At 42.6% G+C, this 72,089-nt stretch overlaps 1 protein-coding gene across 1 annotated transcript; it reads right to left on the bottom strand.

Annotated features, from left to right (window-relative positions):
• Positions 1-13,919: 13,919 nt before the first annotated feature.
• LOC126470644 (protein obstructor-E-like) lies at positions 13,920-62,822 on the bottom strand. Its single transcript, XM_050098626.1, has 5 exons — positions 62,716-62,822; positions 46,706-46,906; positions 33,831-34,034; positions 25,148-25,361; positions 13,920-14,544 (listed from the first exon to the last, which is right to left on the bottom strand). Exons 1-5 carry the CDS (start codon positions 62,768-62,770, stop codon positions 14,490-14,492), a joined length of 729 nt encoding a protein of 242 aa, XP_049954583.1. The 5' UTR covers positions 62,771-62,822; the 3' UTR covers positions 13,920-14,489.
• Positions 62,823-72,089: the final 9,267 nt, after the last annotated feature.

Raw genomic sequence — 72,089 nt, 5'->3', positions numbered from 1 at the left:
GTTAAGTTGTGCCACAAACTTCTCTTCTCCCCAATTCTATTCAATACCTCCTCATTAGTTATGTGATCTACCCATCTAATCTTCAGCATTCTTCTGTAGCACCACATTTCGAAAGCTTCTATTCTCTTCCTGTCGAAACTATTTATCGTCCATGTTTCACTTCCATACATGGCTACACTCCATACAAATACTTTTAGAAACGACTTCCTGACACTTAAATCTATACTCGATGTTAACAAATTTCTCTTCTGCAGAAACGCTTTCCTTGCCATTGCCAGTCTACATTTTATATCTTATCTACTTCGAGAATCATCAGTTATTTTGCTCCCCAAATAGCAAAACTCCTTTACTACTTTAAGTGTCTCATTTCCTAATCTAATTCCCTCAGCATGACCCGACTTAATTCGAATACCTGCCATTATCCTCGTTTTGCTTTTGTTGGTGTTCATCTTATATCTTCCTTTCAAGACACTGCCCATTCCGTTAAACTGCTCTTCCAAGTCCTTTGCTGTCTCTGACAGAATTACAATGTCATCGGCGAAACTCAAAGTTTTTATTTCTTCTCCATGGATTTTAATACCAACTCCGAATTTTTCTTTTGCTTCCTTTACTGGTTGCTCAATATACAGATTGAATAACATCGGGGATAGGCTACAACTCTGTCTCACTCCCTTCCCAACCATTGCTTCCGTTTCATGTCCGTCGACTCTTATAATTGCCATCTGGTTTCTGTACAAATTGTAAATAACCTTTCGCTCCCTGTATTTTACCGCTGCCACCTTTAGAATTTGAAAGAGAGTATGCCAGTCAATATTGTCAAAAGCTTTCTCTAAGTCTACAAATGCTAGAAACGTAGGTTTGACTTTCCTCAATCTTACTTCTAAGATAAGTCGTAAGGTCAGTATTGCCTCACGTGTTCCAATATTTCTACGGAATTCAAACTGATCTTCCCCGGTGTCGGCTTCTACCAGTTTTTCCATTCGTCTGTAAAGAATTTGTGTTACTATTTTGCTGCTGTGACTTATTAAACTGATAGTTCGGTAATTTTCACATCTGTCAACACCTGCTTTCTTTGGGATTGGAATTATTATATTCTTCTTGAAGTCTGAGGGTATTTCGCCTGTCTCATACATCTTCCTCACCAGATGGTAGAGTTTTGTCAGGACTGGCTCTCCCAAGGCTGTTAGTAGTTCGAATGGAATGTTGTCTACTCCCGGGGCCTTGGTTCGGCTCAGGTCTTTCAGTGCTCTGTCAAACTCTTCACGTAGTATCGTACCTCCCATTTCATCTTCATCTACATTCTCTTCCATTTCTATAATATTGTCCTCAAGTACATCGCCCTTGTATAGACCCTCTATATACTCCTTCCATCTTTCTGCTTTCCCTTCTTTGGTTAGAACTGGGTTTCCATCTGAGCTCTTGATATTCATACAAGTGGTTCTCTTTTCTCCAAAGGCCTCTTCAATTTTCCTGTAGGCAGTATCTATCTTACCCCTAGTTAGATAAGCCTCTACATCCTTACATTTGTCCTCTAGCCATCCCTGCTTAGCCATTTTGCACTTCCTGTCAATCTCATTCTGAGACGTTTGTATTCCTTTTTGCCTGCTTCGTTTACTGCATTTTTATATTTTCTCCTTTCATCAATTAAATTCAATATTTCTTCTGTTACCCAAGGATTTCTATTAGCCCTCGTCTTTTTACCTACTTGATCCTATGCTGCCTTCACTACTTCATCCCTCAAAGCTACCCATTCTTCTTCTACTGTACTTCTTTCCCCCACTGCTGTCAACTGTTCCCTTATGCTCTCCCTGAAACTCTGTACAATCTCTGGTTTAGTCAGTTTATCTACGTCCCATCTCCTTAAATTCCCACCTTTTGGCAGTTTCTTCAATTTTAATCTGCAGTTCATAACCAATAGATTGTGGTCAGAGTCCACATCTGCCCCTGAAAATGTCTTACAATTTAAAACCTGGTTCCTAAATCTCTGTCTTACCATTATATATCTTTCAGTATCTCCGGGATTCTTCCATGTATACAACCTTCTTTTATGATTCTTGAACCAAGTGTTAGCTATGATTAAGTTACGCTCTGTGCAAAATTCTACCAGGTGGCTTCCTCTTTCATTTCTTAGCCCCAATCCATATTCACCTACTATGTTTCCTTCTCTCCCTTTTCCTACACTCGAATTCCAGTCACCCATGACTATTAAATTTTAGTCTTCCTTTACTATCTGAAAATTTCTTTTATCTCATCATACACTTCCTCAATTTCTTCATCATCTGCAGAGCTAGTTGGCATATAAACTTGTACTATTGTAGTAGGCGTGGGCTTCGTGTCTATCTTGGCCACAATAATGCGTTCACTATGCTGTTTGTAGCAGCTTACCCGCACGCCTATTTTTTTATTCATTATTAAACCTACTCCTGCATTACCTCTATTTGATTTTGTATTTATAACCCTGTATTCACCTGACCAAAAGTCCTGTTCCTCCCACCACCGAACTTCACTAATTGACACTATATCTATCTTTAACCTATCCATTTCCCTTTTTAAATTTTCTAACCTACCTGCTCGATTAATGGATCTGACATTCCACGCTCCGATCCGTAGAACGCCAGTTTTCTTTCTCCTGATAACAACGTCCTCCTGAGTAGTCCCCGCCCGAAGATCCTAATGGGGGACTATTTTACCTCCGGAATATTTTACCCAAGAGGACGCCATCATCATTTAACCATACAGTAAAGCTGCATGCCCTCGGGAAAAATTACGGCTGTAGTTTCCCCTTGCTTTCAGCCGTTCGCAGTACCAGCACAGCAAGACCGTTTTGGTTATTGTTACAAGACCAGATCAGTCAATCACCCAGACTGTTGCCCCTGCAACTACTGGAAAGGCTGCTGCCCCTTTTCAGGAAACACACGTTTGTCTAGCCTCTCAACAGATACCCCTCCGTTGTGGTTGCACCTACGGTACGGGCATCTGTATCGCTGAGGCACGCAAGCCTCCCCACCAACGGCAAGGTCCATGGTTCATGGGGGGGGGACTGAATACTTAGGGGTTACAATTACGAATAACTCAAATTGGAACCATCACATAGATAATGTTGTGGGGAAAGCTAACAAAGCCTGAGATTTATTGGCAGAACATTTCGAAAATGCAACGGGTCCACTAAAGAAACTGCTTACACCACGCTTGTCCGCTCTTTTCTGGAGTACTGTTGTGCGGTGTGGGATCCGCATCCGTTAGGATTGATGGAAGACATCGTAACAGTTCAAAGATGGGCAGCTCGTGTTGTATTATCAAGAAATAGGGGAGAGAGCGCCATCGATATGATGCACGAATTAGTGTGGCAGCCACTAAAACAAAGGCGTTTTTCGTTGCGGCAGGAGCTCATGAAATTTCAATCACCAACTTTCTCCTCGGAGTGGAAAAATACTTTGTTGGCGCCTACCTACATAGGGAGGAATGATCATCATAATAAAGTAAGAGAAATCAGAGCTCGCACGCCAGGATTTAGTTCTCCGCTTTCTACGCGGGCTGTTCGAGAGTAGAGCGATATAGAAATAGCTTGAGGGTGATTTGATGAACCCTCTGCCAAACACTTAAATGTGAGCTGCAAAGTAATCACGTAGATGTAGATGTACACACTCCTGTTAGTATCAGTTGTTTAGCGTGTTAACTACACCAGAAGAACCGTTGTATGTGTTATGTAGTCACTGGTAATCAATGCCAAATTAAAAATAAGTATATGGTTAAAAGTTTCCCACTACGTAAGCCGAATAACCTGCCGAAACCTGCTGCCACCTATCGCGTAACACCGAAAAGGAAAGATGGTGGATTTGGCCTTGGCATTTGTAAAACTAGTTCGGTACGACTGCCAAACGTGGACTGGGCTGGCAGCGTGCCCATAGAAAGTGCCATACACCAACAGCTCTCCAAAAGAAGAGCCCACGTTAATGATACCCTCAGTGAATATATCTCCCTCGAGAGGTACGTTTTCACTTTAGAGATACATAGCTACACTGCTTTAAAAGTGTCACAGAGAGACGGAATATGTTAGTACGTGTCTTCTGAAAATTTCTCGCTTTTGATGTTGCGTGAAGACTACGTTGCTTTAGACTACTTATTTTAAAGCATGTAAGGATGAGCACGCAATGTCTGTTACTTCTAGCTTTCTGTTACGTGTATAATTTAATTATTTTGCACATATATCCATCTTCATCAGCAGCACGAGCCTGTGGCTGGCAAGTATGAGCTTAAGAACCAGATGGGAGCTTGAGATCGCCGAGCTTTCTGCCAAACAGCAGCGACCCTAAATTTTTTCGGCGTTTTGGAATTCACTACTGAGTTCAGCTACATACATAATGGCAGCAACCCCTCACAAGAATATTATCAACAACAAAACCCACGGGATTATACAAAGTAGCAAGAAGAAAAATCATGCTACTAACAATTAAAATGGTATATAGTCATGGGGAATGACTACCATTGATCGTTCAATTTATGTGCAATCTATTCGTTATTCATAACATACTAACTAACGACAAATTACGTAAAATTAACCACAGTATTACATTTAATTGCGAAATGGGTGCTCTTGCAGATACGGTGATTCAGAGATTTTAATCTCGGTGTACATTTAATGAAGACTGGCAATCTTCGATAAGACCGCCTCAACGTGGAAATGATACGCAGTTGAGAAATTGCGATACTGGCATTTAGAAAAGAACTATCTTATTAGAATGGCTGATCACATAGCCACATATACTGCTATTCATACGTTGATATGAGCACCATACTATCAAATGCCAAGAGTACCACCAAATTGTTGAACATATTAGTACAGCTTCCTTAATCAGTTTAATGAAATTGTGTTTAGTGTGAAAGGGTTATTTCTTTTTTGTAACATATATATGTATTGCATGATATTGTATGCAGTATATAATAAATTCAAAATGATTGTGTTATTTACAAATATGTTGTCTTCCTCCAATAAGACACTGGTATGACAAGCGCGATAGCTTTCTAAGCCCACTTGTAATCCATGATAAGTCTGTCAACAGCTGCAGCTGGAAGTTGAATGTTTGCGACTTGATGCAATTTCATTACGAACTACGTTAACGGAAGGAAACAAAGGACGTCTCGTTAGAGTGATATGATAATCTTGTCACTGAGAAACTACACGAACTGCAGCAAATCTGAGCAGTCAACTCGCGTATGTGAAAAATAATAATGCTGGAGCAGAGTCACCCGATACAAGTGAACAGAGGCAGACTTGAGAATGCACTCAGGACTGAAACCCCCTGAAAGGTGAAAGGACTGAAGAAAGTACCTGAGTCCTAGTGTTTGTTGAAGCTAAGTGAAAGACTTGTTTGCTTAGAGAGAGAGCGCCTTAATCAATACGGTCATGGCGACTGCCAACGGAACACATTGGCTGTTACACCCTGAATCTCTGTGCCCGATATTCCATCGTTGCCATTTTCCGTATGTAAGCTGCATGCAGGACTTAAGTAACAGCAAGCTTTTGTGTGGTAAATTGCGGTGGGTTTTCATTCATCGTGGCGCAGTCGGTATTATTGTGTCAACAGTCGCGTGTCTTTTTGATAACATGCATTTCGACCGTGAAAAGGTAGCGATTGGTAGTAAAAGTCGGACGTATGCGACGAATACGTTGAAAAATTAATTAACTCAACACGATTTAACAGTACTTAAACAGAGATCATTTACTGCAGCGAAAATCTTCTAATGTTAGAGCGTTTTATTGCAAACTGCAAACCATTTCTGTATAAGTATCTATAGTTTCTAAACACGATGACTTTTTTTTTGTTTCTGTTAAAAAAAATTCTCAGGATAAACGAAAACTTTTGGGTTTTCGGACCACAAACGAAATATGGGATTCCTGAATTACTTCAGAAGTTGAACGATGTTGGTGTCTGAATCTAAGAAATTCTTACTGTTTTACAAATCTATTTGTTGCACATAGAGATTGCTATCACAAAAATAATATTGTAGAAGTGTCGTGTTCATTCTCGCTCCGTGTTCTCTACCAATTACTGCTCCAGCAAATCACTCCTTTACCATCGGCATAATTGTGGGTATTTGTAGATTAAACGACTGATACAGCTGGCATAGGAAACCGGAACAAAATCGTAGTCAGTACCGTTCTTAGAAAATGAGCATTGTGGACCGATGCGAGAATCCCACATCCCCGTTTTGGGCAAGAGCCTAGTGAACGTGGTTTGTCATGACTTTTCTCCGACCTGTAAATGACGTGGCAGGTTAGTACTTGCGTCCTGTAAATGATTAATGACTTCCTGCGCAGTGTAGTGATGTATTAGTATTGTTATAGAGGGAAGGAGGGAGAAGGTCGAAAACCTGTGCTGGCATACAAACTATTCCCTCTAATAGTACTCAGTAGGCTGCAGGACTTAACGTCACCATCCGTCATTAACAGTGACACGTGCCATCATTTCCTGAGACACTGCAGACAGCACTGGAGCTTGATTCATGATATTTGGAAAAATTCTGGTAATCAGGACCCTGACAACAATCAAAATAATATGCTTTACGGTGCTATGGCTTTTGCTCATATTAATAACGCTGTTTGAGGGACACAGTCATGACAAATTGACAGGCAGACATAGACCAGTTCCTATTCTTGGCCATTCCCGTGACCTCAGTGCTTTAGATTTCTGTCTGCAGGGACACCAGAAGGAGTTACTTTTTACTATAGATATTTGAATTGTATAGATACAGAATATGCGTGTCATGGAATCTTACGAAACTATCCGACACTATTTCAGGATAATTGAAAGCTGTTTCAACCGTAAAGCAAGTGGACGATATTTTGAAAATCATCTATAACCTTATCATAATGCAAAGAGATGATTTGTTTTTGTGCAGTATTCTGTCAATAACGAAGTTTTTGTGGACTTACGTGCACATAATATTATTTTCTTTTATTTCGATGTAAAGAAAATGCTTGTCCAAGTATTTCTGATACAGTATGTACATTAGATGAACAGAAAGGCCAGCACGATAGCACACCAGAATTTCTATTGACTTCACGTGGGATGCTCTCGGGCGTAGCCTGACGTACTTTACCCACTCCACGATGCCAGCAACAGTTGCGAAATATCCTCGAAAACAATGGACGTAGGTATCTGTTACACTGCTCCAAATCTTTACTAAAGGCAGATTGCGTTGTCGTGAGCCACTGTACTGGATGATTAGTTGTCTAACCGCCTTTTGATTACATTGTTGTTCAGTTTACGCTTCGCTTTCTTTGGATATCAGGCTCAAAAAATATTTCTCGTCTAAAAACGTTATTTAATATTAAACATACATAGTATTAATTTAATGATAACACATGACGTGCACTAGAAATTGTTGTGCTTCTTTTCCACTGATTTGTTTTTGTTCAACAGTCACTGATAAAAATAACAGCATATGAACCAGATAAAACGGGTCTTACATCGCCTCGTCCCTATCAGATCCCATCCTCCATATCTTCGTATTACAGACTTGTATAGTAATGGTCCAAGCGGACCTCCATATGGTGAACAACTATAAATGGTCTGCTCTCCTAACCGTATTCCAAATGTCTCAGGAAGTAGATCTATAGAGCCTACAGTCTATCTTCTACAGAAAGAAAGTGAATACTTAATGCTGAATGACCATAACGCAATGATTCTTTTACGGAAGACGTCTAGAAACCGACCTGGTGATAGACACGTCTCGATGTGACGTTTAGAATGAATCAAAGGTGTAATCTGTGAACTCCAAGCAGCCGTAAGTTAGATTTGGTCACGTGTCACAATTCTTCTGAATTGGTATCTTCGTCTGACTCAAGGTATATTGGTGGAATAACACAAATAACTCTGTCTGTTTGAAACATTTAAGAAACGAGGATTAGAGTTTGCCGACGTGTCGACGTAGGAATAGGGAGGGAGCACTAGCTCTGTTGCGCAGGAATAGGAGAAAGCTGTTGTCTTAACTACTTACCGTCTCAGAATTCTTGAACATGATGGTCTGATTTGGCACAAGAAATGATAGAGGTGACGCTATAGATTTCTCTACAAAGAAAGAAATATACGCTGTTGTCCATTAAAACTGCAACATCACGAGGGTTGTAAATAAATTTTAGGTATTGTGCAATACAGTTTGATAGGAAGAACACATGATTAAATTTGTAGGTTGTGTGAGTTCATACGTGCGTAGACTTTAGTACGCAAAGCTGCCACCACTGGCAGCAAAAAGGCTGTAACCCAGATGGACATCTGGTCGAACTGACCATGGATGATAGTCAGGAGATGTCATTCCATGTTGCTTTACTCTGTGCCAGATTTCATCAACCACTGTGGCTGGCGGTGGTGGCTTGGTTCTCTCAGCAACAAATGACCCAGTGGTTGAGAGATCTGGAGGACGCGCTGGCGGAGACAACAACTGGGCACACTCTGTATGGGGGAAGGTCAGGGCTGCAAAGGTAACGTGTGGCCTTGCGTTATCTTGCTCAAAGATAACAGCACAGGGACCTCTAAAGCAGGACACAACCACTGGCCTTAACACGTCAGAAATGCCACGTCTGATGTCGATATTACCGACTATGTCAACCAGAGATGATCTTGTGCGCCCAGTGGCACTCCACACTATCACAACAACGATGACGATGACGAACGCAACCTGGGAACCTTTATTCTTCTTGGAGCTTCTACACACAGTTATGCCGATAGTGATCTTGCACACAGAATCGGGATTCGTATGAAAAGACTAAATGGTGACGCTCCAGTGTCCAGTGTTGTCGCTGAGAGCATAATTGTCGGTGCGCCTCTCTCTGCAGCAGCATAAAGAAAGCCTCAGTAGTGCTCGCCGTGCCGACACTCCATGGTGCTCCAAACGTCGACGCACTGTCCATGTGAATAATTTTCCTGCAGCAAACAGGACTATTTCTTGAGTCAAAGTCGTGACGTGGGGCTGTGATCCTACTCTACGGAGCGAATAATATGTCTATACTCTCGTGCGCTAGTCGTACGGAACCATTGAGATCCTGTATAGCGTTAAATATGACCGTCCTGTACTCATCGATTCGGTATTCGCATGCCAGTCCTGAGATTCTCATCAACGCGAGCGGCAGTATCGCGGAACTCCGAATAGCCCATGATAGTACTGCCAAATTCCGAGACACGCTGATGGACATTGCTACTTCTTATACGAGGGGTAAAACGGTATTCAACCAATATTCGAGTGCAATTTCTGTATGATAAACCCGCTGCATAATCTTTCCTTATATACAGAATGTATATGGCGTTTACGCTGTCTACTTTTTACGGCTGCGCTGAAATGCTAATTATTTGCATATCCAAGCATCTGGTACACCTCACGAAAATTTAACCTTTTTGCACAGAGTGACTCTGTGAGGATATTACAAACTTACAGGGAAAATGGAGAAGGGTAAAGGTATCAATGTTAGGTAAGAGACCCTTGCCAGGAAACGACGGCGTCGAAATTTATAGGTGAAAATAGTTCTGATACCTACGACACTGGACCTCTTCTACTGCAAGCTCTTTGCTTTCGATAATTTTAAAAGACGTAGTATAGACCACAAGAAAAAATTGCCCACTAACGTGGGCTCTAAAATGCAAATCTTAAGAGCTATAAACACTTGTTCATCTTTGCTACTGTGAAACATGTCTCTTCTATTGAGCAAATAATCATAGCTCTTAAGATATGCATTTTACAGCTGATGTTAGCAGAGAGTTCTTTCTTATTTTGGTCCATACTATCCCCTCCCAAAATATGGAAAGCAAACAGCTTGCAATAGAAGAGGTTCACTGTCAGAGATATAAGAACGATTATGGTTTGTGGACTTCGGTTCTGTCGTTTCTGGACCAAGGCCCCTTACCTTAGTTTGACACATTTACCCTTCTCCATCATTCCTGAAAGTTCCTAACATCATCATGGAACCACCCAGTATGCTTTCTTTACGCTGCTGCAGTTCAAAGGCCAACATTATACGTTTACAGCCTGTCTTTTGCTCGGCACCTATTCGTTCGTAACTCTGGATATTGCATTCTGAACAGCACTGGAGGTGAGGTATTGGTCCGCTCCAGCCAAGGTGCTCAAGTGACCAAGGTGAGGAAGGTCGACCTGCGACGGTGCCCCACATCAGTTAGGGCAATACTTATTTTGTCTCTTTGTATCCAGGCAACAAAGTACAAGATGCAAAAGATATATAATGTGGACTGCAGTTGGAATCCAGACGCTTTTACTCTACGTTCTCAGAAGGGGCATGCTATAAAATTGTTATAGGAGCGACTATAATAACAAATTAAATAAAATTCACAAAATTCTGATATTCAATTCTCATATCATTCGAACTGTTTTCAACAACTGCTATGCAGCATGAATAAAGAAAAGTTTTGGACTGTTAGACGCGTTCAAATGATGACGTGACAGTCGTCGAAAAGTGTTACGGACGATTTGCTTATCTCAAAAATAATATCCACGACTCTAAAGATACTGATTGCATTGCAATGTGTGCCTATCAGTCAGTTTTCCACACAAATATTCAGGACACTACCAAATTCTTAGATGCCTAAATTTCGTAATTCTTTGAAATATTTTGCCCAACAATGCTTTTCTTCTGAAACGTGAAAGACACACGACGAAACATCTGGAGTGAATGCTGCATCGTAAATATGGAAGGCGTTTATACTCTGTGGAGTGATATCAAAGTTTTCCATGATAACGATCAATCAGAAACACAAATGCTAATGATGCATATGCTTCACTTACAGCCTGCCCTCAAGCACAGAGTTTTCTCGGAACAACTTTTATATATTGTTTCAGATTTTTTACATTTATAAGAAAGATATTCGTGGACGTTATTCTCCATAGCGTGAGGAGGAGGATCTGGATCCATCAGACCCCTAAAAATTTCTATCATATGGGAACTGAAAAGTAAGTCTCAAGTTGTCATAAACGTGCTATCAGTTAAGCAGTAAATTTTGATATGACAGGACCTTGAACAACATAGTTTGATAGGTAAATCGTTTTAATTTATTGACCCCAATGCAACTACTGTTTTTCCTACGTCGAAATACATTACCCCACACGTCGCCTCGTTAAATATCAAGCCACCTAGTCGAATCAATAAAGCAAAATTAGGAGAAAAAAGTCGCATCGTCGTAATTTTTTTAACAGTGTGGGGAAGGGGCTCGGGCGAGTTCCATGAACAACATATTAAAAACCCTGACTGGTGTGCTGTCAGCGTAGGTGTGAGTGTGTGTGTGGGGGGGGGGGGGGCATGGTCGTTTCACTTTCTTAGATTTTTCTGGAATAACTTTGTTTTGAATAACTTTGTTTCCTAGGACAAAATTGAATTACATGAAATTTCCAAAAAAAAAAAAAAAGATCCTATTGAGTTTTTCTCTAGAGTAATAGTTTCAGGGTAGCAGTGGGTGGAAAAATAGCAGAATAATAAAAAATGTTTTAATGGATAAAAGTACTGTTCATTTTTAAACAAATGGGTTTAAGAGTAAATATTAAATGTGTGTACCACGTCTAAGTGCAGTAGAGACATATTAAGGGATAAATTGTATTCTGGGAGTGTACCAGGTTGGGAAGGGGACGAGGGTGGAGGGTAGGAGCACAAGGAAACGTAGGTCGCTGGATTGTGGTCATAAACTTCCCTTCTTCATAGATCTGCAAACAAAAACGACCAGGTAATTCCCCACTCTATCTATCCCACTACGTCACAAGAAGAAACTACAGAGCGTATCACAAACTTAAACCTGCTCTTCCGCAGCCCACCTTATGAATCGCTGACGATGCGGTACAAGATGCCTGATGCAGTAGGAAGGAATTAGACTCGCAAGAACACCGAAACTGTGGGGGTTTTACACTTATCTCTTTTATAACAGCCTTCCAATAGCTTAGATTGCTGAAATACGCCACAAGGAGAATCGTTTTTAGATAGTGGATGAAATGTCAACAAGTGAATATTCGACGAACATTATCAGTAACAAAGCTACAAAACTAAATTGATTGAAATGACTGTAGTCAAAAACTCCAGAGATTCAAATGCCTGGGATGCTTTAGAAAGTACGGTCTTTTGATTATACAAAGATTTAGCGATTATTGTTAGAATGATTCATATTAAATAGATTCAAAGACTGCTTTATAATAATTCTCCGTGTTGCAGATGTACTACACTTCGCCGAGTGGAGTGACCGTGCGGTTTGAGGCGCCATGTGACGGGTTGCGCGGCCCCTCCCGGCGGACGTTTAAGTCCTTCCTCGGGCATGGGTGTGTGTGTTGTTCTTAGTATAAGTTAGTTTAAGTAGTGTGTAAGTCTAGGGACCGATGACCTAAGCAGCTTGGTCACTTAGGAATTCACACACATTTGAACACTTTTTATACTACTCTTTGACATAGTTTCAGCGACAAGGAGATCAGTTTTGCCGCTCTATTTTGCAATAGCGACATAAATCCCAATATTTTTCTTAGTTCTGTAATCCAATAACTTCAAATCAGCTGATACATGAAACAGTAACCTTTGAAGGTTGGAAAATTTCTAGACATGTGCTTTTCTCTGTTAACTGAAACGTGTTTGATGACTTATCATCTTTATTTAAATATTGACACAGTGCAACTGTTTTGATTGTTTGAGATATATACCTTGAAGTTTATTTCTGCTACTACTCCTACAAATCAAATCGGTTCTTGTGCGATTCTTTCTTGAGTATATATGGTGAACCAGAACTCCATCGACAAGCTTTCAGAGATGGTCGTGTGGGTCAATACAAGAAAAATTTTCGAGGAAACATGGGCTTTAAAGTGCGTACATTAAGAGCTATGAGCACTTGTTCATCTTCGATACTGTGAAACATCTCTTATACTGCAAGTTCTTTACTTTCCATATTTTAGGAGATACTACAGAACAAAACAAAACAAGACTAGTTAATATGGTCTCTAAAATGCATACCTTAGGAGGTATGTGCAGCTGTTCAGTAGAAGTGTCCCATTGTAGCAAAGGTGAACAAGCGCTCATACCTCTTCAGGTATGCATTTTAGAGCCCACGTTTTATAGCCCTTTTATCTTGTTTTAGTCCATACTACCACAACTAAAAGTTTTTAGTTGGTGTTCTGGTCCACCCTGTATCTTCCAAATAAATGAAATGTGGCATATTGAGTGCTCAGTGTTGTACAGTAGTCTAGGAAACACTCAGCAGTTCTCATAACAATTAATATGCAGCTGTCAATGAGTACAGTGGTATTATAGCATCAGACTTCAACAGCTAAAGGAGTTCACCATATGTTTTCGTACTGAGAAATTCGAACTTAAAGAATGAGAGCTTTTATATTACAACTGTTGTAGACGTATAATAATGCAGGGAAACAAAGAGCCCTTTGACTTCCTTTGTACCCGCAGTTTCTCTAACGTTTTAGGCACAAGCCAGATAAATTACCCTTTTCCTGCAAAAGAAATATAAAATAACAGAACTTATTTATCACGGGCTGTGTAATTTCCAAGTATTTTCTTTTTCTCACTTAATTATGTGATGGGTGCCATTTTTACAAATAGATTTCTGAAATCTCTATGTATATGCAGAACGGCACATTCTGAATTCGTATCTACTCGGCACAAACACTTTCAAAACAGATCCAGCATGCAAACCTACAAACAGTACATGGCACATAAATAATAAACATCTGTAGCAAGCTAATAGTAAACGCATCTACAACTATCTCTCCCCACTTCATGTTATAGGACACAACGTCGCAAAGCGATGTCTAATTGTGCAGATCCTGGAAAGGAAACTTTCATTTATGGCCAGACTCATATTTTGAATAGTGAAGATGTAAGATAATACGGCTGGCAGGTAATAAAAGAAAAATTCATTAAATAAACAAGGCATGAATGGTAGTATATTGTTTATATTTTATTTAGGAAAATGTACATCTTGTTGCTTCAAACAGACAATTTCATAAAAATCTCGTACTTAATATAGAAGGCAATATCTCTATATTGATATATCTGTTACAATTCAGTTTAATAATTGATTCAGGCGCATCAGTCAAGAAATGTAGAACCTTATTAGTAATTCGCTCAAGATTGAACGGGCTTTCACGCCTTGGAAATGTCTCTCAGTTCTTTTACTTCTGTACAAATATGGTTGTGACTGGAATCATTGCACAAATAGAAATCGAAAGATTTCTTTCACAATATATTTCTTATTGCTGTTTAACTTGATGTATCTCAAGAGGCAGTCAGGTCACTTTCAGTAAACACTGACTGTTCTCCCGAGAGTGGGAACCTGGCTCTATTTCCTTCAGTTCTCACATTCACTCACTTTGCCCAGTCCGCTTCTGACTCGTCGTTTTTGCAATGCTGAATGTTGAAGTATGAAGGCTGGTGAATATCTCGAGACCCGATAGCCCATAGTAGAAACTATTTACAAGTGGGTTCCCACAGCAGATGTGCTGAAGATTTATGACTTCTTGGGCTTCGGCTTCACATCTGGACTGTCCTTGTACCAGTCCTCGCTGTAAAACAAGAACCATAGTCTTATTAATCAGGTTCAGTCTACACAGAATCATTCAAGCGTTATTTTCAAGGATATACAGAGGTTTACAGGAACAGCTTTTACAGATAATGGCAAATCGTAAACAAAACAGGTGAAATTATATGTGTGAACTTATGTCTGTTTTAAAATACTGATTATGGTGAACTAACTATCCAAGATTTCTACGTAGGACAATAGCTGCACTCCATAGAAGCACACTTGACACTGTATATATACGTCACACACAAAGTATCTGAAAGAAATGACGCTAGTGATCAGCAAAAATACAGTTTGCAGTGCTGTGAAGTCACAGTTTTTTTACAGCATCATTAGTCAACTACATGTTTTAAGGTCCTCCTTGCCAACAGAGGGCTTGAACCCAGTTCCGACCAGGCAGATCATGCTTAAACCACTTTTAAGTTTTTGTGATTCTTAACTGAAGCCTACGCTACGCTTCAAAGTGAGAAGTCTAACCTTGGGCTAAATGAAGCTGCTTAGAACTACAAAAAGTTCTTCAAAACCTCATGTTGTGCTCGAATCAGATAAAAAATACGTCAAAAAACAGTTGTGTCACACGATTTGTAACACTGCCATTAGTGTTTCTGAAAAATTTCCATTGAATTCATAAAGAAAATTTCTCATTAATCAGTTTCAACCACAGTACTATCATTAGTGTAAGTTCCCTATTTATTAGATAGTATAACATCACACCAAAGCTACTGCGTTAACAAACATATGATAGTAGAATTCGCATTATTCGTCGTTGTGGAGTACTCTTGGTACAGCGTAAAATTTGAAATAACTAAGAACAGTGGAACTGAAATAATGTCACAAACAACATTCTTAGTAATTCGCCTTTATCTAGCATAAACTGAACACAAAAGATGCAGACGTACAGGGTATAAAGTGACTTCTTCTTGTCATTTATAAAATTCACTTTCAATACGTGTTCCAACTTCAATTCTGTTTTATTACGCATTGCTGTTACTTCATCGCTTCGGAAGTCTCGATAGTGATCACCATAGAGTGAATAGCATTCTTTGTAAAGTCTTTTGTAGGTACCTTATAAGACAACGTGGATGTTAGTCCATTCTACTAAAAATTTCGGAGAAAAACATTTATTTATTTCTGAAGAACGTGCGAATGTCCTTTAAATAGGAACGGCAGTCCCTAGAGGGAAGACGACGTTCTTTTTGTGAGACACTTCGAGAAAATTTAGAGAACCGTCACTTGAATGGTTCTAGTACCACCGACGTAAAGACCACGAAGATAAGATACGTTGCGACTCGTACAGAGGCATATAGATAGTCGTTTTTCTCCGGCTCTGTTAACAAGAGGAACAGGAAAGTAAATGACTAGTAGTGATACAAGGCACCTCTCGTCATGCATCATACGGCGGTTTGCGGGGCGTTTAAAAAAGAAATCCATCACTATTGTATCATGGAAGTTGCATTTCAGCTATCTCTATTACTAATTATATAGAAAAGAGTTTCATTACGATATAGGAGACTGAGTATTTAATTTGGTAGCATCAGAACTATTTATCCTATAGAGCTGGTCCTGGCCGAAAGGTGAGATAGGCACAGAATTCAAAGTATAGAATTTGGTACTGAAACGATACAAGATAAATCGGCGTAATATTTGAAACAAAAAAAGGAAATCTTCCCTTACTTACGGGTGCTCACGGAACGATGAACATTATGTTAATTGTTTCCGGTCATTAAATGCTACCATCCTACTTAAACTCCCTTGGACGGCTTGTACGTAGCGCAGAGTTCACATTTGCTTTGCTCTTTTGTCGAAATTTCTGCTTCAAAGGCGTTCATTTCAAGTGCAAATTTTATTTGTGATACAAGAAAATTACAAGTTTCGCAAGGTGTTGGTCACACTAAAAAGGATTCACGCTACAAACGCAGGCTGCGGTTGCCGAGCGGTTCTAGGCGCTTCAGTCCGGAACCGCGCGACTGCTACGGTCGCAGGTTCGAATCCTGCCTCGGGCATGGATGTGTGTGGTGTCCTTAGGTTAGTTAGGTTTAACTAGTTCTAAGTTCTAGGGGACTGATGACCTAAGATGTTAAGTCCCATAGTTCTCAGAGCCATTTGAACCATTTGAACCACGCTACAAACAGTGAAGATAACATATTCATATTTGAGTGCATGCATTCACTTCAGAGGAAACAATGGAAAGTAAAATATTGGATTACTATTGTAGCTGAGCTTTTTTGTCATGCTTAACTGTAAAAAATATGGTAGGGTTTGTAAATAAAAGGAAGATAGTTTCAGAAGGGGGAAAAATTGTTGACTATAAATTTTGTAACCAAGAGAAAAATACACTCAGACACACAAACACAAACACACACACACACACACACACACACACACACACACACACACATATATATATATATATACACACGCTCGTACACACACAAGCGAAGCTGTAAGTGATCTCCTTTTACATCAGATTACATTCAGGCTCTGAAACAAATACGAGTACATGGTAATTAATCTGAGAGCAAAAGACTTTAGTTTTCTTGATTGTCAATTTTGATGGAACAGCATTATATTGCACTTCAACGCACACTACTTTGACAACAAACTTTTTATTGGAACACAATTTATCTTTTCAGTCATGAGTAAAGATATTTCTAGAGTACGCTAGTGTGAATATGATAAATGATCGAGAATTCTGTGCTGCCGTTAAGCGCTGACATCGACAAGATATTTTTCAAATTCCTTTGCAGGGGTCTAGGGGTTCTGTAGGGTGAGTCAGTAGGAAAGGTATATGTTTTGAGGGGTGACAGCGATTCAGCACAAAGACCGTCATATGAACATATGTCCTGTTCTTAACAGTTTCCGAGGAAACTAATAAAACCGATGGAGAACAGGACGAATGCAAATGAAACATTGTGATCTAATGTTTTGGTTAATTTTGTACAAAAAATGTTCAAAAAGTACACTGACAACTGCAATGAACTTTGCAGCTCTTGTAGACAATGCATGTATTGCTGATCTAAGCTCATTCGTACGGTCTTTACTTGCACACGCGCATGTGAAATACGAACCAGCCGTTTCTTCTTCATGTCCACTCTGTGCTTGTAGAGTTTGTTCTTAAGCCAATCCCACAATCAGTAATCTAATGGAGTAAGATCGAGTGACCTCGGTGGCCAAGAAATGACTCCACCGCGACCGGTCCAACGTCCAGGATACGTTTCAGTCAGATATTGTCTCATGGGCCGTACGGAATGTGAGCTTTGAAATTGTCAGTAAAGACAACACTGGTACTCTAATGACGCTTTGATTGTATTCGCATCTGAGTACTGGTGAAGAAGAAAATGCGACTGACGACCGTGATTTTCAAACAGCTGTGTGTCGGATAAGGCTACGAAAATGGCATGCGCTGATAAGCCAAAATATTATGACACTGCCCGTCGCGATGCTGGATACGGTCTGGTGACGTTGTGGTCACGTGATGCGCTATGAAAAGTATGTAAGTGTAGCAGAAATAGATTTGGATAGCCCTAGCGAAGATATGGGCTGCAAATGGGGAAAACATTGAGACAAGCGACTTTGACAAAGGGCAGATTGTTATTACGCAGAGCCTGTGAACGAGCATCTCTAAAACAGCGAAGGAAATTGACGGAGATCCAAAATGTGGAATAATTTGGGTGAAGGTCACGGTTAAAGCAGGCTCAGACATGGTAATTGGATGTCTCTATAGGCCCCCTGGCTCAGCAGCTGTTGTGGCTGAGCACCTGAAGGATAATTTGGAAAATATTTTGAGTAGATTTCCCCACCATGTTATAGTTCTGGGTGGAGCTTTTAATTTGCCGGATATAGACTGGGAGACTCAAACGTTCATAACGGGTGGCAGGGACAAAGAATCTAGTCAAATTTATTTAAGTGCTTTATCTGAAAACTACCTTGAGCAGTTAAATAGAGAACCGACTCGTGGCGATAACATATTAGACCTTCTGGTGACAAACAGACCCGAACTATTTGAAACAGTTAACGCAGAACAGGGAACCAGCGGTCATAAAGCGGTTACTGCATCGATGATTTCAGTCGTAAATAGAAATATAAAAAAAGGTGGGAAGATTTTTCTGTTTAGCAAAAGTGACAGAAAGCAGACTACAGAGTACCTGACGCCTCAACACAAAAGTTTTTTTCCCAAGTACAGATAGTGTTGAGGATCAGTGGCCAAAGTTCAGAACCATCGTACAATATGTGTTAGATGAGTATGTGCCAAGCAAGATCGTAAGAGATGGAAAAGAGCCACCGTGGTACAACAACCGAGTTAGAAAAATGCTGCGGAACCAAAGAGAACTTCACAGCAAACATAAACATAGCCAAAGCCTTGCAGACAAACAAAAATTACGCGAAGTGAAATGTAGTGTGAGGAGGGCTATGCGAGAGGCGTTCAATGAATTCGAAAGAAAAGTTCTATGTACTGACTTGGCAGAAAATCCTAAGAAATTTTGATCTTATGTCAAAGCGGTAGGGGGATCAAAACAAAATGTGCAGACACTCTGTGACCAAAATGGTACTGAAACAGAGGATGACAGACTAAAGGCCGAAATACTAAATGTCTTTTTCCAAAGCTGTTTCACAGAGGAAGACTGCACTGTAGTTCCTTCTCTAGATTGTCGCACAGATGACAAAATGGTAGATATCGAAATAGACGACAGAGGGATAGAGAAACAATTAAAATCCCTCAAAAGAGGAAAGGCCGCTGGACCTGATGGGATACCAGTTCGATTTTACACAGAGTGCGCGAAGGAACTTGCCCCCCTTCTTGCAGCGGTGTACCGTAGGTCTCTAGAAGAGCGTAGCGTTCCAAAGGATTGGAAAAGGGCACAGGTCATCCCCGTTTTCAAGAAGGGACGTCGAACAGATGTGCAGAACTATAGACCTACATCTCTAACGTCGATCAGTTGTAGAATTTTGGAACACGTATTATGTTCGAGTATAACGACTTTTCTCGAGACTAGAAATCTACTCTGTAGGAATCAGCATGGGTTTCGAAAAAGACGGTCATGTGAAACCCAGTCCGCGCTATTCGTCCACGAGACTCAGAGGGCCATAGACACGGGTTCCCAGGTAGATGCCGTGTTTCTTGACTTCCGCAAGGCGTTCGATACAGTTCCCCACAGTCGTTTAATGAACAAAGTAAGAGCATATGGACTATCAGACCAATTGTGTGATTGGATTGAAGAGTTCCTAGATAACAGAACGCAGCATGTCATTCTCAATGGAGAGAAGTCTTTCGAAGTAAGAGTGATTTCAGGTGTGCCGCATGGGAGTGTCGTAGGACCGTTGCTATTCACAATATACATAAATGACCTTGTGGATGACATCGGAAGTTCACTGAGGATTTTTGCGGATGATGATGTGGTACATCGAGAGGTTGTAACAATGGAAAATTGTGCTGAAATGCAGGAGGATCTGCAGCGAATTGACGCATGGTGCAGGGAATGGCAATTGAATCTCAATGTAGACAAGTGTAATGTGCTGCAAATACATAGAAAGATAGATCCCTTATCATGTAGCTACAAAATAGCAGGTCAGCAACTGGAAGCAGTTAATTCCATAAATTGTCTGGGAGTACGCATTAGGAGTGATTTAAAATGGAATGATCATACAAAGTTGATCGTTGGTAAAGCAGATGCCAGACTGAGATTCATTGGATGAATCCTAAGGAAATGCAATCCGAAAACAAAGGAAGTAGGTTACAGTACACTTGTTCGCCCACTGCTTGAATACTGCTCAGCAGTGTGGGATCCGTACCAGATAGGGTTGATAGAAGAGATAGAGAAGATCCAACGGAGAGCAGCACGCTTCGTTACAGGATCATTTAGTAATCGCGAAAGCGTTACGGAGATGATAGATAAACTGCAGTGGAAGGCTCTGCAGGAGAGACGCTCAGTAGCTCGGTACGGGCTTTTGTTGAAGTCTATCAATGGAAATGTGGGGGATTTTCGGATGAATCACGTTTTGCCACACTAGGTCGATTGTTGTGTCCCCAAACATCGTCATCGTGGTAAACGGCGGCTCGAAACGCGCAGCATGCCACGGACGCAGGCTGGTTGGAGCGATAAAAATCCATGGGAGACATTCTCCTGTACTTGTATGGGTACTGTGATAGTAACCGAAGACACGCTGACAGCTTGAACCACCTGCATGCCCTATGCTTGTTGTCTTACCCGACGACGATGTCATCTTTCAGTAGTATAATTTTCCGTGTCTCGGAGCCCGAACTGTGCTACAGTGATTTGAGGAGCATTATAGTGAACTCACGTTGGTATCTGGACGAGCAAATTCGTCTCATGTAGATCCTGTGGAATCTATCTGGGACGCTATCGGGCGCAATCACCGCGTACTCAAATCCGCGCCGGCCTGAGTGGCCGAGCGGTTCTAGGCGCTTCAGTCTGGAACCGCGCGACCGCTACGGTCGCAGGTTCGAATCGTGCCTCGGGCATGGATGTGTGTTATGTCCTTAGGTTAGTCAGGTTTAAGTAGTTCTAAGTTCTAGGGGACGGATGACCTCAGATGTTAAGTACCATAGTGCTCAGAGCCATTTGAACCCAAATCAGCGGTTCGTTATTTACGAGAACTACACGACCAGCACGCAGACGTCTAATGCCACACATCTCCGCAAACCTACCAACAAACTGTCGGATCCTTGATACACAGAATCAGGGATGTATTTCCTTCCAATGACGGACAAATCAGCTATTAAGCAGATGGTCATAATGTTTTGGCTCATCAGTGTATGTCCATTTGCAGTTCCTTTGTTCGGAATCACCAATATTGTCACCCCTCCAAGCATGTGACTTTCCTCCTGACCCACCCTGTAGAGAGGACTTTAGTGCACAATGTTTTGATAAAAAGCGCATGTCCGGAAATTTACTATTTGGACATAAATTGAGTTTCAAAATTGGATCACTGCCAAATCTTCCATTTCTCCGTACGCACTGCGAAGAGGGTGCAGTCATCAGTCCCTGAAGTATGTGCCGTCTCTTTATACTCACTACTTCAGCGTTCTGCTCAATTTTATTTAATCGTATGGCTAGCGCCCCACGTCGGGCAGGCCGTTCGCCGTGTGCCGGTCTTTCAAGTTGACGCCACCTCGGCGACCTGGCGTCAATGTGGATGATAGATACGACGATGATGGGGACAGCACAACACCCAGTCCCTGGGCGGACAAAATTCCCTGACCCAGCCGGAAATGGAACCCGGGCCAAGAGGATTGACAATCCGTCACGCTGACCATTCAGCTACCGGGGGCGGACTCTGCTCATTCATCAGACCGTCACTGAGCAGTAACAACGCCAGAAACAGTACAGCATGGTGCAATACACGTTTGAAGAGTACGGTGAGATGTTGCTAATTTACGGTGAAGCTGGATGTAATGGTAGAGCTGCGCAACGCATGTATCGAGAATGTTTTCCGAATCGTCTCGGTCTGCCACATTTTCTTCCGCTTACAACAAAGGCTGCGAGAAACTGGTACGTTCGCAGCTAGGAGGCTCGACTGAGGTGCTCCACGATTGCGCCCCACTCTCAACTTTGACGAGGACGTCATTCGTCACGTAGAAAACAACCTGACGACGAATACTAGAAACAATGCCCATGCCATGGACGTCAGAGCACATTGTCTCCAGGGTGTGCGTACCGTGAAGCGGGAAATCTGAAAGTGATCCGATCTTCAAACTTCTTTTACATCCGAGTGGTATATTTCCGAACATGGGTTCATAATGAAAAATTTTTCTACTAAGTCCATTCTACGACCCGTAGAAGCCTGTCATATGAATTTAATTTCAAGGGTGCTCATACTTCAACTATAAGTTGATATACCATCACAGAACGTAGTGCCTTTCCTGTAGTGCACAACAAAGTGATGGAATATCATTTTTGTTCTCTACTATAGCATAAAACGGTCCATGACGCGAAACTTAGGACATCTGTTAATAAAACATTTGTTTGTTAAACGAAAATAGAACTTTGGAATATTTTAATGTGATCAAAATAGTTACTGAGATCAGAAAAAGAATAAGGGAGACAACTCGAGTTTAACACAAACTACGCGTAGTCTGCTGGTACGAAAATAATTACAGTGTTATTTCTTAACCACTGTGCCTGCAGAGGCACAGGGACAATGTTTCTTTTACTATCAGAATTCGAAAAATTACCATGGATTAGAAGTATACGAAATGACCTAACGATAATAAGTTGCCATGAAAGGTGTAGTAACAATAAAAACGTTTGTAGTTCTTTCAGTCAACGACTTGTGCATGGTAGAAAACAAAGTCTCACATGAACATGTCTACGTGAAGTGAATTACGGAAGTATGGACAGGAGGTATTGCTGTGTAATTTAACATTACTCGATATGAAGTGTCAAAATTATAGCAGAGATATCTCCCCGAAGGCATTACTTCTTATCACTAATTGCACAGTTGAAAACAAATTCAGATTAAGAATCATCACGTCCCAGCCAACAATATTTAAAGACGCAATGAATCAAGATTTACGTTGGTAAGGGTTCCCTCAAGCAATGTGCTCTAGGGATCATCAAAAGACTGCAGTGTGTGGTTTGCGGATGGTTTGAATGCTCTACTGTAACTGAACCAAGTATTCAGTGCAGTTTTCTGCTAGATGATCATCTACTCGCCTTTATACACCTCGTGCCCTCAGTTAACGTGACATGCTCCAGAATGACAAGGCGTCTTTTCGTTAGGTTGTAGCCCGCATCTCGTGGTCGTGCGGTAGCGTTCTCGCTTCCCACGCCCGGGTTCCCGGGTTCGATTCCCGGCGGGGTCAGGGGTTTTCTCTGCCTCGTGATGGCTGGGTGTTGCGTGCTGTCCTTAGGTTAGTTAGGTTTAAGTAGTTCTAAGATCTAGGGGACTGATGACCATAGATGTTAAGTCCCATAGTGCTCAGAGCCGCCAGCCTCGTTAGGTTGTAGTAGTGGAAACCCCTGTACGACCATTTTAATTTCGATTTTCTGCGTTTTCTTTACATCACTTAAATTCGGTCTCGATCCATTTCCCTCCCCATCCTACTACAATCGGAAAATATGCTCCGTCTCTAACGACCTTGATATAAAAGAGCTGTTAAATTCCAATGCACTTTCCTCTTCTCCTTACCCAGCACATGAAAAATGTTCAGAGCCTTATCAACAATTTCAGTGAGTGATTTGGTCACCTAAAACCATCTAAGTTTGATTTAATTTGATTTCATTTTAACAGGGAAGCTAAAACAGCTTAGGTCTAACCCACCACTGCCTGCACCGAAACGAAGTTTATCGTGCAGTATGTCTCCCTGTATATCTAGTAAAGCCAACCAATGCCCTTAAATAGTGCAAGGAGTCCCTCTACCAGTTTTTTGTTAGACACAATTTCTTCAGGTCTAGTTGTCCCGAAGAGTCTGTATCTTTTACTCTCCAATGCCATGCATTAGAAGATTACGTGTGATGCAGTTTCTTCACCCTCATCACAGAGCCTACATTTAGGTTCCTAATCCGTGTTTTTTGAAGTTCCCACGGCCGGTCATCAGTCTAGTTCTGAGTTTGATCTCTTTCCTGTTCGATCCCAGGATTACAGAGCTTCTTTTAAAACATGGTTTGGGCATCATTACCTTACCATGTTTTTGTTTATGGACCTTGGTCCAATATCCTGCGTGCTGTTTCCTAAGCCAGTTCCGTAGTTCTAATTTGATCATAGTCTTGGTGATTGTCAGTACAGGTTCCGGTCCAATAAATGGAGTTGTTACCCCCATCCTTGCCAATATGTCGTGTTCATTGCCACAAGTCCCTGAGTGGCCAGGGAGCCACACTAGGTTTACCCTATTGCTTCCCCTAGCTCCACCAGAGCCCTGTGGCATTCTGCAACAATCTTAGATCTTGTTGCAGGAGCTGCCAATGATTTCAGGGCTGCCTGGCTGTCTGAATAGATGAAGATACTATTGTCCTTGTATCACCTACCCATATTCTCCTCCACACATGCCCTGATTGCAGTAATTTCAGCTTGGAATACAGAGGCCAGTTTTCCTAGAGAGATGATGCCCTCCAGTCTCGGCTGAACCTCGTACACCCCTGCCCCAAGGCCTTCGTCTATTTTCGACCCATCAGTGAGCCAAACAATGTCTCCCGTACGGTGTCGAACTGTTTTTTCCCACTGCTCTCTGCTTCCAATTATTATATTTTAAGGCTTGTTGAAGCAGTTGGGAGTTATTATATAGTTGGTAGGCATTTCCGCAGCCATTCCTATATTTACCTCACTCACTATGTTAGTGTGTGATTCTGGATATCCGAATGAGACCCCTAGTCGTTTCTTTTGGACGCAAGAAAGTATTTAACTTCTCCTCTAAATCACACACTTCACTAAGCAAGGAGCTGTAGGAGGTTATCAGAGTCTATCTTTACATCTGCCAGAGACTTCCTTCGAGCATTGAATTCCGGGTCACATTGAGCTACAGTACTTCTAGCGGATAGACGACTTCCTGCGAGATATTAGGTAGAAACGACGTGACTTTCAGCACTTGGGAGAAAGCCACTGCAGGAAGCAGATTTGTAGCTACTGACCATCCAGGCACGTTGTCGGGCTGGTCGCATTTCTGGTCCTCGTCATTGTAGACCTCTCCGACAGAGCAGCCCAGCTCTCGCGGGTCGACGCCGTTGAGGCAGACGTAGAACTTCTGGCAGTCCGTGGGATGCGCGTACTTGGGGTGGGCCACCGCCTGCCCGTTGCCGTCAGCCTGCGCCTCCTTGGGGCACGTGAAGCCGTCCTTCAGCTTCTCTGTAACAAAACGTGCGCATTAACGCACTGCTGGACTTTCATCAATATACACTAAACCGTCACCACTGTGATGTGAAAATACTTCTAGTGTAAAACACTAGCGCAGTTAAACAACGTATGGAACAGTTTAAAAGAGAATGCTTGAGTGAGAATCAATTGCAATAGGAGTGAAGTAATGTGCGGGGTGTCCATAAATTATCTTCGCAAAATTAGACATTTATAATTTTAGAACTATACTAGATAACAACAACTGGCTTTCAACGTGTGACAAGATAATTCACAAAGCTTTTTTTAATTTTCCAGATCTTCAGAACTGACGAAAAATGTGGACATCACAGGAAATCTCATTATGTCATCGGGCTCATAGAGACGAAATCCGATACACAAGTGTAACAAATATTTCGTGAACGGTATGGAAGGGGATAGCACCGTCCCATCGAACTATTCGGGCTTGGCATACGTAATTCATGAAAACATTAAGTGTTCTATATAAACAGGGGCAGGTCGTCCGTCTGTTTCAGACGCCAACGTGAACGAAATGAAGGTACATCTGCTTCAGGCATTAAAGCCGAGGGACAAACCTCAACTTGAATTGTTTACCGTGGGTAAGGTAGCCAAGACAGACCCAAACGATGACTTTTGGAAAAGATATTTCCGATGACTCAACTTCTCATATATTCGTCAAAATGGACGGTTATAATGTTCGCATCAGTTCAGAATATCTTCATATTACACATGAAATGTCGGTGTGTGGACTTATGCAGAACTGTATCATTGGTCCATTATTTTTCAGCTAGTCTACCGACAACATCGATGTTTATCTGCACATATTACGTGAGTCTGTGTACCACAACTGGAAAACATTAACCGGCAGTCTTATTCCAGCGGGATGGGGACAACCTCATTGGTCCACAATGTTTGCCAGTTTCTGGATGAAAATTGTCCGAATAGGTGGATCGGAAATGATGGTCCATTTCGGTGGTCACCGCGATCACCTGATCTCACACAGCTAAACTTTATCGTGTGGGATTTCGTAGAGGATCAGGTGCACCGAACCAAAGCTACAGACCTACATGAATTGAAGACACACATTCGCAATTTATATGAACATGCCACCGTGTTCCTACAGTGTACATAAATATCGACTGGACATTGTCCGGGCCACTATGTGTGCACGAAGTTGTAAGGTGTCAGGCAAATCCAACACCTTCCATGAAAACCCTGACATGATAGCAAATCCGGCAATATGTCACATCGCTCCGAATAAATCCTGACATTAAATTAACCAAAGTAATAGGATCAACGAGAGAGTAAATGGAATACGACAGACTAACACAAGAACGCCTAAATGCATGTCATACCTTCCAACTGTGAAACAGACGCAGTTCCGAGGAGAGAAACGAGAACGGAAGCCGATAGCAGAGCTGTGTAAGCCATAAGGCACTACAATAAGAGCGGGACAATGGGACACCCACATCGCCGGCCGATCGCCGGGAGGTCCATCCCCCAGCCCATGTTAAAAGATAGAGCCCTCCAGAAGAACAGTATAGATCTTACGATAACACTAAAAGGGCCACACTAGCTGCAAGTTTTAGCATGAGAGTATACGCGTCTCTGTTACGTATCAAACATTAAAAACATTGCCCCACCACGAAAAATATAACGTTTCTCATTGGATAGACAGAATTTTTGTAGGCGGAGCTTAAGGTTAACATTGAGACACTGATTGGTCAGTTGAAAACACAGCCAGATACCTTTTTCTTAAACCAACTTTGGTAAACAGTAGTAAGGATAAGTTCGATAGAGTTGCTACCGAGACGGCGAGGTGTGGAGCTGCGCCGCCCGCCGCCCATGACGCTGCCTAACCACCTACAAGGTAATAAATGCACGCGATGTCTCATAAGAGTGCATAAGGCTTCACTCAGAACTGCAGAAGTCTCATCTGTTACATCCCCTTTTTACGTAATACTAGTGTCGATCGTCAATTAAACTTCATGGTATTCACATTTGCTACTTGATGTTAAAATCTGAAACGCAATGATTTTTCTGTTATATAATGATTGAGAAGCCACATCAGCCACTGTAATTTACGACAAGTTAAATAAGTAATTAAAGATAATTGAGGGTCACTGTGGACCATTTTTGATAGTTTTCTCTTTTGTGAAACTTAATTTAAACCTATATTATACATATGATATGGCATAGGTCATCCTTCGATCCATTATAGAACTTCGAAACCCATTCAGGGAATATTCGTTCACATTTTTGCTGAACGCAGTTTGTTTTTATCATCCTGTATTAAAATATTTCCTTTTATCAATAGTACAATTTATAAACAATGTTTAGTGAGTAGAATAAAAATTCCAATGGTAAAAACTGCTTTTTCGACGTTATTTTACCAGCTAACTAAAAATAGGAAAGTCTTGAACCTGTTCCACTAAATTTAGTTAGTATTAAGATTCTTTTACAGATAGTGCAGTGGAGCTGACGCTGAAATCATTAAGTATTTGATTATATCATCGCTAGTCTCACTGAACTCTTCTGAACTCTACATATCATGTGTGGTCTCCTTTCCAGCAACAGATCCCAGGTTCAAACTAATCAATTCCCTAAAAAACACGCTCAGAGCGTCGTTGCGCGGAATTGGTAGGGAGACACGACTTAGAACAAACAGACACCACGCAGAATGTTAGAAAGTGACCCATTTGGATGGGGAAAAGAAAATTTGAGTGCCAGCTTGTCACATACAGAAAACCACTCGTTATACTTAGCACAATTTTAAAGTTATTGAAGTTTATAGTTGTAAATATAATTTATGGACACACTAAAATCTAACGAAAAGAAAAGAAAATACACATTAACAACGAAATCATAAACCCAGTTTGGAAGTTTTCGTATTTTGTTGAGTTGAACTTTTACGCAGAAGAGTAAAAATGTTCTCGCGGGGTTTTGGTAACGTACAGTCAGAGTGTTCTACAAGTGTCTATACATGGCCGTGACATACAGACTTTTAATGCAAAAATATTCAAATGTCGATGGTAACTGAACGAGAAATGGAAAAAATGCATACTGACAGTAGAAAAGAGAGCAAAAAAATATTGGACCAGTGAACGCTCTGGCATGGAATACTTAAATATGACTGTAATGATAATGAGATGAAAATAGGTGGCTGTGCGAGTAGACGTCAGATGATAAAGGGAGCTCTTTGGTCGACTCCAGGAAATAAGAAAATACTGAGACAATCTTATGGAGGGCGGGGAGGTGAGATTAAAACACACATTGGAGCAACGTAAATGCATATCACTGAAGGTTCTAATGAAAAAGGTCGAGAGTAGGTTTATGCAGCAAAAGATGCCTATTGGCTTATAATGACAGTAGGGCAAGGAGAAATGTTTTCGCTCTGACACAGACACAGAATTGATTTCGATGAACATTTTTAATTTTTTTAAACTTATACATTTTTACAATAACATAAATCAAGTGGTATCTTGATTTGGAGAAGAAAATTATTTTTACTTTTTACTCTTCTGCTCTGTGCGTTTCTTTCAAATGGGTAAACTGGAATATCGTTCCACCATAAAATTCTATGTTTTGTAGGTCTGTCGCCAACAGAACTTATTCAAAGTCACTGAAGGATTATAAGGTGTCTGATACTTTATTATCAACAGTTAATAAGTTGAAAGGTAGTTGTAAGTTCAAACACGTTTCATTATAATAGAAATTTATGGTATTGGCGTTTGCCGGCTTTGAGCAGACGCTAAACACGATAGAGTTTCGTACTATTATGGACCAATTTATGCTCATTTCTGTCCCTTTGTTTGTTAATCCCCCTTCTTAGAGTTTCTTTCGCGAAGTTTCTTTCTGTTTGAGAAACTGGAAAATCCCCGACTTACCGGATGGACGGGTCAAGTTGTGCTAGACTTGTGAATGGGTGTGTTTATTTTGGTGAGTGACATGACGTGAAGTGATGTAGGCTTTCACCAGTTTTCAGTCAGCTGATGATGTCGTTGGCGGAAATACTCTCCTCTGGGAATAGTAACTGAAATGGGGGTGTGGATAGGGCCTCCCGTCGAGTAGACCTGTCGCCTGGTGCAAGTCTTTTTAGTTGACGTCATTTCGGCGACTTGCATGTCGATTAAGATGAAATGATGATGACAACACAACACCTCGTCCCTGAACGGCGAAAATCTCCGACCCGGCCGGGAACCGAACTCGGGCATCTCGCTTGGCATCCTGCCGCGCTGACCATTCAGCTGTGGAAGCGAAGTTTTGTGAGTAGTTAGACGAGCAGACGCAGCCATCGTCAAGTGGGGCCGACACCATGCAATAGGAACTTCAGGTTTCCATCCAGTTTCAGCTATGTAATCCGAAAACTAAACATAGATACGAGAGGTTCCATTTTTATTGCCGCGATATAGCTCTCCGATTACCTAGTGGAGCTTATAATTTTTGTAGGAAAAAGTCGTTGCATACGTGGGGGGATGACTCGATGACCCACTTCAGTTCGTTGACAAATATTTTGACCGATACGTGAGACGGTTAAGTGCAACTCCATGTTCATGGAATGAACGTTGTAAGTTGTTTGTGTTCCTATTATATACGAGAGATTTGCTCAAATTCAAATTTAATGTTATTCAAATCGACAGAAAAGGATTATTTCAAATCGCCTGGAGCGAAAAAGGTCAGTCAGGTTAATATCATTCTACATTCATCATTTATAGTGCGTCTGTTACGCATATGACTATCATTACATGTCTTACAAGTTTTAATGAAGGGAGATAAAATGAAAAATTACATTTGAATAAGATCAGAGCCTGAATTTACTGTGAAATTTGGTGTGAGTGTTCTGGGATCACATTGGCAATTATATTCAAGTAACACCCAATAAGTCAGAGAATTTTTACAGTTTGTGATACTGCAAGGACTGTGTTTCATGGGATATTGTGATTAATAATTCTTTTCTTATGACATCAACAAAAGCAAAACAAGGATAATGGAATGTAGTCTAATTAAGTCGGGTGATGCTGAGGGAATTAGATTAGGAAATGAGGCACTTAAAGTAGTAAAGGAGTTTTGCTATTTGGGGAGCAAAATAACTGATGATGGTCGAAGTAGAGAGGATATAAAATGTAGGCTGGCAATGGCAAGGAAAGCGTTTCTGAAGAAGAGAAATTTGTTAACATCCAGTATTGATTTAAGTGTCAGGAAGTCATTTCTGAAAGTATTCGTATGGAGTGTAGCCATGTATGGAAGTGAAACATGGACGATAAATAGTTTGGACAAGAAGAGAATAGAAGCTTTCGAAATGTGGTGCTACAGAAGAATGCTGAAGATTAGATGGGTAGATCACATAACTAATGAGGAAGTATTGAATAGGATTGGGGAGAAGAGAAGTTTGTGGCACAACTTGACCAGAAGAAGGGATCGGTTGGTAGGACATGTTCTGAGGCATCAAGGGATCACCGATTTAGTATTGGAGGGCAGCGTGGAGGGTAAAAATCGTAGAGGGAGACCAAGAGATGAATACACCAAGCAGATTCAGAAGGATGTAGGTTGCAGTAGGTACTGGGAGATGAAAAAGCTTGCACAGGATAGAGTAGCATGGAGAGCTGCATCAAACCAGTCTCAGGACTGAAGACCACAGCAACACAACATGCGCTTGTATCATATCTGCTATCATTTGACAAGAGTAAAATAACAATATGTGCTCTGCCTGTCAAAACTGTGGAAATAGCACTTTGTACTATACTCTTTTGTCTCACACTGCCCTTGCACTTTCGATTTAGGTACATAAAACCTGGTGAAGTTTTGAAGTAAGGCATGCCCCACGTGTGCAGTGAGATTTTCCGACTAAGATTAAAAATTCCACTAGCTAATCGGAAAACTAAGTAATGGAATGAGAAGTAAATCTGCCGTAAACAGCAGATATATCTATACCCCACTAATTACATAGCTAAAACTAGATGGAAAAGCTTACTAAATTTCCTGCTGCATGCTGCCGATCGCACTCGACGATGGCTCCATCAATCCGCCTAATTGCTCCCAAAAGGGCCTTTCCACCAAGGACACAGAGAGTGGTAAAACTAGAGGAAGTGCGCATGACATCACATCATGTGACACATCAAAACAATAATCTGAATTCACAAAATTGACTTGGGCTGTCCCGTCCTTTTTGTAAGTCTGAGGTGTTCCAGATTTCCAAAGAGAATGCTTACTTGTCGAAAGAAACTGTAATAGTAACAGAAGGATGTGGAGCGAAAATGAAAGAGACTGAATACGCATGCCGTGTTCTATGCACACATCGCTCATTGCTACGTTTGTCTTCTGCTCCAAGTAGACAGACAATGTTCTATATTTCTGTTATGATAAGAAATTGTGGAATTAACAACCACTTTTCAAACTGTGGTGCTGGATTCAAACACGAAAGTGAGGCTGCAGAAGATGATCCATGGGAAGGACATCAGGAAACTACCACAAATGATGTAAACACAGAAAAGTACACAATTTGAGGTATTTGATGGTCGAAATTGTATGATACGCTATATTTTACAGGAAGAGTCAATTATAAAAAATGGTTATTGAAGATGAGAACCGCATTTCAGGACTCTTCACAATGATCTAGACACTGTCAAGTGACTGTAAAAAATGTTTTCATTGGGATAATGTATTATGTAATTATATGTGTGGAAACAGCAAGTCAAGAAGGTTTTATTCCAGTGATCTCCAGTAATATGGCTCCAAAACTAACGGAGCAGACATTTTGCGTGATTCAAGCAGCAATTGTAAGAGGACATCGGTTTCATTTTTCTGCAGGATGACACTCCACTGCACTTCCACAAGGATGATCGTGAGTTCTTGGATACTGAGCTACGACGATGGAATGGACGTCCGTCGGCTGGCAATCTCTAGTTGCTGGCGTGGTCCTGTGATTTTTACTTCTAGGATTACATTAAAGACACTGTTTTCACAGCTCCCCTTCCCAACAACATCGCTGTCTTATAAAGACGTCTCAGGGCAGCTGTGACTAACATCGATGCGCACGCTTTAGAGCTTGTAGGGCTAAACAGATCATTAGATTAGATTAGAATAGATTAGATTTAATTTTAGTTCGACAGACGGAAAAATGAGGTGATTTCCGTGGATGCTGCGCATGTCAGAAAGTATAACATAAATAACGTAGAACTCACGTCTCTTATCATTTGTCAGCACATTGTCGAGATAGGTGAATATGTTACAGTAAACTGGAACTTCTAATATGTACAGAATTAATACACTGTCAGAATGAAACATAGTTATACACTTTAATAAATTTATCATACACGAAGTACCTCAACTTGACTGTCGTGACCAAGTGCTGTTAAAATTGAAATCTAACAGATATTTTTACTTAAGCTGGTCTAACAGTCCCTATTAAGATACCACCACCACCACCACCACCATCAACATCCGACGGCACAACATTGCAAATCTCCTATTGTACTTTTAATCTTTAAACTAAGGTGGCCAGACCTCAATTCATGCTTTGTCCTCAATTCCTTTATTTTTCCCCTCAGTTTCTTAAATATCCCAAAATAATTGAAATAGGAAGTACGTGCTGAATACTTGAAAATCTAGAACTCAATATAGCAGTACTATCAAATTTGGCGTCAATTATTTATTTTATTTAATTGCAAGAATACGGACTAATAAAGGCGTGGAACTATTTCCTGGAGAGAATGAATTTTTCCTTGAATTTACAAATTAAACTATATTGATGGAACATATGCCGAAGCATCAAACTACGTTTTCTGGTGGTGTTTCTTCGTTTCTGTTTTAGTTGAAATACTTTTCGAATGAGGAATAAATCTCATCTTTTTCAGTATCCACTTTCACCAAAGTAAGTAAATACTTACTAAGTAACTGTTTCGTACATATTTGTAACCAATTTGGTGTTTTAATTTTTCCTCTTTTACATCTTTTTCTCATTTGCTCAGATTTTTCGCTTTTCAATTCGAAATTAATTTTTCTTCCCTTTGCGACCCCTAAAATGTTGCCACCCTACATCTACATCTACGCTATACTCCGCAAGCTACCTAATGGTGGGTGGCGGAGGGTACATTTGTACGATTAACTGAGCCCTCCAACTCTGTTCCACTCGTAACTAGCGCGTGGGAAGAATGATTGTCGGTAAGCATCTGTATTGGCTGCAATTTCTCTATTTTTCTCCTCGTGGTCATTACGCGAGACGTGTGTGGGAGAAAGTAATATGTTGTCCGACTCTTCACGGAAAGCGTTCTCCCGAAATTTCAGTAGTAAATCTCTCCGTGTTGCACAGCGCCATAGGCGGCTCCTTAGTCTTGCCTAATGGTAGAAACGGCCCTGTACTTGGATGATTTGTTGGACATTACCACAGCCGACTTGGTTCTCCTCCCTTCTCTGTGAAGCATGCCGTGTGCCTTGGGAAATAAGAGTTGTTTCAGCAGGACTCACTCTCAGAAGCGCCACAGCCCGTTCTGCCGGCGGTGTCAGGCCACACGCAGATGCCCTGGTATTCGTCGAAGTGCAGGCCCGGTGTGCACGCGATCTCTGTGTACTCGCCCTCGATGCAGTTGTAGAACACGTTGCAGATGGACGGGTCCGGGTGCGCGAAGAAGCCGTTCCTCCTCGGGCAGTTTGCGTTCGACTTGGGCGGTTCTGGAACGTAATACGGCTTACATTAGTCTCAGTTACATCACATTAAATTTTCTTATCTTACCTTGCGCTAGATACTTGGGACGTAAAAATGAAAAGAATAGCCACGTCTTGCAGCAGCGAGTTTAAAACCCCTGAAGGGTTTGATAAACAGCAGGATAACGTGCACAAAAGACTCCCTTCCAGACAGGTGCTAGAAATGTAACTGATTTCCATTTCACAAGTACATTGCAGAGCGTAATGCAGCATAAATTACCAATTCTGAATCATATTACATCTGTGTTTAACTAATGACCAGTCCTAACTTCGCATGTATAGCTGGACGACTTACCTGACGTAGTGCCGAGAACTTATACACACAAACCTTCCTCGTGAATCAATCTAGCTATCAGTGGAAACCGTATCTACTCCCCTACTGCCGGCCGAAGTGGCCGAGCGGTTCTAGGCGCTGCAGTCTGGAACCGCGCTACCGCTACGGTCGCAGGTTCGAATCCTGCCTCGGGCATGGATGTGTGTGATGTCCTTAGGTTAGTTAGGTTTAAGTAGTTCTAAGTTCTAGGGGACTGATTACCTCAGAAGTTAAGTCCCATAGTGCTCAGAGCCATTTGACCCATTTGAACCTGTTACGTTTTACGGACCTCTTTGTACAACACGTGTTTCCATCTTCGCAACCGGCCGGTGTGGCCGTGCGGTTCTAGGCGCTTCAGTCTGGAACCGCGTGACCGCTACAGTCGCAGGTTCGAATCCTGCCTCGGGCATGGATGTGTGTGATGTCCTTAGGTTAGTTAGGTTTAAGTATTTCTAAGTACTAGGGGACTGATGACCTCTGCAGTTAAGTCCCATAGTGCTCAGAGCCATTTGAACCATTTACTCCCCTACTGTAGTTTCTGCGAGCCTTCACAAACAGACAGCAAAACGCGGATGGATACTTAAATTTTAAATATGCTTATATGTGTATATATAAATGTAATGCTCGACAATAATTCGTCTGTGATGTTGTGATCCGTATCAGCTCCTCCACAAAGTCTATAGAGTTCTGTTGCGTCGCGGACACTAGAACTGTCATTCAGATTCCTGTGTTCAAACATTTTTCATATCTCAGTCTTCACAATTGTACGTCTGAAGAAACGAGTGTTTTGAATTGACTTTCTTGTTTACACGGCACAATATGTCTGTAAAATCTAGCAAGATTTCTTTGATTCCTTGAATATATGACAGAATATTTAGCAATTTCCTTTTATTTATAGCACAAATTGGCTTTGACAATGATGTAATGCTGCCTCCTTTGCTTGTTGAACAGTGCTGTTTGATATACGACGTATTTTCCAAATTGTGCGTTCAGTCTTTTCATAGCTGATTACCAATTTTTTTGTCATTTGTACGTTTCTAATTAAAGAGTGTCTTCAAGTTGTAGTCAGCTTATGGACATGTCTTTGTCGTGAAGCATTCATTCTGGCAAGCCTTTAATAGGACCAAATGAAAAATTTTCCATCCATTCGCTTTGATGTTTATGGTTTCCAGAATCTGTTTTCGCTTTCTTCACGTATACTGAACGATGAAAAACAATAAAGCACCCAGAAGGGGAAGGAGAAACGAAATGGGAATTTCACTGGTAGAGAGAATACGTGGTGTTATTTGAGTGACTGCAAAAATCGAGTTAATTTACAAATAACTTGGTAGTATGAGCCCAATTATCAGCAAGACGTTGACCTCCTCTGGCCAGGATGCAGCTAGACTGCTGCTAGACTCCAACGAATGATGCGGGATGACACAGAATGTTATAGAGAGTATATTACTTGTTCTCTGACGGCAGGCGCAGATGTGAAAGGGCCATAATGTGTTTGGTGCGTAGTACAGCGATCCTTCCCTGTGGCGGTCACACATGGTCAATCGGTTCCTTGACGAAAGTATGTCTGCCCTCACGTTCCCATACAATCCAACATCAGCCCGCTGTGACATCCAAATGTTCCACAAATCTGGATATTTGACGATTCGAACAGCGGCCAAGTGGAGGCCGATAATGAGGCCATTTTCTAACTCTGTCACACGCTTTTGAGATTGTCTCACACGAATAAGCGGCACCTCCAAGAATCTTCACAGTGGTCACTCAAGATCTGACGCTGTTCACGCCCATTATATACCCAAACAAGCGTGGTAACAAAACTAAAGAAGCCGGCCGGTGTGGCCGTGCTGTTCTAGGAGCTTCAGTCTGGAACCGCGTGACCGCTACGGTTGCAGGTTCGAATCCTGCCTCGGGCTTGGATGTGTGCGATGTCCTTAGGTTAGTTAGGTTTAAGTAGTTCTAAGTTCTAGGGGACTGATAACCACAGATGTTAAGTCCCATAGTGCTCAGAGCCATTTGAACCATTTTTGAAAACTAAAGATGAAAAACGTAACTGTGCTTTGGTGGGTGGTCTAGCTGTCAAAGAGCACAGCAACTCTAATGATCTACATACCCATCGAAAGTGAATTGAAATCAATACGATGTCTTTCGGGTACTTGACTTTTTTTGTCAGATAGCATAAAACTTCAAATTGGCCAGAATTTTGTAAGAAATACTACCAAACACAGCCGACTCCCACACCACAGGCTCTGCGTTTATGAGTTTGGATGGGAAATATTGAGGTAAGAAAGAAAAAAAATTTCTTGGTCTGGCAGATTCTGTCCGTGAAGTGCGTTATTAAAAGTTCTGTAGAATACCCGTCTACAACTGCTTTAACCTCTCCATTGCAACCAAAATATTTTATAACAGCAAAGTTATAAGAGAAGTCAGAGAATTTCAAACCTGATGAACAGGAAATTGTCCCCACAATTCATTTTCAAATAGCGTCAGTTTTTCCGTTGCCAAAACACTATTCTAGGCTGTTGCATTGTCATAAAATATGAAACTTTGGCTTAGAACCGAAGCCACTCCACTTGTATTCGTCGTGTCCTGTTTTATCCTTGCATTCCAAAAACATGTGCCATCAGGTGTCCGGTAGAGAAAGTGAACTTCACCTTTTTTGGTGTCGGATCGTAGGTTTCCACAAACTATTTTGATTGCTGTTTCTTTTCTGTTGTGATATGATGGATTCATCTCCCGTTCATATTAACAATGGACACAAAAAATTTCGTTTAATTCTCCTTAAATGCTGCAAAACGTAGCAGGGATAATTTTTTTCGCATTTTTCTCATTTTTTCGTCATAAAACCAAACAGGGACCAAACTTTCACTAAACTTTCCCATAGTTAATCCTCCATTCCATATGTGTGCCTATGGCGTCAGCGTCTGTCGACCAGTACAATATTGGCTGGCTGGTTGGTTGACTGGGATTTAAGGGACTAAACAGCAACGTCATTAGTCCCTCAGTCAAGAGACACTTCATCTGGAGGTATTGATATTAATCGAATTATGAAAGTATGCAAGAGAGGTAAAATCTGTACACTGAAAGCAATACTAATGCCAGAGCAAAGAAACTATTTAAAGAGAAGTGAAAATACATGAGTCTGATCAGTACTTATGACAGAGAGGACACGAGGAGTCTCCCGAGGCTCATCTGTGACGAGAGAAACCCTGTCAACCCGATTAAAGGCAAAGACAATTACAGAGTAAAGAATGCCTTCTATTCGGAAGATTCGGAATAGTAAAAGTGAGAAGGCTAAAAACGCAGTGGATGTCAGTTGAATTGGTAATAATAAAGTGAGGTGAGATGATTAGATCAGTAGGTGAGTGGGGCAAGGTGAATGTCCCCTGAGGCTCTGCATTCGATGGAGGCAATTCCTCCCATAGCAATCCCACACATAGTTCATCAAAGTGCTACACCTAGAAAGAAAAAAAAAATAGCGTGTGGCAGAGGAAAAGGGCAAACTGTGCCTAAATGCAACTAAAACAGAGTAAAAGAGGGACGATCAAATAAGCAGCGTAGTTAGCAGGTAGTGTCGAGGGGCCCCCAGACCCAGCATGCTGCAGGAGACACACCAACCCCAACTGCCCTGCCCCACCCAGATAATAAAGGGAAACATGGGAAACTCAGGGGGGTCGATGCCCCTTGCATCCAAAAGAATCTAAAAAGTTGGATGTTTAGGAAATTGTCCGATGGTGACTGCGTAAGTGCGCAAGCTTAATTAGGTCAGCAGGAAGGGTGGTCATTTCTGCAACTGACACAGACAGGTAGTAGCGCACAAGGTGAGTTTGCGTGGAGTGGCTGACCACAGCCACCACTAATCAGTCGCTTGTGCACCAGGCATACGTACGTCCAAAACTTTAGCACTTTAGGGTTCGCACCATTGGGAGTGGGAAATACGGCTTCACATCACTGCGGTAAATCGTGCATTTGGGACCGAATTCCCCTTGAAAAAACCTAGAATGATTACTCCAGTGTCAACCTTATTGTCTGGCGGTCCTCGACGTACGCGACGCACGAAATGGATCTTATGCTTGTGCAAATAATTGCGTAATTCTTCACTCGACTGCAGCATTAAGTCCTGGTGGAAAATGATACCCTGTACCATGTCTACAACCTTATGGGGTGTTACAGTAACAGCTGCATCACCAAGTTGTTTCAAGAGAGTAACGCGCGAGATGCACGATTTTAAGTGAGATGTGACCAATTCGTAATTTATTAAGCGAACAGATTTTGCTGAACACATTTTAAATGTTCTCCACAAAGAAAGAAAGTAACTCATATTGCCCAGAGTGCAAACCAGGAACTGATGGGATGTTTCTGCTAGCCGCTCTGTTTTGCTTTCCTCTCCTGACGTGGCCATGTAGAGAAAATTACCATGGTCATAGCGATCAACACTGAATTTCAGTCTGTCTGTTGAGAATGCCTGGGCCTCGCAGCCACCAGCTGATAACTTTGGTCGTTTCATGACGCAAAACAGTCGCCATGACGCCACCTACTCAGAACGAGGGCTCCCTGTCCGCCAGCAATTACCACCTGGCTTGATGGCTATCACTACCCTGAGACCCAGTGCCTCGAAACGGACGGGCATCTACTCCTCGACGTGCGGGAATCAATAGTGCGTTCCCCACCATATAGGTACCCGACACCCCCTCGTCACCCGCTCCCCCACCCCACAAACGCTGGCTACCATGTTGGGTGTTGGGGGACGCACCCCTCATGGCCCACACTTCTGAAAAAAATTTGAAAAAGTCGTGGTCAAGCCCAGGTATGGGAACTGAAATTAAGTTAATCGAAGTAGATGGTGTAAAATAATGAAACAAAGTGGGAAAAGGCTTCATAGACATCCTTACGAGCAAGCTAGTTAGAAAGAAGGGTTCTACCCTAGAGATAAATTCGAGAAGGAAATTAGTGAGAGAGCTTTAAAAGGCCTTAAAGGACATAATTATTCAGCAAATCGAGTTGACACTTGGCTTATGTTATTGCGCAACATAGTAAAACCTAAATTTCATTCATATCAGCTCAATCACGGTGTCACTACGAGAATTTCTTCGTTGTCCAATATGTGCAATGAAATGTGACTCCTGCTTCGTGTTACAACATCTCACACTAGCGAACGGTTGAGGTTTCTGTTCACATATCACGTGCATCCACTGTTTAACTACAGCACTAGCCCGACGTCTATAGTATGAGGAAGACAACAAACCTTCAAATCGCAGTTAAACTGTGTCATAGTAGCTAGATGACATTCCACATAAATGCTTGTCTTCTGAACGCAACTAATATTTATCTTGCTAAACACAGCTAGTACACTGAAGAGGAATTTTATGCCTTTGATCCTGGTCTATTTTCGTGGGTTTTGGGCAGTATTTGAGTGATTGTGCGTGTGTGTATCTTCCTAACCCTGAAGTGTGACATTGATGAAAGAAGGAGTTACTACGGAAGTGTCCGTCATTCAATTGCACATAAGTGTAGACCTTAACTAACGACTTTTAGAATGTTATTGGATATATCTGTCATACCCCTACTCTTCCTTGCTGTTTGCAAAGCACTGATATGTCATAGCGCTATCCTTGAAAGAAAAAAAAAAAAAAAGCAAGTGAATAAGTTATGCAAACTGGCGAGGTGACGTTTTAATGACAATAAAACACTTGAGGCTCAAGTAACGATGATCATTGTAGTAAACTTATCATCATTTGTAACTGTTACTGGAAGGCGAATTTTCGTAGAGCCCTAACACACCAAATCATGAACAAAACATCTTACTGCCTGAAAGCAAATTGCCTAAGATTATACTTGAACATAAGGGTGGTATACTCTCAGAGATTCCACACAAGACCTCCACAGCTGCAGAGAAAACTACATGTTTGTTAAGGCAGATAACAATAAAATGCTTTATTTACCATTTTGATGCCTCAAGACGAGTACCAGTGCATCCAAATAGGTAGGTACTTAACAAATATCCAGACTACCCCAGTTGCAGTGTGACTTGATGCGGGTCGTGTATATGACTTCCACTGAGGTTCTCCTCTTATGAAATGAATCAGGAGACTCCTCCGTTTTGCAGAAACAGCTTAACATAATGAAAATCGCAACAGCTTCTTAATTACGAACTTTGCATCACCTTACTGAGGAGATTATACTGAACTGTGATGTCAAGCGTACCAAACATTTGCTTTCGTCGTCGCGTAGCGAATTCGAAGCGAGCCACGTTATTACCAGTTGGCGAGTCGTAACACGCGGCGAGGAGAACGGATTGGAAGACGTAAAAAGCGCCGACATGCTCCATCACTTGGCGAACGCTTTCTCTTTCCTTCCTCCGCTGCAGGTCGCGTCTGGCGGCAAAAATGAAGCGCCGCGGCTACTGCGCCGTCTACTGGCTTCTTCCCTCTACCTGAATTTCTCGGCATGCCTGCTCACAAAAACGCTTCCGCCCACCCGCAGAGGTTCATTGTCGACTTTCTATGCGAGCTTATCTGGGAAGAAAGTAGATGCTTTTTCGTCCTGCCGTTCAGAGTGAAACACTATAGAAAGTACGACACGCCGTGTAATAAACAAAACAATTCCATATCTCGCAGGAGCGACATCATATGTTTGATAGTACAGAAGAACTGATTTTCAAAACGTAGAGATTTGGTATTAAAAGGTCTATCACTGTTGTTGTAACAGTCATCCAGTTTCTAACTTTAAATGTAAAGTGTAGCGATACAGAAATCCACTACAGTTGCATAAGAGATCATGTCGCTTAAATGGCTCTAGGTCCTTAACTTCTCGATAAATAATCTCTAGCTGAGCTACGGCGTGTTGTCCCCTCTCTCGATCTGTTCCTCATGTTTTCAAGTAGAGTTAATTTAAGAATTATTTTAAAGCTCACTTCCCTGATCCCGCAACAAGTAACATGATTTACTTTCAGTGCCATCGCGAGAACTCACAACACAACAATGTTGTATTTTCTCTTCCCACAGAAGACAAAACTCCCCTGTGTTTCGAACAATAAATTGTAAAGAGTGGATTCATAGACAGTCGAGCCGGATATCTAACTTTCTTACACTTTGGAGGATGCCTAAAAGTTGTACCTTATTGAAAAATTTTCTTCTCTTGAAGTTATCGAAAGAGCTTCCTCACTGTCTTCGTCGTTCCTCCTGAGACTACATCATGGATGAAATTTTTGTTACAAGAGCACTTTGTCGCAGTTTCAGTTACATGTGGCTGGAATGCTGTCTTTTTCGGTTCCAACTTCATACTTTTCTTACCTCGGCTATTTTTCGAGTGGGAGAATATTTTGGTATGAACGCCTCCCTCCCATGTCTCCTCTTTTCTCTCCCCGCCACTTTTCGAACCCATTGCTGGGACTATTCACCGCATTTCCTCTCGTTAGGAGTTTCCGTTGGTCGAATAGCATCGTTGCATCATTTAACGCACGGTCTTTGGAAGATGGCCAGTGACAGGCAGATAGCGAGCTGGTGAAATGTTGAGCCTTCTGTTGATCAAGGATAACAGTAACTTGTAACTCTAGGTTGGAGGACTCGAACTTCAATCGAAGACGACCAACGGCTGTCATTTCAGCTGCAGAACGTTAATTATTGTTTTGTATTCGTGGGAACAGTATTGCAGGCCCACCTCACCGACGGTCTGGTCATTCTCAAACATTTCAAGGACGATTCAGTCGAGTGCTGTGTAAAAAAGTCTTTTCGCGCTCGGTATATAACGAAAGCGGCCAGCTCCCTGTGTACTCCTTATCTTCCATCACAGCAGCGTTTGCAGTGAACATGTCAGTGTCCAATCTGGATCGTATATCAGTGGTAAACCGTTCACTACACGGATATCTCCCGGTTTAGTTTCTATTTATATTTGGCGGCACGCCAGAAACTGGTATCAGTTACCTAATTTACATTAACTGGAAACCTTCTCGTGAGGCAGTGTCTGTGTGCGAGTTATTCTTAGATGGACTCATAGACATCCAAGTCTCACCACGTAGTACTACCCCTGCGTAAAGATGACATACATTATGCTTTCTGCCTACAGGATGATAAATCTTACAAGGAGAGGTCCCCAGCGATGGGAATGACTTTTTGAAACCATCTGTAAGATGATGTAGGTTAAGACCCCAGGTATCACTGCCTGCAGCCAGTCATTTGATAGGCTCTCGTTTGCAAGTAATCAATTTCAGGAAATCACTGAAAATTTTTTGTCGGTTAATTACAAACGAGGGCCCAGGTTGTGATACCGTATAGATGGTTTCGAAAAGTAGATCCTACCGCTGGGGAGTTCTTCTTGTTAGCCATAGATGGTTCGTGTCGTTCACTAGTAGCTTCGACATCTAGCAGTTCAGCACATGAAGTAGCTAGCTTAATCTCCTGGCTTGAAACTCATGGAGCACGTTTTCGGAAGACGAGATGCTGCTCACAGTACTCCTCTGCACACATGCAGCAGTGACAGCAGCATTTCGAGATTACTAGCATCCACTGACTACGCATGTCATAGGCACCATCACATAACGATGTATGTGTTCCATTACTGCTCAGACTAACCACATTTCATAATGACATCATATGTGCGACACTAAACTGACACATAACGCTTTTCTTTTTAAAGAAAGTATCATGTATTACTACGGGAGGTATTACTGGTCAAATATAGAAGAAAAATTCCTATAATGACGCCGAGAAGCGCCTACCTGATGAGTCACGGACCAATCTATCCTCTCATTCCCATCTGTCTGTTGTTTGGAAGTAGCACTATAGGCAGCGCTGCGAATGGTTACACATCCTGACACATGTTTCACCCGTTCTTCGTAGTGAATCAAGCACTCTTTCAAATACACCTGGCTTCGTTCGGATGGCGTCACATGTATGGTCACACGATCCCGTAATGTCTGCACACTGTCGGTGGGTTGGGCATACACCTATGCATTTAAATGTCGCCGTAGTCATAAATCCAACGGATTCTAGTGCGCTGAATGGGGAGCTCATGCAACCTGACGTCAACAACCACTCCATCGCCTATACTGCCGCACCATTCGTTGTAAACGGAGTGGTGTCCCGTTGTGCATAACCCACAGTCGTGTATCTGCAAGGGTAACTTTCTCCAGTAGCACTGGTAATTCGTCGCACAAGAAATCAGTGGTAGGCAGCACCTGTTAATTTATATGGTAAATTGCATGGCCCTATGAGTGTGCAATCGACAATTCCTGCAATTACATTGATGCTGAAGCGATCCTAATGCCTAACATCCACGACTGCTCAAGGATTTGCATCTGCCCACACATTTATATTGTGGTAATTTATATGCCATCTCTTGTGAATCCTGCCTTCACCATCGAATACTGTACATACTCACAAGTAATATTGCTCATAACTTAAGAGGTATTGGTTTCCGGTCGTATAAGTATGGGATCTTTTGTTCATGTTTTAACTAATACTATCCCCAGTAAGAATAAGTGACACCTTTCCTATCTGTATCTTTAGCTCATTTCAAATCTGCTGTGAGTTAGAAGATACATACTGAATTTGGGTCTGAATATTCACGTTTTACTGTTATCTCCATATTATAAACGTATATTAACTTGTGTTGCATTCGAAACTTAAGTTTCTGAATTTGCCTTAAATTTGAAACTTTTCCTCTTCCCCTCGCAGTGTAGCAGCGCCCTCACGCTGAGGTCAATATAGTGTCGAGCTAGCAAGAGCTCTCGCCCAGTTCGTGACCTCATCTGGAGGAGTCAGCATGGTAGTATAGGACCAACGTGATAGTTACGGTCTCTGAGGAACTTGTTCATTTAAATGTAGACCATTGTACTGCTACAGAACAGTTTGTTAATATGTGCATCGGGTGATAATTTAATAGTCTCTAACAGTTGTAAACTATCAAGCAATCCTTTAACAAAGATTTGTGTCAAAACACCAACTCATCGAGCAATCAAAGAACCCACAGTTGTGGCCAGACCATTATAATATCAGTTAGTCACAACTATTTTAACTAGTATTCGTTCATGAGAGAGCAAAAAGCAATTTCCAGTATGCTTATCGCCTTAAATCTCATATGCATCCTGAGTTTAACAAAGTGCATCACTCCGTATGTGAAACGAAGCAAGATGGCGCAATAATTAAGGCATGAATTCCAAATTCGAGGGCTCAATTTCCCGTTATTCTATCTAGATTTACCTTTCCCTAAATCTCCTGATACTGCTGCCTCAGTGGTTCCTTTAAAACGAATATGGTCAGTCTACTAGTTCATCCTTAGACAGTTCCATCTCGTGCTCTATATGTAATGATCTCATAATCGTCTTTCTCTTCCTTCCGGTTATCAACACACGTGACTGCCATAGTGTTTCGCAAGCTGAATGTATCACGTTTCTTATACAGGGTGTTACAAAAATGTACGGCCCAACTTTCAGGAAACATTCCTCACACACAAGTAAAGAAAAGATGTTCTGTGGACATGTGTACGGAAACGCTTAATTTCCATGTTAGAGCTCATTTTAGTTTCGTCAGTATGTACTGTTCCTCGATTCACCACCCGTTGGCCCAACTGAAGGAAGGTAATGTCGACATCGGTGCTTGTGTTGACATGCGACTCATTGCTCTACAGTATTAGCATCAAGCACATCAGTACGTAGCATCAACAGGTTAGTGTTCATCACGAACGTGGTTTTGCAGTCAGTGCAATGTTTACAAATGCGGAGTTGGCAGATGCCCATTTGATGTATGGATTAGCACGGGGCAATAGCCGTGGCGCGGTATGTTTGTACCGAGACAGATTTCCAGAACGAAGGTGTCCCGACAGGAAGACGTTCGAAGCAATTGTTCGGCGTCTTAGGGAGCACGGAACATTCCAGTCTATGACTCGCGACTGGGGAAGACCTAGAACGACGATGACACCTGCAATGGACGAGGCAATTCTTCGTGCAGTTGACGAAAATCCTAATGTCAGCGTCAGAGAAGTTGCTGCTGTACAAGGTAACGTTGACCACGTCACTGTATGGAGAGTGCTGCGGGAGAACCAGTTGTTTCCGTACCGTGTACAGCGTGTGCAGGCACTATCAGCAGCTGATTGGCCTCCACGGGTACACTTCTGCGATTGGTTCATCCCACAATGTGTCAATCCTCATTTCAGGGCAAATGTTCTCTTCACGGATGAGGCTTCATTCCAACGTGATCAAATAGCAAATTTTCACAATCAACATCTGTGGGCTGACGAGAATCCGCACGCAATTGTGCAATCACGTCATCGACACAGATTTTCTGTGAACGTTTGGGCAGGCATTGTTGGTGATGTCTTGATTGGGCCCCATGTTCTTCCACCTATGCTCAATGGAGCACGTTATCATGATTTCATATGGGTTACTCTACCTGTGCTGCTAGAACATGTGCCTTTACAAGTACGACACAACATGTGGTTCGTGCACGATGGAGCTCCTGCACATTTCAGTCCAAGTGTTCGTACGCTTCTCAACAACAGATTCGGTGAACGATGGATTGGTAGAGGCGGACCAATTCATTGGCCTCCACGCTCTCCTCACCTCAACCCTCTTGACTTTCATTTATGGGGGCATTTGAAAGCTCTTGTCTACGCAACCCCAGTACCAAAAGTAGAGACTTTTCGTGCTCGTATTGTGGACGGCTGTGATACAATACGCCATTCTCCAGGGCTGCATCAGCGCATCAGGGATTCCATGCGATGGAGGGTGGATGCATGTATCCTCGCTAACGGAGGACATTTTGAACATTTCCTGCAACAAAGTGTTTGAAATTACGCTGGTACGTTCTCTTGCTGTCTGTTTCCATTCCATGATTAATGTGATTTGAAGAGAAGTAATAAAATGAGCTCTAACATGGAAAGTAAGCGTTTCCGGACACATTTCCTCATAACATATTTTCTTTGTTTGTGTGTGAGGAATGTTTCCTGAAAGTTTGGCCGTACCTTTTTGTAACACCCTGTATTAACATCATTATTACTGTTTACATTTTAGGCTGATTACTTACTATCTGCTACGTTACGTAAAACGAGACTGATGAACCTCCAATGGCCGATTTGCCAACAAGAGTTTGTGTCAGTGTTAAAATTTCGTAACAATGCATTTGCTCTTTACTAGTCCACACAAATTCTTTGCAGTAATTCTGCTTAGAAAATTTGTAAGTTAAAACTAAATACTGAAAACAAGTGTTTCTGCGATCATTTATGATAGGCTAAAAACAATTTAACAGAACAGAAGTATAGAAAGGGCCATTACAACGACTTCTTTTCGTTTCCAGTGAATAGTTGAACAGAAATGGCAGTAATATGTGAAGCTTACGCAGTTCTATTCTGTCACCGCAGTCGACGTTGAAAGGCTGGTCGCACTTGTTGATCTTGCGGATGAGGGGGTCGAAGACGAGTCCGTCCGGACACAACTTCTCCGTGGCGACCCCGTCGCGGCATTCGTAGAACTTGTCGCACTGGCGCGAGTCCTCGAACACGGCGTCTTTCTCCGGGCATTTGAAGTTGCTGGCCGCATCTGAAACATTTTTTGCTCATTAATCCTCCGCCACCAACTGAGTATCCTTCAGACACGATAGCTACAACACATTCCAACATTACTTGTCCTCGACCGAATATGTCTACACCACTGCATAAAACTTCATTGTTAAAGTGTGTTTCATTGGGATCACTCAAATAAAGAAGGTAGAGAAAAAGTAGTAAGGGATTCTTAGAAGAAGAACCATAGGTTATGTCCATCCATGTAAGAGGTAAAACATCAAACATTTCTAGGAAGACGTACTACTAAAACAGAAATCGCGGAAAGATTTTATCTTTCTACATATATCATCAAGACCGGTAATTTCCATATTTTAGACTTTGCTCTTGAGTTAATATTGTCATTTTATACGACAGACTATGATATCTGCCCCGTCGGAGGTTCGGGTCTTCCCTCGGGCATGGATGTGTGTGTCGTCCTTAAACGTAAGTTAGTTTAAGTTGCATTAAGTAGTGTGTAAGCTTAGAGACCGATAACTTCAGCAGTTTGGTCCCATAACATCTTAACACAAATTTCCAAATTTCCTATGACATCTGCTGCAGAAAGGCATCAAGAAATCCAATGTTCGCACTCAAAGTTAAAAAAAAGCAACGTGTGATGCAAATTGGTCACAAATTGACTCTCATACAGGTATCAATGACAAATTAAAAACTGTAGATTTTGGCGGCCGACAAATGAATGTGTGAAGCTGCTGTGCAGTTTCACCACGCAGCTTTGCAAGCACAGTAAATCGGGGACATGTTGCTACCAGGGCATAAAATCTTTGCGAACTTCACTCCGTGTACTCAGCTGTACAGCAACTATGCCTCATAGACAGGCGTGTGAACAATATACGCAGATGAATCTTCCTGGCAGATTAAAACTGTGAGCCGGACCGAGACTCGAACTCGGGACCTTTGCCTTTCGCGGGGAAGTGCTCTACCATCTGAGTTACCCAAGCACGACTCACGACCCGTCCTCACAGCTTCAATTCCGCCAGTACCTCGTGTCCTACCTTCCAAACTTCACAGAAGCTCTTCTGCGAACCTTGCAGAACTAGCACTCCTGGAAGAAAGGATATTGCGGAGACATGGCTTAGCCACAGCCTGGGGGATGTTTCCAGAATGAGATTTTCACTCTGCAGTGAAGTGTGCTCTGATATGAAACTTCCTGGCAGATTAAAACTGTGTGCCAGACCGAGACTCTTCTTCCAGGAGTGCTAGATCTGCAGAGAAGAGCCTCTGTGAAGTTTGGAAGATAGGAGACGAGGTACTGGTGGAATTCAAGCTGTGAGGACGGGTCGTGAGTCGTGCTTGGGTAGCTCAGATGGTAGAGCACTTGCCCGCGAAAGGCAAAGGTCCCGAGTTCGAGTCTCGGTCCAGTGCACAGTTTTAGTCTGCTAGTAAGTTTCATATCAGCGCACACTCCGCTGCAGAGTGAAAATCTCATTCTGGCAATATACGCAGATGTCATCATTTGAGAGAGGATGCGTAGTTGGACTCAAAGAAGTCTGTTGGAGTAATCGACGAATCTCTCGACATTTCAGTAGGAGCGATGCTACTGCTCTACGATATTGTCAGAAATGGGTGAACCATGGCCGAACATAGCATCAAGAAGGAAACAGTCGACCTAGAGAGACGACAGAACGTGGGAACCGAGCAGTCGTCAGAGAGGCACTCGGAGTCCCTGATTCATCATTATCATCGACCCGGCGTGCAACTGACACTTCAGTGACCACAGTGATTATTATTAGGCGACTCAGAGAAAGCGGTCTGAGCTCGCGGAGCTCCTTGTGCCAACTACCATTGACCTCTGCGCACCAACAAGCTCACATGAGCCGGCCGGTGTGGCCGAGCGGTTCTAGGCGCTACAGTCTGGAACCGCGCGACCGCTACGGTCTCAGGTTCGAATCCTGCCTCGGGCATGGATGTGTGTGATGTCCTCAGGCTAGTTAGGTTTAAGTAGTTCTAAGTTCTAGGGGACTGATGACCTCAGCAGTTGAGTCCCATAGTGCTCAGAGCCATTTGAACCAAACTCACTTGAAGTCATGTCAGGCTCATTCTCTTCAGTGATGAGTCACGCTTCGAAGTGAGCCCAGATGACCAGAGGAGACATGTCTGGAGACGCCCCAGAGAGCGGTGAGATACCAGCCTGACTGTCCCCCGCCATGTGGCACGACAACCAGGAGTGAGGGTGTGTGGTGGTGTTTCATTTCATAGCAGGACCCCTTTGGTTGTCATCCGCGAGATCCTTCCATTACAACGGGACGTCGACGGTATTGTACGCCCAGTTTTGTTGTCTTTCATGGCAAGTCATCCTGGGTTTACATTTCAGCAAGTTAATGACCTTCTGAACAAGGCAAGAGTTTGTACTGCTTGTCTTTGTGCTTGCCAAATCCTATTTTCACCAGCAAGGTCGATGTATCTATCCCCAATCAGAGCCCACCAACCATCTCGGGATTTTGCTGGTCGGACTAGCCCAACTGGACAGAAATTCGAGTTTTTTTTCTTGGAGTGTACTTGACTCAAACAGCTAATTGCATCAGCGGTTGCCGAAATCTGCATGCCAGTAAGCATGACGACATGAAATACTAAGGTTCCAGTATCGGGATATTGTACCTGAGCTTCTGGGTTCAAATGGCTCTGAGCACTATGGGACTCAACTGCTGTGGTCATCTGTCCCCTAGAACTTAGAACTACTTAAACCTAACTAACCTAAGGACATCACACACATCCACGCCCGAGGCAGGATTCAAACAGAACACAGTAACATGTGTCTTTCAAGCTGCATACTCTTGGTGCTTGGGGTCCGAGTTCCTAAAACATAAATGGACCAATCATGAACTGCGGCGTGAAGCCACACCAAACAGTGACGCGTTCACTATGTGGGGGAACTTCACGGACGTTCGTTGGCGGTGACGATCGCCAAATGCGACAGTTGTGAGTGTTCACTGCCCCAGTAAGCGTAGTGTGCTTCCTCACTCCACAAAGTGTTCCAAAGGCACATATGGTCAACTTCACCCCTTTCAAGAACCGTAAGAGCAAAGTCTACTCGAATGTCTGTACCACGTGACAACAGTTGTTAGGCAACGTGAAGTTTCTACGGATACCATTTCACAACTGTTCGCAGCAGTTTTCTAACGGTAGACCGCGGAATGTTCAGCTCTCGTGCACAGCTTGAAAATCGCACATTATGTTCAGCATTCTCAGCCCTGGCAGTAGTAACTTCGCCAAGAGTATGTGGCAATCGGGGGCAAACCGAATCACTGACCGATCCAAACCGCGTAACCACCAAGATCACCAGATTTGAACCCTCTTACGTGGAAATTTGTTTCTTTCAATGGTTTATTCGTTATTTTTCTTCCAAGTGCCCTTACAAATGTTTTCACACAGTTTCCTTCTCCTACGATCATTCATTTTTCATTGGAGCCCTCCCAAGGAGCGACAGTTTAATTATAAACCACCCCCTACGTTTTAGGTTCCCATTATACCTGCAAGTAATTTGATTGCTTACTTACTAATGCCCTAAATCTTCTTATCGTGAATCAGAAGAGTGTTGCCTTAGAGATCAGATAATTTCTGCTCTGTGTCGTTGCGCACACAAGAAAAGTAATTTTAAATCAAATTTCAGTATACCTAAGGTGAACTGCATTACATTGTACTTTTGTCATTCGCACTAGGTGTCAGGAGCTATTATTTCACTGCTTCTCAGAAAATTTCTTCGAAGTTTAGCTGAACCACGCGACGCTACTTAAATCTCAGCAATTTAAGCCATTCCGTTTCGAGTATTTTTAGTGTATAGCAACGTTTCATTTCCTAAGAACCATTACAACTTTTTCCGCTAGATTCTTTCTTTTCTTCATAATGCAAGCATCGAGTCCCTCCAACACTGACTGATAGACTTATCGTTTGCTCAAATTTTTGACAACAGGAAGACACACAAGTATTACACATACGCACTTACATGCCTCCACAAACCCTGGCATTGAGCGTGATGGCTCAGTGGTTACGAAATGGAACTCATATTCGGGAGGATTGGGGTCAAAATTCTATTCGGCAGTTACGAATGGATATCAAATATAAGTGAGTCATAACATGCAGTGTTTCTTGATAATCTGTGTTGTCGGCCAACGAACATGAATAGTAATGAAGAGCACTTTGAGTGTATGTGAAAACAGGAAGAACAAATAAGTGTTATTCGTTGGAGCAGGATGGTGGGAAAAAATGTTTTAGGTGGTCATTTCACGGCAGCTCACCTGCAAACCGACATGTATGTGTTTCTATGTATGTGTTTTTATAGAAGTCGTCTGACGATGAATGAGTAAATTCGAAGCCAGCAACAGTGTTTTTTGGATACTGTTAAACAAAATAAAATTGTAGTTGGTTGCCTCTGTACACTGTCAACATTCTATATGACATTAAAAGTCTGCGGTAACTATGTCAATGGTGAGTGAACTTGATTCACTAGTCTAAAAATTAAAATTTGATAAATTAGAAGTTTCTGATCTGGGATACAGTGCGGTGAAACCAGAATCTCAAGAATCTACGCCTCCCCTCCCCCGACCCCCGTTGCACGAAATCGTGGGAGGTGCGTAGATTCTGGTTTCAGGGAGGTTCGAGTAGCCACAATGGTGTCTATTAATGTGGGCATTTTATCAGCAATTTTTTAGAACAATAGTCATCTATAGTAACTGTCATGGTTTGTTGTTACGTAACTCACAGTCTGCAGGTGCCATCTGCTGAGAGCTGCGTGCACTAGTCTTGGGGGCCTTGTATGTTTTCATATCCAGTGTGATGTGTGCAACCAGAATATGCACTAAGCCTCCGGCATGTTTATGATAAGCTTTACTGTAGGCCTGATCCCGTTTGGTTCATACAGGACTGTGACACATCCAGTAATAATGTAACCTGCCGCTTCCTTCTTATTTCCAGTGTGGGTTGTCAAATGTTCAAATGTGTGTGAAATCTTATGGCACTTAACTGCTAAGGTTATCAGTCCCTAAGCTTACACACTACTTAACCTAAATTATCCTAAGGACACACACACACACACACACACACACACACACACACACACACACACACACACATACACACACTGCCCGTGGGAGGACTCGAACCTCCGCCGGGACCAGCCGCACAGTCCATGACTGCAGCGCCCTTAGAACGCTCGGCTAATCCCGCGCGGCAATGTGGGTTGTCAATTTAGGGACAAAGTAGGTTACATTTTTTAAAATATATTTCAGTCATCTTCTGTTTTCTTCTATTTACAGGACACCGCGCAGTGTTTGAGAATGTTGACTGGACTATACTCTTTGAAATTGTGAAGGTATCAGGGATAAAATACGGTATCGAAAGGTCTTTTGCGACTTGTACCGAAACCAGACTGCAGTTACACGGGTCGAAGGACATGAAAAGGAAGCTGTGGTTGAGAATGGAATGAGACAGTTTTTCAGCCTTTGCCAGAAGTTATTCAATCTGTACCTTAAGGAAGCAATAAAGGAAACCATGGAGAAATTTGGAAAGGGAATTGAAGTTTTTCAGAGACGGCAAAGGATTTAGAAAGACCTCTGAATGGAATGGAGAGTGTCCTGAAAAGAGCGAAAGTAAAACGAGGCGATACTGATGGAATTAGATTAAGAAACGAGAAAACAAAAGTAGTATGTGAGTTTTGCTATTTGGGCAGTAAAATAAGTGTGATGGTAGAGTAGAGGACATATAAAATCAGATTGACAACAGGTAAAAAAGCATTTATATTTCTGAAAAGGAGGAATTTGTTAACAATTTCACAAAGTTGCATTGTTATGGAGATGTGATCCTGTTAAATGAAGGAAAGAAGAACATTTTATGAATAGAGCTCTGTTGCTATAACACTTCGTTTGCATTAATGGAGTCGCGTCCAGGAATTGAATGCGTGAGTTTAATGAGTTTAATCATTTCATAACTCGCATATGTCACAAGCTGCAATTTTAATAATTTCTAAATGCTTTAGCTGTGACATAGAGCGCTATATAAGTAATATACAGGGTGTTACAAAAAGGTACGGCCAAACTTTCAGGAAACATTCCTCACACACAAACAAAGAAAATATGTTATGTGGACATGTGTCCGGAAACGCTTACTTTCCATGTTAGAGCTCATTTTATTACTTCTCTTCAAATCACATTAATCATGGAATGGAAACACACAGCAACAGAACGTACCAGCGTGACTTCAAACACTTTGGTACAGGAAATGTTCAAAACGTCCTCCGTTAGCGAGGATACATGCATCCACCCTCCGTCGCATGGAATCCCTGATGCGCTGATGCAGCCCTGGAGAATGGCGTATTGTATCACAGCCGTCCACAATACGAGCACGAAGAGTCTCTACATTTGGTACCGGGGTTGCGTAGACAAGAGCTTTCAAATGCCCCCATAAATGAAAGTCAAGAGGGTTGAGGTGAGGAGAGCGTGGAGGCCAATGAATTGGTCCGCCTCTACCAATCCATCGGTCACCGAATCTGTTGTTGAGAAGCGTGCGAACACTTCGACTGAAATGTGCAGGAGCTCCATCGTGCATGAACCACATGTTGTGTCGTACTTGTAAAGGCACATGTTCTAGCAGCACAGGTAGGTGGAAGAAACTAAAATGAGCTCTAACATGGAAACTAAGCGTTTCCGGACACATGTCCACATGACATCTTTTCTTTATTTGTGTGTGAGGAATGTTTCCTGAAAGTTTGGCCGTACCTTTTTGTAACACCCTGTATAGACCCTAAAAATTTGCAGCATAACATCAGTTTAAGTTTGATAGCAGCAGGTAAGGAACAGTGCTCTTCCAGAATGTACGCGACATTAACTGGTTGGCATTAGCGACTAAGATATTATCGGAGACGCTTGTGCAATTAATCAACTTAATCTAACGCTCAGCCAGCCGCTGTGGCCGAGCGGTTCTAGGCGCTTCAGTCTGGAGCCGCGCTGCTGCTCCTGTCACAGGTTCGAATCCTGCCTCGGGCATAGATGTGTGTGATTTCCTTATGTTAGTTAGGTTTAAATCTAAGTCTAGGGGACTGATGACCTCAGATGTTAAGTCCCATAGTGCTTAGATCCAGCTGAACCGTTTGAACGAATCTAACGCTCAGCTGTCATTATCTCGCTCACAAGCAGTAGAAAGGGTATCTTTCCTGGAAAAATGGCAGTCCTCATAAAAGATCAGCGTTACTCGAATATTTTAATGAAAGGAACTCATCAGCAATCATTACGAGAAACGAGCCAGACTTCATGTGAGTGCCAAAATCACAAGTGCCATCAAACGTAAGAAAAGAATATTTGCATGTAACGTTACGTCAACGACGACCTCTTTAGAGACTGAGCGAAAGCTCATATCGGATAAGGATGACGCAGGAAGTCGGCAGTGCTTTAGGAAAACCACGGGAAACTTAAATGTAGGTAGCTGTTCGGAGATTTGTGAACCTATACTTCCAAATGCGAATCCAGTTTCTTAAAAATTACACCAATTCGCTCGGTACAAGTAATATACGATGACGTTGTTCTTCGTCCGTTCATATCTCTTAAAAGTTAAAGTATAAATGCGGTTCGAACAAAGCTGTCACGTCATTATTATGCTGCAAAGAAAGAAAACAGATTCTTTATAGATAATAAGCGTTGCTAATATTCTCCGGTCCGCTTGGTGGATACGCAGGCAAATTTATGCTTAAAATGTCCTACGGTTACTATGTTCTTGAAATCTTCTCGTGGCCGGCCGGTGTGGCCGTGTGGTTCTAGGCGTTTCAGTCTGGAACCGCGTGACCGCTAAGGTCGCAGGTTCGAATCCTGCCTCGGGCATGGATGTGTGTGATGTCCTTAGGTTACTTAGGTTTAAGTAGTTCTAAGTTCTAGGGGACTGATGACCACAGATGTTAAGTCCCATAGTGCTCAGAGCCATTTGCACCATTTGCGCCAAATCTTCTCGTGGCGTCTATCGTAGACTTAGAATAACTTTTCTCAAGCCAAAGGAAGCGCTTCACGACTCCTGAAAAAGATGACAAAGCTGACAACATATGGATCGAAGACGTCCACAAATCACCACCCGTGGAATGAGGAAAAGAAGCCTTTGGTGAGACAAAGGTCAACCGAACATGAACATCGAAGGAAACGTTCCGTGTATAGACTGGATAAAGTGTGAAATTGTGCAGAGGAAGCGAAAGGTTTGCTGTGCAATCAAGTGATTGTAACTGTCCGCTGACGCACCAAGGTCGTAGCCGGGAATGGCGAGTCGTTCGCACGTGTCCTTCGTACCGCGACCCGTTCTCAGACGTGCACTGCCAGCTTAGCAGCTTCGCCTGCATCGCCAGATAGTGAGCTTCCTTTCATATTGCTAAACTGTCTATTCCAAAAATTGAATTTAATTAGTCTTTTCTTCACATTCAATGGGATATAATCGTTCTTAGCTAAAGGTTCAAAGGTGGAAATTCTTCGCTAATTCTCTGCATCTCGGCCGCGAGATGACAATGTGCCATGATAGTCGAGAAATAACATTCATAAAATATGAGATAACCTCAATGTTAATTGCTTTTGAGTCATTGTTTAAGTTTCCCGTTCCTTATGAGAAATGTACTAATTACTGAGTAACTGCCAAACAATAATTCCGCTATTATCATTCTTCCTCACTTTTCAGGTAAAATTGGCTTCTTTTTTGCTGATTTAGTAACATCTTCTCCTCAAATCTTCCAATTTTTCCATGTAAATATCGTTCTGGAAAATTGGAGAATTTCTGTAGAGTATCATAGTAATTGGAAGAAGGGAATGCGAGAAACTACAGAAAAGCGAAACCAAATTTGGATTTGGAAGTGAATCGGTATCCTCTTGAATTTAAAATTAGAGGGGTAACTTGCGAGGTATGTCTGGATGTGGTTGAGTGAGGTACACTTTCACGGTACGAAAATATATGAACGACAAAGAACCAGGAAATCAGGAACGTAATCATCTACATGGTTTTGAAAACTGACCACATTACAAATCCAGCGTATGTCCGCGTTTCCTGACAAGATGATTCAATGTTCGTCTACGATTTATATCTCCTACTATCGCTTCTTTTTCTTCCTTTTTTCTCAGTTTTCACTAATGCCTTCCTCTTCTTTTTCTTTTTTTCTTTTTCAGAACTAGATGGTAGAGTGGTCAAGATAGCTCAAATAATAGCCCCGCTATCCAGATCTCGGTATTCCGCAGTTTGCCTACATTGTTTGAGGTGAGTGAGGGGTAGGTTTCTTTGGATATGACTGTCTATTTTCTTCTCCATCTTATCCATTCAGATCTCTTCCTCTTGCAACACAGATTCCCAGGAAGCAGTCGAACTCATCCCTTAAAAAGATAGAAACGGTTTTGTGTGACAAGCCTGGGAATCAAACTATTACTTGTCACGCTTCGTCTCTGTTATAGATAAAGTATTGAAACCCCTCTACTCGTGCTTCCGAAAGCTGGTTTGTTTCAGTAAGAAGTTAATGTGCAAGGGAAAATTTGTGAACTCTTTTTCTATGCCTATTTCTCGGTTTTGCACTTGGCTGCACAAGAGAGGCGAATGTTGTATGAAGAACAATTTAAGATTGTGCTGACGTCACAAAGGGAAAAACAAGTACAATCGTAGAATGTCCGAGTGGTGTAGTTGCATAAGATGACGACGCCGGGAGTCCCGTTTTCCGGGATCAAGCTGTTATGTAGAGGCCTTGGCATTTAAACGGCTCTCATCCTCACTTTCTCGCTAAAGGACAACACGAAACGTCGTTAGTTTGTGGCTGGGGGAAAGGTGGGAAACAAGCTTAGGAGAAGATGTTACCAGCAGAGGTCGTCTTAAACACTAGAGCAGAGTGCGATGCGATAAGCGATATTCAGCCAAATAGGTGGGTGGGCCAGATTTAATCCGTGCTCCGAGTTAATGATTGTCCAGGGAGACGTTGTGTGAGTGTGATTGCAAGGGTTTTTGTCACACCCCTTTAGTCTAATGCAAGGTTCCCGAAATGCACAGAATATATACAACACCCGAGCAACAAAAATATGAAATTCGCAGGCAGCATCTATACGAACCGCAGAAGAGATGTTTAAATTATGCCGGTCTGGTATAAGCGATGGCGATTCAGCAACAGGAGCGTTACCTGGTCGCCACATACTGTGATGTGCGCCTACTTATGAACTCTCAGGCCGCACAATAAAATCGGAGCAACGGAGGGAACATTATACAAATAAATAAATAACTCGTTTTCATCAGTACCTCGTTTCAACATTGAAGCGATGACAATTTGAGAGTTGAACCATTGCACCTGGGTAGGTCTTCCGGGTGTCCACCTTGTGGACCTCAACGTTTCGAAAAAGTGAGAGCATGCCAAGGGAAGAGTAATTTGCAGTAGGGAAAATACTCGTAATGCCGTTAGTTACAGGAGATATTAATGTAACTATGGTTATATTAAATACAACTACGAACTCGGCAGTTGAGAAGCCCTCTAAGAGAGGCGTGCAGTGCTGTAACACTTGTTAATATTTGCGATGAATCGTTCCGTAGAAATAGCCATTAAATACTCTAAATCTGATTGCCAAGTTGCTCTCAAAATGCCGCCACTGCCATCATTAACAAATTTTATTTCATTTAACACCATTGTTCAAGAGTTCTTAAACGCCACAAGAAAATTACAAGGTTCCATTAAAAAATGCTGCTGTACCTACTTTTTCGCTACTTTAAACGTATCTAAAATACTAATAACGTCCTTCTTTCGAGATACACCCTGCATTTCTAATACAAGTACACATTGATTTACGGAAGATATCGATTATCTGTTAAGAAGCTACTCTCTTTGTCCTCATTCCAAGTGGCCATTATCAGGACATACAAGAATGAAGAAAAATATTGTTGTATAAAATTTCCAAGTGTTTCACATAATATACTGTATAGGACAGAGAGTTCATACTCTTCCAACAGACCCGCAAAACATACAACACCCGTGATGTTAAAAGTATCGCAAACGAAATATATTATTCAAAACAAAAGTCTTAGTTTCAGATACTTGCACAATTCAAAGAGACTAGTGAACAGGATTTCATCGTCAGGGCTCTTAATTATTTTCTGGCGAAGAAATCCTCGTATTAGGTGGAAACAGAAAAAGTAGCGTGTTTGAAGGATCGATTTCTGAAGAAGAAAATTACCTTTTCTTTTAATGTTCACATTATCGCATCTCAGAATCAGAATTTCTTCCTCGTAATGCCAAAGGCCACCGAGCACTACAGCGAAATCGCCAAAGAAAAGACTTTCGTACGTCACCAAGGCCCAGACTGCGTGTGTTTCTGGTGAACAGTTAGCAAATCACGTCGCGTCTACGGTAGCCGAGCGGCCCACTAAGGTCGCCCTGTGGCTGCAATTGCATCCGCATTTCCAACGACTGGCAGAGCTCAACTGAACCTCGAACTCTTCCTGAATCCTTGAGCTTTGAAACCTGCAGGCACTGCCATCTGAACGCCTTCAGTCTGCAGGCTTGTACCTGGCATATATCAGAGTGTCTAGATATGCGCTCTCGAAACCTGCAGCGAAGTTCTGACGCGAGAGCCCTTCTGCGCACGAGACTGGGGCGTGTAGCGCGGCGCAGCTGCCGGGACACGCCCAGCTGTGTGGCAACCGCATTAACCTGCAAGCGAGCTCCTTTCCAACTCACCACCACTCTCGCTTCACGGAAGTCTCCTTCAGCTAACCTCTTATAGCTTATTCTGGCCCACCTTTCAAGACCCAGCTCGTTATTTCTCAGTTGGCACGCTCTACGCTCCAGTCAGGATACAACTGAACGACGTAAGTAAGCTATATCCACAGATTAACGACAATTTTCTAATGACGATTCGTATCGAATCTATAACAACACCTCTGGCAAAGCATTGTTTTTTCTTTTTTTTTTCATGCAGCGTCAAGGTTTGGATATACGGGAGACACTAACCGGTTTAAAAACAAGTACTTCCATTATCAGAAGCATACGTCGTGACTACATATGTTCCACTAGTAGCCTACCAAAGCAAATCTGTTGTTCTGAAACCGATTATCCTCCAACAAATAAGACAATAGAGGCAGTGACTGCCACACATACAAGTTTAAACAGCTGTGGATTCGCGCCATTCTAACGTCAAGATGAAGAAACTAAAGCGTTATGATTGGTGTTGGTCAATAAAAACTGTTCTGCAACTGATCCTCAACTGACCCTAAGACAGAAATGAATCGGTCAACATCCAGTTTGGTTGCTAGTGGACCTACAAGTTAGATTTAGTTGCGAAACTTCATCTCGGAGGCGTATTTCAGCTTGAGACTCCGCCAGGAGTACAGGCATGGTTTGGGAAGAAATTGCAGCAGTTCATACGTCGGCTAGCAATAAACGAGTTCAAAAAGAGTGTGACCGACTGCAGTTTTTCCCAAAACATCCTTCACCTACACAAACGTTGTGTGCGGTGTTTAGAATGTATGAGGTGTATCAGTCACTCTGATCTGTTAGGGGTACTAGTACGAAAACATCTAAGAGGAAGAATTTTTAAGACCAGAATTCCTGTATTTCACAATATCATGAGAGGCGATCAAAAAATTTCCTTTCTAATGCTACACTAACCCCTTGCCTACATCTCGGTGCTCATATACCCACATCGGAGTCACTCTGGGTTTCATACGGGCTGCAGCAACGCCCTCAAATACAAATTTTTTGATTGCCCCCTTGTAACTTATTTACCATATAGAACGTCTATCTTTCATAGCTGTTGACGGGGAACGTTCTCGATACTTTTATTCCGTCTACTATGTTTAGGGGAGCATAAATATTAGTCGCTTCACTACTTACAATATCTGTGAGATAGTGTGTCTCTGAGTAATACCGTCAGAAAGGGCAATTACGCACAAGATTTCGTAGCCGTTTCTTTATACCACACCTTCTCAAAAAAAAAAAAAAAAAAGAAAAAAAGACCAGCCATACTGAATTAGGTTTTCTACGATTTCCACACATCGCTTGAGGCAAATGCCTGGACGATTCTATTCAAAAGGACTCAACTGATTTACACTCCCATCTGTCCCAATCCGAGCTTCAGCTCCGGCTGTAATGTTGTCTCTGAGAAATTTTATCCTTCCTCCTTTCCTTCTAGACAAACAGACATGGACTACTTAGCGACTTCCATTAGGAAGTTACTGAAAGGTTTGTTTTTGGCCCCTTACAGAGATAGTAATTAACTCCAAGCAAAGTGAGTGGAAAGGCAGCCCAGACGGACTAGGCAGCTGCTTTGCGCAGCAACCTCGGTTACAGACGTGGGCGGAGCAGAAAGTTACCGCTACTCTGAATACATTACAGCCTTGACTGTCTTAGGAATTACAATGTGCCGTTTCATAGATAGATAGACGTTTAACGAAGGTTGCTCTGACTAACAAAATTTTGGAATAGTTTGCGATAAATTGTAAGTAACCAGTAACGACTACTCTTTTCTGCTGACTATTAACTGAGCATGTTTAATAGCAAACTCTGTAGGCATAGTTCCTCCTGAAAGCTCTTTGCATATCGTGGAAGTTAGGGTGAATGCAGATGGAATATGTCTTTAGCATGATTGTCTATGACTTAACAGATATTCGTGTAACATTATGCATCTCAGTTACATTCTCCTCAACGAAAAAAGATTACAGACTGTCAAATGAAGTGACTTCAACTTATTCGTTATGGATGGCATAATACTGGAGGTTATAGTAAGTTTCGGTTTTCGTACACTAATAATAATACTAGACTTCAGCCAATCAACAATCCTGCGCTGGAACATGTCAGCTGGCGCGAAACAAATGAAGAAAGCTGTAAGTCACTCACAGGCCGTTTCCAATTTCACAGACATTCGTATAGTAAAATTTCGATCAAAAATATTTCTCGTAATGTAGTATAAGTATTAGCATCACTTGGTATTAGATATTACATTCGTAATGAATAAATGACAATTTTTGAAGCATTTTCATTTATATTCTCAGACTATATTCGTCTTGTAAATCTGTCCCAATATATTGTGATGCCGCGCGGGATTAGCCGAGCGGTCTGAGGCGCTGCAGCCATGGACTGTGCGGCTGGTCCCGGCGGAGGTTCGAGTCCGCCCTCGGGCATGGGTGTGTGTGTTTGTCCTTAGGATAATTTAGGTTAAGTAGTGTGTAAGCTTAGGGACTGATGACCTTAGCAGTTAAGTCTCATAAGATTTCACACACACATTTTTGTATTGTGATATGGTGGATAAATTCTAAATTTTATCTTATTTACACAATAATTCGCATTTGCTGTAAAGTTCAGTAGATAATTAACGCAACGGAAAGTTGAACATAGGTACGTATGCCAAAGGAATTGCCTTGCAAGGCATCTAGTACGCTGCAGACAGCGCCAAGGCAGGAGAAGAAGCAGGTAAGCGCAAGTGGGACAGGTCCCGTAACACTGTGACTTCATCGGCGCGCAGAAGCCAGTAACGCGTGTTACGTGAAGAACTGGACGGGCAAGATTTCCTATTCGCCTGGACTCCAAGTCGGAGTCGACAAGAACGAAAAAATAAATCCCTTCACCTCCGTTAATACTAACGGTTATCTCAAAATATGCGCACGGTACAGCCTGCCCTTTTCCAGTTTTAGTTCAAATTTATCTCGACGTTTTTCCGATGCATATAAAAAATAGTTCCGTTTCGAAGAATTTCGCAGGGAGGTAACGTCGAATATTTTAATCAGCCGTATCAGGCAGTTTCGATGTTTTTCACTTAATCTCTTATTTTATTACTTTTTTTACTTCTTTTGAGTTATTACCCAGAAGAGCAAAACTAATATTAAGTACGTTCTCCAAATCGTATAAAACACAGGGAGGTGTGTGTTGCAAAAAACACTAATTTAGCACATCTTACGAGTCTTAAATCTCATGTTCATACTCTCCATGCAGTTTACGGCAAAGAAGTGGCGATGTTTCGACATCTACAACCCATGCGTGATTCCAGCATCATTTAGCTTTATCAAGCACCCGATTTCGCTGAATAAGTATCTCGAACTAAACTAAATTGTAAATTATTTCTGAAGGATTCATACAACAAATCATTTATCTTTGAAATGTGTCATATAGAATATACAGCTGTCTCTGTCGTGTTAGGCTAGGACGACATTCACTGAAGCAAAATCTCGTTTTGGCGGCCCTTCGCTTGCGGCGGCAGAATACACGAGGGCCAGAGATTTTGTTCGTTCGAGCCGTGGTGGAATATCGATGCATGTATAGCAGCTTCTCTATTGCGACCTCTTTGCGAGTTGATCAAAGAAAGCGCCGGGTTCCATGCGTTGGTCCAGACTTAAACCGCTATCTCCAGCAATTAAATCCTTCGCTAAACGACTTTCCACTGCTTCTTTCTCAGAAAGACGAAGTCGACTCTACATTTTCGGCACTGTCATACAGCACAGCGACGGGGCTCCTGTGTGTAAAGTAACGAATACGGGCGCTGTATAACTTCAGTGTTTAGCTCACTCGGATGGTGGAATATGGCTGAAATGCCAGTCGAAGAAATGGAGTTTCTGCGGCTGCATGTCGGACCGGTCGATACGCCGCGAAAATATGACGATGCATCTCGTACGGATAGTTCGTAAAGCAAATATAGTCCCGGACAGTAAGAATGGTCTCGAGGGATAAAGAAATGTGGACGGTGGTGTTGCGAGAACGTGTTACCCTATCACGACCGATCGCCGGTGAAGGAAAGCAGCGTGGGGAGGGCCAGGTATTGCGTTGTGTGTCAGAGAGGAAAGGTGCGACGGGGCTGGAAAGCGCGCGCTGTGCTGGAGACTCACGGGCGGCGACGAGCAGCAGCGCGAGGCAGCAGCAGCGAGCGGCGGAGGCGGCCATGGCGGACTGAGGCCTGCGCGGCGCGCGCGCGCCCGCACCACGGCTCGCTTTCTCGCCGGCGCCCCACTACCACCCTCCGCGCCGAGCTTTCTCTCGCCGAGGGGCCCTCCGCGACATTCAAAGGCCACGGCCAAAAGTTGACGCTTTCTCTTTCACTTCTTTCGGCAGCATCCCCGCTGCTTCATCGCCACCACCACCACCAGCAACGCCCCCCTCCGCCGCGGGAAGAACCCGGTAGTCGCGACCGCCGTACGACACCAAAAATTATGTGCTCTACTAAGTTCGTCTGCTCGTTCTGCACGTTTCCATTATTTCGAGAAAGTTTACAATAAAGGACTAAACTTTTCCGTACCAGTGAGATATTCCATCAGCAGACGTTGCTCACCTCTTCGAAACCGATGTATCAGACACCTCTGTAAACCTCTTGGGGTTTTACACTCAGGCGGAATAAAAATTTGTCATTCTGTTGGAAATGAGCCGGCCGGGGTGGCCGAGCGTTTCTAGGCGCTACAGTCTGGAGCCGCGCGACCGCTACGGTCGAATCCTGCCTCGGGCATGGATGTGTGTGATGTCCTTAGGTTAGTTAGGTTTAAGTAGTTCTACGTTCTAGGGGACTGATGACCTGCGAAGTTAAGTCCCATAGTGCTCAGAGCCATTTGAACAATTTTTGGGATGGAAAAGTCATAATGATACAAGTCGTTGACCCAGGGTTCAATTCTCTGTGGACCCAGTTTGTTCCTGAATCTCCTAATCCCATAATTATTACCTTCCGTTAACCACATTTTTAACATGCCATGGCTGCTCTCCTTTAACTATCTACAGGGTGGTCCATTGATAGTGACCGGGCCAAATATCTCACGAAGTAAGCATCAAACAATGGAAAAATGGAAAATTGCACTGAAATGCAGGAGGGTCTGCAACGAATTGACGCATGGTCCAGGGAATGGCAATTGAATCTCAATGTAGACAAGTGTAATGTGCTGCGAATACATAGAAAGAGAGAACATTTATCATTTAGCTACAATATAGCAGCTCAGCAACTAGAACAGTTAATTAAATAAATTGTCTGGGACTAGGCATTAGGAGTGATTTAAAATGGAATGATCATATAAAGTTGATCGTCGGTAAAGCAGATGCCAGACTGAGATTCATTGGTACAATCCTAAGGAAATGCAATCCAAAAACAAAGGAAGTAGGTTACAGTACACTTGTTCGCCCACTGCTTGAGTACTGCTCGCCGGTGTGGGATCCGTACCAGATAGGATTGATAGAACAGATAGAGAAGATCCAACGGAGAGCAGCGCGCTTCGTTACAGGATCCTTTAGTAATCGCGAAAGCGTTACGGAGATGATAGATAAACAGTGGAAGACTCTGCAGGAGAGACGCTCAGTAGCTCGGTACGGGCATTTGTTGAAGTTTCGAGAACATACCTTCACCGAGGAGACAAGCAGTATATTGCACCCTCCTACGTATATCTCGCGAAGAGACCATGAGGATAAAATCAGAGAGATTAGAGCCCACACAGAGGCATACCGACAATCTTTCTTTTCACGAACAATACGAGATTGAAATAGAAGGGAGAACCGACAGAGGTACTCAAAGTACCCTCCGCCACACACGGTCAGGTGGCTTGTGAAGTATGGATGTAGATGTAGAAACAAAAAGACTACAAAGAACGAAACTCGTCTAGCTTGAAGGGAGAAACCAGATGCCGCTATGGTTGGCCCGCTAGATGGCGCTGCCATAGGTCAAACGGATATCAACTTCGTTTTTTTAAATAGGAACCCCCATTTTTATTACATATTCGTCTGGTACGTAAAGAAATATGAATGTTTTAGTTGGACCACTTTTTTTGCTTTGTGACAGATGGCGCTGCAATAGTCACAAACGTGTAAGTACGTGGTATCACGTAACATTCCGCCAGTGCGGACGGTATTTGCTTTGTGATACATTGACCGTGTTAAAATGGACCGTTTACCAATTGCGGAAAATGTTGATATCGTGTTGATGTATGGCTATTGTGATCAAAATGCCCAACGGGCGTGTGCTATGTATGCTACTCGGTATCCTGGACAACATCATCCAAGTGTCCGGACCGTTCGCCGGATAGTTACGTTATTTAAGGAAACAGGAAGTTTTCAGCCACATGTGAAACGTCAATCACGACCTGTAACACATGATGATGCCCAAGTAGGTGTTTTAGCTGCTGTCGCGGCTAATCCGCACATCAGTAGCAGACAAATTGGGCGAAAATCGGGAATCTCAAAAACGTCGGTGTTGAGAAAGCTACATTAACATCGATTGCACCCGTACCATATTTCTATGCACCATGAATTGCATGGCGACGACTCTGAACATCATGTACAGTTCTGCCACTGGGCACAAGAGAAATTACGGGACGATGACAGATTTTTTGCACGCGTTCTATTTAGCGACGAAGCGCCATTCACCAACAGCGGTAACGTAAACCGGCATAATATGCACTATTGGGCAACGGAAAATCCACGATGGCTGCGACAACTGGAACATCAGCGACCTTGGCGGGTTAATGTATGGTGCGGCATTATGGGAGGAGGGATAATTTGCCCCCATTTTATCGATGGCAATCTAAATGGTGCAATGTATGCTGATTTCCTACGTAATGTTCTACCGATGTTACTACAAGATGTTTCACTGCATGACAGAATGGCGATGTACTTCCAACATGATGGATGTCCGGCACATAGCTCGCGTGCGGTTGAAGCGGTATTGAATAGCATATTTCATGACACGTGGATTGGTCGTCGAAGCACCATACCATGGCCCGCACGGTCACCGGATCTGATGTCCCCGGATTTCTTTCTGTGGGGAAAGTTGAAGGATATTTGCTATCGTGATCCACCGACAACGCCTGACAACATGCGTCAGCACATTGTCAACGCATGTGCGAACATTAGGGAAGGCGAACTACTCGCTGTTGAGAGGAATGTGGTTGCACGTATTGCCAAATGCATTGAGGTTGACGGACTTCATTTTGAGCATTTATTGCATTAATGTGGTATTTACAGTCCGTAGCTCGTGGTCGTGCGGTAGCGTTCTCGCTTCCCGCGCCCGGCTTCCCGGGTTCGATTCCCGGCGGTGTCAGGGATTTTCTCTGCTTCGTGATGACTGGGTGTTATGTGATGTCCTTAGGTTAGTTAGGTTTAAGTAGTTCTAAGTTCTAGGGGACTGATGACCATAGATATTAAGTCCCATATTGCTCAGAGCCATTTGAACCATTTTTGTGGTATTTACAGGTAATCACGCAGTAACAGCAAGCGTTCTCAGAAATAATAAGTTCACAAAGGTAGATGTATCACATTGGAACAACCGAAATAAAATGTTCAAACGTACCTACGTTCTGTATTTTAATTTAAAAAACCTACCTGTTACCAACCGTTCGTCTAAAATTGTGAGCCATATATTTGTGACTGTTACAGCGCCATCTCTATCACATAGCGAAAAAAGTGGTCCAACTAAAACAGCCACCTTTCTTTATGTACTACACGAATATGAATAAAAAATGCGGGTTCCTATTTTTTTAATACGCATATACGACTTTCACGGGTGTGAATATAAGGCAGGTGCTCAGGTAAGTAAATACTGTGAGACGTTCTGAAACGTAACCAAATATTATTTTCAAAGTAAGCTTACGTTTTTTAATGGACACACCATATTATTTCTTACACAAACAATAACATGAAGAATCACAAAAAGAATGGCATTGGTTGCATCGCAATACCTGAATTTCATCCAGAGACATTGCAAATCGAAGTTGACGCTTGAAATAAACGAAACGCGTTTCTTGCACATCGTGAGATGCAAACGTGAACCCCACGTTGCTCGTAATCGCGATGTGATTGACGTACTAGTACGCAACAAACACTGTACTTATTGCTATTTACGCTGTTATTAAGTGGGCTGGAAATAATACAGACGACCAGTCATACACAATGAAAAATAAGGAAAAGGTTTATTCGTTCGTGCTTTATTGATCTTTCAAACAGTACTAGAATAGACATAACGATAGTGAAAAACAGAGTATCACCGGCAAGGATCTAACAGAGGGTTAAATAGTCGTTGTACGTACTTGTGCGACTGGACATCTGTATTGTTTCCAGACCACTTAATAACAGTGTTAATAGTAATAAGTACAGCGACTGTTGCATCGTGGCACGTCAATCATATCGCGATTATGAGCAATGTGGTATTCACGATTGTATCTCGGAATGTGCAATAGTGGCGCGTTTGTCTTATTCCAAGCGTCAACTTCACTTTGCAGTTCCTCTGGATGTAACTGACTTATTACAATGCAACCAACGGAAAACCTAAAACCTGGACGCGCATTTGAACCGTCGGCCTCACGAATGTAAGTGCAGTGTGCTGACCACTGCGCCACCTCTCTCGGTAAAACTTTAAGTGAACCACCTTGTATATATACAAGGTGAACGTTAATAAAACCGACAAACTGCAGGGACAGATTCCTGACTGCAAATGGAGAAAAACGGTCCTATGAACATGTATCTGTAAATGCATCGTTGCCACAGTAGATGTGGCACAGCTGACAAATGAAAATTCCTCTGACCACGTGTCGTGTGTTCCTTGTGCGTTGCAGGCTGTGTGATTGACGCTGCGTAATGCAAGCAGTAGAATGGTCCGGTATTCATAACGGGAACAAGTCCAGATGGAGTTTGTGTATTCCCAAGCACATGGGAACGGTCGGGAGGAATCATGACTATACCAAAACAATTACCCCTACAAACACCAGCAGCATCACACACCATTTCAAGCCCTTTTTGAGCGTTTGTGTGATAATGGATCCTTTCAGACAGAAAAACGTACAGGAAGACGGCGGACTGTGCATACACCAAATCCGGAGGACCGAATTCTAGACGATATTGAGACGAAACCTACAACAAGTTCCAGGCAAATGGCAGATCTACATGGTATAAGCCAAAGTACGATTACGTGTATCCTGCATGACAATCGCTGCTATCCTTATCACCTGCAAAGAGTGCAAGGATTCAGCAGCGAATCTCCCTCCACAGGAAGGATTTTTTCGATGATTCTTGCACCATACAATAACAATTACGGGATTTCTGTCATCGGTCCTCTTCACCGACGAAGCAATTTTTTTCCAGATGTGGCCTCATCAGTCTTCGCAATTGTCGTCTGTGAACTACAGACACGGCAAATATTCAGAGGAACTTCCATTCGTCAGCGCCGTCTACCGTGGCAACGATGCATTTCCGGACACATATTCACAGGAACTTTTTTCCTCCATTTGCAGCTACGAATCTATCCCTGCAGTTTGTCAATGTTATTAATGTTCACACTGTATCACTATTCATGTTACACACTTCTAGAGGTTGTAGAGGGAACTTAGTAGATCAAATTTTACACAGGAACCCACGTCCGTAAACGTCATCCAACGACGCTATAGAACGTCAAGTTAGAGGCGACAGTGCGGATATGGGCATGTGGTCAGCACACCGCTCTCCCGGCCGTATGTCAGTTTACGAGAACGGAGCCGCTACTTCTCAATCGAGTAGCCCCTCAGTTTTCCTCACAAGGGCTGAGTACACCCCGCTTGTCAACAGCGCTCGACAGACCGGATGGTCACCCATCCAAGTGCTAGCCCAGCCCGACAGCGCTTAACTTCAGCGATCTGACAGGAACCGGTGTTACCACTGCTGCAAGGCCGTTGGTGATGATAATAATAATAATAATAGGATTGCAGCCAGTACTTAGTGCATCGCTTTAGAATAACTTCCAAGAAATTGCAATTCAAAGGTATATATACTGCCCAGTCACATTAATTTGACCACCTGCCTGAAGAGCAACCTTTTGCAGAGCGAGACGTGCAGGAAGACTCAGAGAGGTTCTTAAAGGTATCGACATGGGTGCAGAGCCCTGCTGATTCCAGTGCCGTGGACAGCTGCACTAGGTTACTCGGTTGAGATTCCATGACGCGAACAGCCCGATCGAGATGATCCCACAGATTCTCGATTGGGATAAATCTGAGGAGTTTGGAGTTTGGTGGCCAGTGCAGTACGGTACACTCATTCTGGTGCTCTTCGAACCATGCACGTGCACTGCGAGCTGTGTGACACATTACATTGTCCAGCTGGTAGATGCCATCGTGCCGAAGAAAAGCAAACTGCATGTAAGGGAGGACATGGTCCCATTGGATAGATGCATATCTGGTTTGATTCACTGCCCCTCCCGTATTGAAGAGGTAAGTCAGGGAATGCCACGATAACATTCCCCAGAACATAATGCTCCCTCCTGGTTGTAGTGTGTTTCCTTTCAGACGTTTCACGCTGTTCCCGCCAACGGCCATCTCTCCGACGCAGTATAAAACGTCTTTAATCTCAAAAAGAGTCCGCTCCCGGTAGCTGACTGGTCAGCGTGACAGAATGTCAATCCTAAGGGCCCGGGTTCGATTCCCGGCTGGCTCGGAGATTTTCTCCGCTTAGAGACTGGGTGTTGTGTTGTCCTAATCATCATCATTTCATCCCCATCGACGCGCAAGTCGCCGAAGTGGCGTCAAATCGAAAGAGTTGCACCCGGCGAACGGTTTACCCGACGGGAGGCCCTAGTCCTATTTATCTGAGAAAGTCACCTATCGCCTCTCAGTGGACGTCCAGTTGCGGCATTGGTGTGCAAATTCCAGACATCGTCGCCAGTGAACAGCGTTTAGCATGGGTGTATGAACCAGGCGCCTGAGGCAACAGCTTTCACTGAACGGTGGTTGAGAAGGCACTGCTGTTAGCCCATCTGTTACTTTGCTCGTCTGGATATTCAGTTGTTCAACAGTTGCACGTCGATTCGCCTGGCCGGCCGCTGTGGCCGAGCGATTCTAGGCACTACAGCCTGGAACCGCGCGACCGCTACGATCGCAGGTTCGAATCTTGCCTCGGGCATGGATGTGCGTGATGTCCTTAGATTAGTCAGGTTTAAGTAGTTCTAAGTTCTACGGGACTGATGACCTCAGAAGTTAAGTCCCATAGTGCTCAGAGCCATTTGAACCATTTGATTCGCCTGTACACATCTCCGCAGCCATTGTTCATCCTTGTCAGCTATGGCCCATGGTACTCCACACTTGCCTCAGCGCCGGTTTCGAATCGCGCCGTTTTTCCATGCACGTTATATTCTGACCACGACGGCACGCTAACGGTTTACAAACTTGGCAGTTTAGGAAATGTTTCCATCCTTGGCCCGAAAGTCAATGATTATGTCCTTTTGGCCCTCAGATAAATCGCCCCGTCTCCTCATTACGATAACGACGGCAGTGTTGTTCACGTCCCCCTGACATGCGCTATATCCCGTCCACTGCTTGTGTGCCACCTGCCGTCTATAAGTGGTTATTGCATTTGTCGTCGAACATAGCCGGCAGTCACATTAATGTGACGGGGCTGTGTAGCATTCGAAGAGTATTCGCCGGAGAGCTTTAAGAATATGTGCCACACAATTAATTCAAGAACTATAAAAAACCAGCCAGCCAGAGTGGCCGAGCGGTTCTAGGCGCTACAGTCTGGAACCGCGCGACCGCTACGGTCACAGGTTCGAATCCTGCCTCGGGCATGGATGTGTGTGATGTCCTTAGGTTAGGTAGGTTTGAGTAGTTCTAAGTTCTAGGGGACTGATGACCTCTGAAGTTAAGTCCCATAGTGCTCAGAACCATTTGAACCATATAAAAAAACAAACTGTAAAAATTATGATGACTTCATTAACTACTTAATGCAAAATCTAAGTGTGCACTCACCATTATCTGAAGTCCACTTAGCGCTACGATTGTGATAACAGATCTGAAGGCTATGGTAATGTGAGCGTATTAGGAAGCTTGTTCAAATGTTCAATTGTGTGTGAAATCTTATGGGACTTAACTGCTAAGGTCATAAGTCCGTGCCGCGCGGGATTAGCCGAGCGGTCTGAGGCGCTGCAGTCATGGACTGTGCGGCTGGTCCCGGCGGAGGTTCGAGTCCTCCCTCGGGCATGGGTGTGTGTGTTACTCCATAGGATAATTTAGGTTAAGTAGTGCGTAAGCTTAGGGACTGATGACCTTGACAGTTAAATCCCATAAGATTTCACACACATTTGAACATCAGTCCCTAAGCTTACATACTACTTAACCTAAATTATCCTAAGGACAAACACACACACCCATGCCCGAGGGAGGACTCGAACCTCCGCCGGGACCAGCCGCACGATCCATGACTGCAGCGTCTGACCGCTCGGCTAATCCCGCGCTGCAAATAGGAAGCAAATACTGTTTCTTTCACTAATTTCCACCTTCGTTAGGGAAATGAGGTTTTTTTATTTTTTTCCTTCGTCTTCGCCTATCTTCCTGTATCGTGGCGGTTCTACCTATGGAGTTAAGAACTGTGCGGATTTGTTTGGACAAATGGCTGCCTTTACTGGCGGGAATGTTCTCCAGGCCTATCCATTCGGGCTAGAAGCTGAAAGCTATTCTGTGTTAATCATAACAGGTTGCTGGTAACAGGTGTGAGGAGCCTGGCGACGTGAACTTCCACCTGGCGACAACGTTACCGCTCATGTAGTGACGCCCAGTTCATGAATATTTTTTAATTGTATTAGTATTATTTATTTAATTTTCGCAACGACTGAAAGATCGGACGTGTTTATTATCTGATGGCCGGCCGGTGTGGCCAAGCGGTTCTAGGCACTTCAGTCTGGAACTGCGTGACCGCTTCGGTCGCAGGTTCGAATCCTGCCTCGGGCATGGATGTGTGTGATGTCCTTAGGTTAGTTACGTTTAAGTAGTTCTAAGTTCTAGGGGACTGATGACCTCAGACGATAAGTCCAACACTGCTCAGAGCTATTTGAGCCATTTTTATTATCTGATGATCCTGTTGAAGTGTATGTTGCGGTTCGAGATGATTGATTAAAACAAGTAGATTGTTATAAAAATTACAGGAAATTGTTTGACAAACATCACACCTTTATCGCCCACCTGACAGGTTTCGTTCAAACACGCCATTTCCTACGCCATACACTGTAATATTCATTTAAAAATTATGATAAACCGAGAAATAAACACCTTAAAGACATTATCGGGATAGAATTTGGCCGATGATACAAACGGCCAAAAGCGCACTCAGTCAAGGACTAAATTTTCATGCCAATAGAACGAAATCATAAAATATCGTATTCTGAGGCTGCCCCGATTGAAACAAAAGTGTCTACGTAACAGGGCGTATAGCGGAAATGGCTTTGCGTTTGTTCCGCACGGCCTTCCTGCCAAGCCGAACCATCCAAGTTCCTCGCTTCATTACC

Source organism: Schistocerca serialis, chromosome 3 (assembly GCF_023864345.2).
Source record: "Schistocerca serialis cubense isolate TAMUIC-IGC-003099 chromosome 3, iqSchSeri2.2, whole genome shotgun sequence".
In the NCBI taxonomy this organism is placed as follows: domain Eukaryota; kingdom Metazoa; phylum Arthropoda; class Insecta; order Orthoptera; family Acrididae; genus Schistocerca; species Schistocerca serialis.
Note: the sequence above shows the minus strand (reverse complement) of the source record. Positions and strands in the feature narration are given on the sequence as shown.

Coding starts and splice junctions, on each gene's coding strand:
- LOC126470644 (XM_050098626.1), bottom strand. CDS start 62,770: ATGGCCGCCTCCGCCGCTCGCTGCTGCTGCCTCGCGCTGCTGCTCGTC. Junction 46,907..62,715: donor GCTGCTGCTCGTCGCCGCCC/GTGAGTCTCCAG, acceptor AAAATGTTTCAG/ATGCGGCCAGCAACTTCAAA. Junction 25,362..33,830: donor GGGCTGTGGCGCTTCTGAGA/GTGAGTCCTGCT, acceptor GTTTTGTTACAG/AGAAGCTGAAGGACGGCTTC.